Source organism: Aristolochia californica, unplaced genomic scaffold (genome assembly GCF_029961685.1).
Source record: "Aristolochia californica isolate CCGP_79_NKW_82.1479 unplaced genomic scaffold, dmAriCali1.0.hap1 SCAF_13, whole genome shotgun sequence".
In the NCBI taxonomy this organism is placed as follows: Eukaryota; Viridiplantae; Streptophyta; class Magnoliopsida; order Piperales; family Aristolochiaceae; genus Aristolochia; species Aristolochia californica.
In genome coordinates, this window is record NW_027181804.1 from 13,106,450 (window position 1) to 13,178,538 (window position 72,089).

At 41.8% G+C, this 72,089-nt stretch overlaps 1 protein-coding gene across 1 annotated transcript; it reads right to left on the bottom strand.

Annotated features, from left to right (window-relative positions):
• Nucleotides 1-42,076: 42,076 nt before the first annotated feature.
• On the bottom strand, nt 42,077-42,586 carry LOC137947666 (uncharacterized). Its single transcript, XM_068793451.1, has one exon. It carries the CDS (start codon nt 42,584-42,586, stop codon nt 42,077-42,079), a length of 510 nt encoding a protein of 169 aa, XP_068649552.1.
• Between the last annotated feature and the right edge of the window lie 29,503 nt (nt 42,587-72,089).

Genomic DNA, 72,089 nt, shown 5'->3' on the forward strand with positions numbered 1-72,089 from the left:
ATGGGTTTTTATGTAATTTCCTTAAGACTTATGGCCTTTGGTTTAGGCCTCTGTGTGTATGCGTTCCTAATACTTTTATAAGGAGGTCGGCCTGAGTAATAGAGCAAGCATTAATCCAATTAATTGTTAGAAAGGTCGGATTCTCCCTTTCGAGGTCCAAGGTCAGATTCTCCCTTTTGAGGTCCAGGGTTGAGCTCCCTTTGAATGCTCAAAACCTCACAACGATTCACCTTCATCTTCTTCCTTCTTGTGTTAGATCTCAGGCATAACAATTGGTATCAGAGCAGGCTCCCACGTCATGAGTTCAAGTCTTGGGATGCGTAAAGGCCAGATTAAAATACTGGTAGGTCCTTGTGATAAGCCATGGGTAGGGCTAGTGTCGTTGCGCGGGCACAATGGCTGGATTAAAATACTGGTAGGTCACATCTAGGTATTATCGCGGTCGGGCGAATGTCATTGCGTGTTATGGACTCCATAGCATCCCGAGTTATCAACTGACTTAGGAATTAAATTATGCTATTTCCCTTTTCATGTATGTTGAATTTGGTTTGGTTTGGTTTGAATGTAATTTTGCGTGAACCATGTGACCCATGGGTCTGAGTTGTAATTTCGTCCCCAAACCTATTTATTGGGACAAAGAGCTGAATGAAGATTAAGCATTGAATCATTTAGTTTTAGCTAGGTCGGATTCTCCCTCAGAGGTCCAGGTCGAGCCTCCTCAAGCCTCCATGGCTCGGGAAGATCCCAACATTGCGCCACCATGGTCGTCATCTCGTGAAGGTGGGGTGTGATGTTATGGTCCTGGGTTAAGTACCTATGTCTTTTACTCCTAACAGGCCGGTCTTTTGGGTAGTATTGGCTAGGTGCTTAACAATAAGGATGCTTGCTCATGGTAATCATGGTGGGTCCTACTTCTTATGTGTTTGGGCCCGTGTTGTGGTCCATGGTTGTGTGCCCCATCTTATAATACTCTTAGATATGTGGGCTTTCCTTAGTCCTGTGGGCTTGGGCCTATCTTTCAATATTGAAAGAATCTAGCTAATCTCAGGAGAAAGTGATTTGTAATCATGTATTTGAGCATACATGTGACTTAAGTGAGAGTCGAAATCTCTTTCGTGTAAATTCCAAGCTAATAGAGCTTATATTGGTGGAATTTTCCAAGCATGGGTTCTTGGGAGTAAATACCAATAAGGGAACATAGATAACAAAAGATCTTGTGTTATTGTGGTGTGTAAAATTTTCCCACTTTACTAGTACCCCAATTCTCCTCCCCGCCCCCTCACTAACCCTTGAGAAGCCACCTGGGCCAACAAATACCCTAAACTCCATCACCAACATGTGCAATTCTTATATTCTTGGGAGGGTCAAGTGTTTGGGACTGAATAGACCAGGGTTTTATGAAAAAAATTCAAACTGGATACAAATGCCAAAGAAAAGGAAGGGCAGATTGAGGAAAATGGAGGTATGCTTGGCCTCGTCTCTCTTGGAGCAAGGTTGATTGATTGATCATCCGGAACATGGAAAAACTGTGCTATGAAGCATGATTGATCAACCTCAGTGATTAATCTATGATACAGAACTTTGCCGAATAGAGACATATTAAATGATCAATCATAGGAAGGTCATTGATCGATAATACTTTTTATGCACTACAAGTGGGAATTTTGATTGATCGATGAACTTAAAATGTCAGACCCAATCGGAAGATATTAATCGCTCATCTCATCGATCAATAAATCACATTCTAATAAAAAATAGCCATTACATATGATTGATCAATCAACCACTTTACACTGATAAATCAATGTAAACTCAACATTTTTTCAAAGGGGTAAAAAATGGCAAGTTTGTCTTGGGGAACTTATAAATACACCATCAAACCTCCCATTGAAGATTTAATGAGATTGTTTTGGCATACTTACTTGCATATACTCTCATTCCTTTGAAAATACTTCCATAGTGCAATTTTGAGAAAGAGAGAACCAAATTTTGCAAAATTCTTGTACTTTTTTCTCACTCTATCTCATTACATACATACTAGTCAAACTCCTACATTCTCCATTTTACATCAAAGGCTGGAAGCTTGGAACTCTCAAAAGAGAAGGGTATCTCTCCAATTTACAAGGGTGTAAGTTTTACCTTTCTTTGTAATTTTCTTTTTTGATAGGTTCATCTAAAACTTTGATAAATTTACATAGAAAAGGCCTACTAGATCTAGAATCTAGCTAATCTCTTGGGGGGATTATATTTTAAATCAAGTATTTGAGCATACATTTGGCTTCAATGAGAGCCAAAATCTCTTCAGTGTAATTCCAAGCTCATAGAGCTACTATTACAGGAATTTCCTAAGCACGAGTTCTTAGTCAGTGAATACCAATGATGGAACATCGATAACAAAATATTTGATGGTTTTGAAGAGAAAATATGGAAGACTCTTACATGACTCTCATAGCTAGAATTATTATGGAAGGAGGTCTCATAGAAGAATTTCAGTTAAAATGTGTTTTAGTTATTTTAGTCTTCTATTTATGTTCAGTTGTTCAATTGTTCTAGGACTTATCTTTTAGTATTTATTTTGGGGTGTAACTAGGATAAGGGTAATTTAGTTGTAATTGGATTCCACTTGTTTCCTCTGTTATAAATAGAGGCTCATGTACTCAAATTATAATAAATTAGTGATGTTTTTCTCTTTTCTAAAAATTCAACATGGTCTTAGAGTAGGTTCTATAAGTTGACTTGGTCAACCCATAGAGATAATGTGATCATTTTCTATCTATCATCTCTAGTAGTTTAGGTTCTCTAGTAATTTAGGCCTTTGTGGAATCCCAATTCTTCTAGAAGAGATTAAATCCATAGAAGCTCGCTTACTGCATGTGCCATAGCTACTTCTACACTAGACCTTGCAACCACATTTTTTTTACTCCTCCATGTGACAAGATTTCCTCCAACTAGTGTAAAATATCTCGAAATAGATTTTCTATCATTTGGCGATCCACCGCAATCCACATTGGCAAAACTTTTGTTATGGACTCCATAGCATCTAAAGTAACTAGTAGACGTAAGGGGTAGACTATGTAATTTCAAGCTTTATGCAATTAGAAGGTCTTGATGTAATTTCCTTCAAACTCGTGGCCCTTTTGTTTGGCCCTTGAGGTGCGAGTTACCTAATCCTTTTATAGGGATGTCGGGTTATGAATGAATAAAGCATTGATCAATAGTTTTTGCCAGAGATCTAATTCTCTCTCCCAACGAGGTCCAAGGAGCAAGCTTCCTTCAAAAGCTTGGTTATCTTCATCTTCTTCTCCATGTCTTCCTACGAGTTCAGGTGGCTTGCCTACTAGTCCCTGTGTCAGATCCAGGATTCAAAGAACTCCAACCCTTCTTCTCAAACGTATTCCAATCAGAAACCGAGAGACGATCGTCGGGTGAATCGATCCATACCAAGGGGGCTTAACAAATTGGTATTAGAGCGAACCACCATCAATGATTATTCTTCCATAGATGATTGCCACAATCCGCTGGCGAAAGTATGCAATGCGTGATGGCCAAATTTTGATGGAATTTGGCTTGGTCTGTATGCAATGCGTGATGGCCAAATTTTGGGTAGTCCAATTGACAAAGGGGTGCTGACATTTTGTTTGTGGAGGAATTATATCAAATTTTCTAGGAAGAATTATATGGTTGTGGATGGACACTGCAACAATGTGGCTGTTTCTGGTCATTATCCTAGTAGTAATAGTCTCTTTCAATAGGTTGCTGCATTCGGCAGTGGGATTATTAAACATCCTATTATTTTCTTACAAAATTTTGGGAAGAAGGGCCCTCCATCCATCTAGAGGACAGGTTTGGAGATAGGGGCTTCAATAGTGTATCTCGCTATGGAGAAGCCTGCTGTTACTCATGGGAGAGAAATGGTGCAACAGTTACTGCAGAACTCCAGAAAGGATCTTGCCATAATTTGTGAGATTCTCGAAAAGTTCTATACCGGAAAGGATGGCAACCCTGATCCATATGCAGTTCAGGGGCTATATTTTTCTTTCCCTCAAGGGGACATGCTGCATTCTGCAAATGGGGAAGCCATGGTGGCAGATAACGCCTGGGTTGTTATTGCTATGCAGAATTCTTATGGTGCTCCTGTCATAGAGATCGTGGTTAGCTTGGCGTGCTAGATTTATTTATGTCTATCATAGTGATGCCATTTCTGGTTTTCAGAACCACTTGCAAATAGGGAAGTTGGGTGATATTGTCCTTTTCACAGCGGTTTACGAACCAATGCTGCCCATACCAGCAATTTGGGCAGAGTATACTTACCCGTTCCCTCCAACTTCTTAGTACAACAATTCTCTATTTCTGTTTGAAGGCCAATTCAAAGTGGGAACTGAGCCAGCGAATTTTGGTCCTGATGCTGCAGCATTGGAGCCTCCACTTATCCCACCTAAGACAATGCAAGCTCCAGATGATAAGAAACCTGAGGATGGGGATGAGAGAGCTACGATTCCAAATCCTGGAGCTATACTACCGAACGATTGGGATGAAGTTGCCCCAGTTGAACTTGAAGATGAGGATACAGAGAAGCCAGATGGATGGTTGGATCATGACCCAGAGGAGATTGATGACACCGAAGCTAAGAAGCCCGAAGATTGAGCTGCTGATGTGGATGGTGCATGGGAGGCACCGCCGATTGCTAATCCTCAGTGTGAGTCTGCTCCTGGCTGTGTTATTGGAATTGAGATAGGGGTGATGCCGGATGGGGTATTTTTTGAAACTCTATTGTTAGTTGGGGATGAGGAGACTGCAGAATTTGTCAGGGTGACTACATGGAGGCCTTAGTTTGCATTGGAAAAGGAAACATAGCTCGAAGAGGAAGTTGCAGCATCTGGTGGACTTTCTTCATTTCATAAGCAGGTCTTTGTGGTACTCTACCGGATTGTATATATTCCCTTCTTAGCAGCAGCTAAGTTCAAGCTCATTGATATCCTTGAGATGGGAGGGCGTCAGCCTACTCTTCCTATTGGCATTCGGGTGTCCGTGGTTGTTGTCCTTGTAATACTCAATTTTAGAGTTATCTTTGGTGGACAGAACGAGCTCCTGTTCAAGTACCGCTCAAGGAAAAGAAACGCTTTGAAGCTGAAGGTGACAAACAAGGAACAAGTGGTAACAAGGAAGATGAAAATGAGAAGGCCGATGCTTCTGCACCACGACCAAGGAGGTCTAGAAGGTACACATAAAACTACAAGTGGGCAATCCGACATTTTGAGGAGAGTTGGTTATGTCATATAAAAAAAAAATTGTTGCTCCTTTGGTTGGAAACTCTAGTTTTGTAGTCCCGAGGGCAGACACAGATACAGCGGTTCACACTTATGTAGGGATGGAGACGTCGGCACGGGCAAGTAGACCGACCTTTGAGCTTGAGGACAAGCTCGTTCTCTAGGAGGGGAGTGATGTTATGGACTCCATAGCATCTAAAGTAACTAGTAGATGTAGGGGGTAGGGGGTAGACTATGTAATTTCCAGCTTTATACAACTAGCAGGTCTTGATGTAATTTCCTTCAAACTCGTGGCCCTTTTGTTCAGCCCTTGTGGTGTGTGTTCCCAAATCCTTTTATAGGGATGTCGGGTTATGAATGAATCAAGCATTGATCAATAGTTTTTGCCAGAGATCAGTTTCTCTCTCCCAATGAGGTCCAAGGTGCAAGCTTCCTTCAAAAGTTTGGTTATCTTCATCTTCCTCTCCATGTCTCCCTACGGGTTCAGGTGGCCTGCCGCCTGCCTACGAGTCCCTATGTCAGATCCGGGATTCAAAGAACACCAACCCTTCTTCTCAAACGTATTCCAATAAGGAGCCGAGAGAAGATTGTTGGGTGAATCGATCCATACCAAGGGGGCCTAACTTCGTGGTACGGGCCGAACAAAAGGGCCACAAGTTTGAAGGAAATTACATCAAGACCAGCTAATTGCATAAAGTTGGAAATTACATAGTCTACACCCAACGTCTACTAGTTACTTTAGATGCTATGGAGTCCATAACAAATTTCAACCTTGAAATGGCCATGATACTTATATATAAGCCTTTTTCAATTACCTGAGAATCCTCTCCAATGTTTGCCAATGAGACATATGAGTTTTATGTGTATACTGACTGACCACACTGACTGCAAAAAAAAAATCTGGTCTATTCATAGTGAAATAAATAAGCTTTCCAACTTGTCTCTGGTGCTTGCCCAAATCAACTTCTTCTCCTGAGCCAACACATGATTTATTATTTATCTTCATAAGGGTGTCAGTAGGGCCACATCCCATCATTCCTATTTCTTTAAGCAAATCGAGAACATATTTTCTTTGTGATAAGATAATACCATGCCTAGGCTGAAGAGCCTCAATACCAAGAAAGTACTTAAGGAGTCCTAAGTCTTTTGTCTTGAATTTATTGAATATCTTATGTTTGATTTGACCAATACTATCAGTATCACTTCCTGTCAAAATAATATCATCCACGTAAAAATAAAGTAGTACCACACCTTTCTGAGTATGCTTGACAAATACGGATGGTCCACACCGTATGAACATTAATGAAAGCATTGTTTGACTAAACATCTCAAACCAGGCCTATGGAGATTGTTTCAGACCATATAATGATTTTTTTAGGTGGCATACCAACTCCCACTCAACCACATATCCATGTAGTTTCTTCATATAAATTTCTCCTTAATATCGTCATTGAGGAAGGCGTTCTTCACATCTAGCTGAAAAACAGACCAGCGAGAGTTAGCAATGAGAGTTAATAATATACGTATTGAGTTGAGCTTCGCGATGGGAGAAAAAGTTTCCTCATTGTTGATTTTCAGAACTCCATGGCTTTAGCTCATGGAAAAAAGAGAGAGAGACTCATTGAGAGAAAATAGGAGGAATAAAAGAGGGTATCGACTTATATCATAACTCTCCACCTGAAGCTCAATTTATAGATTGATAAAATTATAATATTACAATTATGCCCCTAGAACTTAAAACAAATTACATCATTGCCATATCTAGTTTACCATCCTACCATCACTATGTGTGCCTGAGGGCCTTCTCCTTGGTCTATGGGCTTGAGCCTATCTTCCACCGCTCTTGGGTGTGTGGGCCTTCCTCATCTTGTTTGATTGAACCCATCTTCTACACACTTGGTTTTGTAGGCCTTCCTTGCTCATGTGGTCTTGAGCCCATCTTCAACACTCCCCCTCAAGCTGGGGGTGAGAGAACATCAAGAATGCCCATGTTGCTTCAAATGGTGTATAGGATCTTCTCGTATAAAATGGCAGTCCACCATATCTTCCAACACTCCCCCTCAAGCTGGTGGTCTCTTCCAAGAGACCCAACTGGCATAATATAAGTGAGAGTAAAATCACGCCTAGCCATAAGACATTAACCCATACTCCAGGTAAATGGTTATAGTCAAAATTACTTTCGCTCAATTTCAAAGGCAGAAAAGTAGCCCTACTATGGGACACAAAGTCTACCCACTTTCTTAGGGTAGCTAAAAAAGACCTCTTGGGTGAATAGTAGACTTAACTCTTATTGGATGTTGGGAAAACTCCTATCCTTTGTAGGTAGTAGGTCTTAGGCCTTGCTCAAAAGTGTAATAATAAACTCCTCCATCACAGTGTCCCTCCATAGGGCACCGACTCTCAAATAGTAGGAGTAAATGGGTAATTACTGGAAGTTAATATTTTGGGGCCACCATGTGTTTTCTTCTTCATCAGAATAACCAATGTTGACAATATTCAACAACTAAGAAGTTCTTCTTCAATAATAATGTCTCAATCAGAGAGACACAATAGCAACATTTGAAATGGGCATGGGCCCAAATAACACGTATCAAATAACGAAAATCCAAGGACCAAAAAAATAATCCGATGTGAGTCCATTAGGAGGTGGTGCACCAAATCATACACTGACCAAGGAATAAATTTCCAATACTTTAAGATAATAATCTAGTTGCAGACAAGGGACCTAGTTGAACCAAGTTAGGTATCAGATCAATATAGCCGATTTGCTGGAGGAATCAGTAAGAACTTAGAACCCAGATCCGTATAACAAAGGCAAAAAACAAGTGGTCCTAATCTGGTTGACCCAGACTGAGTTGGTCTGAGTTGACTCGATCATGCTGGTGCTGCTCGACAGCACTGAGTTGGGTCACCTTGGTTCACTGGGTTGACTCGGGTGGAATTCAAACCACCCAGGTCTGAGTCTACTCGGTAGAGGAGGCGCTGGATTAAGTCAGGTTTCCTAACTTAGGAAAAATTTAATTTGGCAATAGTCATCATCTTCCCTGAACAACATAGGACAGTAGAGTCGTATTCCCCACAACCAAAATTTCAGTTGATCAAAATCAAACTAGACTGATAAAGCAGCAGGAAGAAAGGACCAAAGAACCAGTAGCAACCGAATAGGAATACGCCGTAATGCCAAGATAACTTGATCTGGCTAGATAATGGAATGGCCAACAAAGAATAAGATCAATATACAATCTTCACCAACCTAGGATGGATAGCAACAAAGGCATGATGACAGCAAGCCCAGTAGCAAGTTTTTGAAATGGCTAAAAATCCCGAGAAATGCGTCTTTGTAAGTGGCAATGGACCTGGCTTCAACAAACTTTTGGAAATCTCATCTCGCCGATGGAACGTGAATTTCGGAAATGAAACTAGTTGATTTTTTTCAGTAAAGAACTTCCATAAATAAAGCATTCGGTTGATTGCTAGTGGATCATGTGTTTATCGTAGCACTGGAATTCTCCCATGTCCAAAAATTGGAAATTTTTAGATGATGATGGGAATGAAGGGTAACAAAGCTTGCCATTCGGTCCCAGGCTCGCTGAGATGTCCATGATGGTGGAGCCCATGAAAGAAAAGAATGAAGATTGAAAGCTTTGGAGGAATCCCTCACAAACTTGCATTGGGGTTCCTCCCATAGAACACTGAAGGATCATCCACTGACAGAGACACACACCGTTAATAACGCTTTCCCGATTGATCTATGAAAAAGATATCAGATTGGGCTTCTCCAATCTGAGAAACCCTTTGCGGGAGTGGAATTGTGGGATCAGTAGAGGCATGGAAATAGAGGGAGACTCTTAGTTTGAGGCCAGCACTGCTGATCATCTCGACGAGTGTGAGGTAGGATGAGCAATCATATTTTCTCTGGACTGTGAAATGAGTGCTTCATGTACTGGCACACCACCCATGTCATATGGAACAAAAAGCATGCCACTAGCTGGCCCACTCTTCCCCTTGGCACTTTAGACTGTTGTTGCTGCATGAGTGGGATAGGTAGCTGGTTTTTGCTGCAGAGGTCCTCCATCAGCACGCCTCCCAGGTCATTGGCCTTCCTGACCTTGTTGGAGCCCTACCAGGTCTCATCATAGGCACAAGGGGAGGAAGATAGAGAGCAGATAAGAGACAGTGGGTTGTGTATATTGTCGGAAAATGGAAATGGATGGAGAAACTCCATTGAGGGAGTAAAAAAAAAAAGATCTAGAGCTCTCAATTAAAAAAATCGGGAGACACATGGAGGCACGTGCCAATATAAAAAATATGAAATTCTAAAAATCATAGGTACGAGTCTTGAAAATCAATGCTCTGATACCATGTTGATTTTCAGGACGCCATGGCTTTAGCTCATAGAGAAAAAGAGAGAGAAACCCATTGAGAGAAAACATGAGGAAGAAAAGAGGTTATAGACTTATGTCCTAACCCTCCCCCTAAAGCTCAATTTATAGATTGATAAAATTACAATATTATAATTATGCCCTTGGAAGTAGGACCCACCATGATTACCATGAGCTGGTATCCTTATCACATAAGTTAGAAGATCAAGAAAGACTCACAAAGATAACCAAAACCTTGTTAGAAGATCAAGTGGGACCCACAAAGATAGCCAAAAGCTGGCATCATTATCTTATGGTCATGTCCTCAAATAAGAGTTCTAGTTTGAGTTATGTTTGTCTTCTATTTATATCGAGTTATTTAATTATCCTAGGACTTATATGTAAGTGTTAGAGTTTGGGTGTAATTGGGACAAAGGTAGTTTTATTGTAATTGGACTATACTACCTTCCTCTATTATAAATAGAGGTTCATGTACTCTGATTATTATAAGTCAATGAAGTATTTCTCTTTTTCATAAATTCAACATGGTATCAGAGCAGGTTCTGTGAGTTGACTCAGTCAACCCATCGAGGTAATATAATTCTTTTCTGAACTATTATTTCAAGTAGTTTAGGCTTCGTATTAATCTTTTTTTATGTCCCTACATCAATTAGTCGTTTTATATATTGATGGAAATATATCCAAGTGTATTTTACAAGTACAATTTTTTTTTTCAAATCGGAGTTATCTACAAAGAAAAATCAATATTTGAAGCAGTAAAGATCAGATTGAAAAAAAGGTTCGAACAACAGTAGAAAGTATAAAATTCTGAGGTATTTTATGCTATCAAGAATCAGACTTTATATATAGAATTATATATCAAAAGAAATATATGTAAGTATAATTTCTTACCTATTCAACTAATTCTCGATCTGAGTTATCTACAAATAGAAATCGATATTTGAAGAAGAAAAGGTCAGATTGCAAAAGAGGTTCGAGCAGCAGCAGAAAGCTTCAACTTCCAAGGTATTTATGCTATATAAAAAGAGACTTTATATGTAGAATTATATCTCAAAAGAAAGATCTGTAAGTCTATTTTTTTTTAACTATTCAACCAATTCTTTACATGAGTTTTTTATAAGGACATATTGATCTTAGAAGAGTCAATGATCATACTGAAAAAAAATAAAAAAAAAGGAGAAATAGAACTTAGTTCAGTAAGATTACGAAGACCGAGATCTATTAGATTATTTATCTCAAAATAATTATATTTTATGAAGTAAAATTATACTTGGATAAAATTTATTTAAGTCTAGTTTCATATGGAGAAAATTTCATGTCAATCGGATCTATATTTAAAGATATATTCGCATTGAAAGAATCAAAGGTCGTGCCGGTATCCTGTTGCATTGAAAAATCCGAATTTAAGTCGATTATTTTGCATCGCTTTTTGAGTTTCTATATCAGGAAAATATCTCACTTCTCCCTAGTTTGAAGGCTTATTACTACATCTATGTTATTTGAGCCTATTACTACATTTATGATATTTGTTTCAAGCTGGGATCACTGCCATTACCTCCTTGTTGGAGGGGGAGAAGTAGAAGAAGTACAAGAAAGACATATTTTATTCCATATGTTTTGGATAAGTTTTATGTGACCAAAATATTCAAGAAAGGGGGAGCACAAATGAAACTTCTATATCCAATAAGAAATTTTTATATTGGATTATTTCATGGGTCCTTTTACAAAGTTTATTATTTTTATTTCGTGTTATATGGGCCCAAGCCCATTTTCAACTGCTGCTATTGTGTCCTTTTGTATGAGACATTATTATTGAAGAAGAGGTGGCATCAACATCCTTTCTTATACCATAATTTATTTGACTCTCACAAATATCTTTGGGCCAACCCTTATTGTAACTTTATGAGTGTTGCTACATTTGAGACACCGTGACGGAGGAGCTTATTACTATATCTACTACCCGTTAATTTCTACATGTGAAAGTCGATGCCCGAGTTGGGACACCATAATGAACGAGCTTATTATTGCATCTATGTTACATCACCATGATTGAAGATATTATTACTACATCTTTGTTATACCCCCCTCTGAATTTGCACTTATTACTCCTACCACTTGAGAGTCGTTGAGGGACACGGCGATGGAGGAGTTGTTGTTACACTTTTGAGCATTGTGTATAGAGCCACTACCTACAAAATATAGTAGTGTAGCCTACTAGAGTATGGAGCAATGTCATCTGGCTTCGAGTGATTTTACTCTCACTTATCTTATGCCAACTGGGCCTAATGGAAAAACCACCAGTGTAAGGAGGAGTGTTGGAAGATATAGAGAATTGCCATTTTATAAAAAAATGTTGGAAGATGGGCTCAAGCCCACAAGCTCAAGGCTAGAAGGAGTGGCAAAGTGGTTATTTATGGTATGTTCCATAAGGATGGCATGAAGATGTATATACATTGTCTTAGTATGTCTTTTAATCTATTGAGTTGTAACCATAAGGGCTTTGTAACACTGTAAATAAGAGCATTGGCTAAGAGGTAAGACATTGAAGCCTTTTCCTCTCTTTGGAAAAACGTACAGCCACCCTTTCTTCTCCCTTGACACATTCTCTCCTTTCCTTAATCCAAACTTTGTGCTCTAACGTCCTTCTCCTTTCTCCCTCTTCTCTCTCTTCTCTCCTTCTTCTACCACGTTAACCTAAAGTCATTCTCATGGGTGGGTTCCTAAATTATACATGGTATTAGAACTTGGAGGTTAGGATCCCTATTCAAGTAGTTATGTCATCCTTTCAAGAAGTTGTGTATAGAAGGAGTTCTGCCATGAAGAGATAGGAAAATTCATGGTTTTTTTTTTTTTTTTTTTTTTTTTTTTGCATACTCTCACGTTACAGTTTCAATTTTTTTCTCTCCTCTTTAATTCTTGATTCATGTCAAGGCAAGATAATCTTCATAAAAATTTTTAAGATCTATCTTGTATGGATAATAGGATATTGTAGTCTTGATCATTTTGTATCAGAAAAATCAAGTGTTTTTTTTTTTTTTGCATATTCTCTCTTTATGGTCTCAATTTTTTTCTCTCTTCTTGAATTCTTGATTCATGTCAAAGCAAGATAATATTCATAAAAATTGTGAAGATCTATCTTGTATGACTAAAAGGATATTGTAGTCTTGATCATCTTGTAGAAAATTTACATTATTGATCAATGGTTACTTTTTTTCGGTTTGTTATTTGGATTCAGTTATCTTTATGTAAGAGGAATCACAAATTGTTGAAATGAGATTCTAGCATATGTTTCTATCAATTATATAATCTAACGTTACTCATGGGAGTGTGTTATGTTGTTGGATGCCTGTTATATGTTTGATGAAATTCCAACACTCACTTATCCCTATTATTTTTTTCTTTTGAACTTCAGCAATTGAATCTTTTTTTGTGTTGAAGTATTCCCATGAGTTGGAATTTATTTTGCCTAGAAATTGCTCTCGGTTTGCCAAGAAAGGCCTTGTCTAAAGTTGCTCTCGGTTTTGTGGTTGAGTTTGGATTAAGGATAAGAGTTTCATCTATTCTCTTCTCTATATTCTTTTTATAAATATAAGAGACATTGAGTAGTGGCTAGTTCTTGTTATCTCTTGACAAAAGGACCAATTTTTCCATGATTTGGTGCTTATTCTCATGAAAATATTCTCTACTTAGTTTTGGTAGCTAGTTTTGGTAGCTAATTTGGTCTACGAGTTCTTCAAATTACATTGTGTAATTTTTATTTGAGCCCCTTTGACAATTAACCTTACTAGATGATTTACGTCAACATGGAGAGTGGACATATGAGTAATAAGAGTGGCATACTCCGAATTAGTACAATTCCACTAAGAGGTCTTTCCAATTACCTCAGCTGGTCACAATCAGTAGGGAGGGTTCTCATTACTCGTGACCTTCTTAGTCATATTATCAAAATCCATCCTCCGATTGATGAAGAAGATGAAGTCTACCATAAATGGGTTCAAAAATGATAATATGGTTATCAATTGGCTTATTAATAGAATGGAAGAGCATGTCGCTAACCATGTGGTCCACTTGGAAACTTCCAAGGATATTTGGGACACATGTGCTAAGCTCTATTCTAGTACCGCCTCCTTGCAAAGAGTATATTATGTTTTCCAAAGTATGTTGGCTACCAAACAAGGAGATAATATTAATGAGTTTCGGGCCTGGTTTCGTGGCCTTCTCCAAGAATGGAAAATTGCTCAGCCATACTTTACCAAAATTGATGTCCAAAAAAAAACAGCGCGAGGCCCTAGCAGCAGCTATTTGCCTTACCAATATTAAGTCATATCTAGAGGTGGATAAGACTCAGCTTCTTAGTTCCTTTGCCCTTCCCTCTTTTGATGACATTAGTGCTACATTGTTATGGATTCCTGATCCATCTCGTCATTCTCCGATTGATGCTCCATCAGCTATGTTCTCTGGTAATTGGGGTACATCATCCCCATTTCGAGGACGCAGTAGAAATACAAGAGGAGGCCGCAATAGAAGTGGTCAAATGTGTCCGACCCATTACCACATTGAGCCTCAATTGTGCACTTACTATGGTGGTCAGAACCACCTTGTGGATTCATATTGGAAACTCCATGGTAAGCCTGATTGGGCGACAACCAATCCAGCCTCCGTTAATGTTGAGGAAAAGGTGGATAGGACTGATTCTCATTCCGGGAATGTCACTATCTCTATGGATGACTATGTTGTAATTCAAAAGCTGAAATCCTTATTGGATCAGTCTTCTACTCCACCAGGCCCTACTTCTACCACTAGCATTGCCTCAAGTATGCTTTCTTCCGCTTCAACCCCTTCCTCTTGGATCATTAACTTCGGGGCTTCCGAACACTTGTCTGGTAACAAATACATGTTTCATTCATTGTCTCCATGTCTTCCTCTTAAATTGGTCACTATTGCTAATGGTTCCCAAACCAAGGTGGATGGCAAGGGTCCCTCCTCTCTTACCACGTCTATTCCTCTCCAAGATGTGTTACCTGCTCCTAAATTTTCGTTAAATTTGCTCTCTGTTAGTCAATTAACCAAACAATTGAATTGTTCTGTCACCTTCTCACCATCTTCGTGTATATTTCAGGATCTAACTTGGAAACAGGTGATTGGTGGTGGCTATGAAAAAGGGGGTTTATACTATTTTACTCTTCCACCGGTAGCTGCTATTTCTTCCACTACATCGGAGACTCAACAGTGGCATAACCGGATTGGTCATCCATATGCTTCGTCACTTCGTTCTTTAGTTCCATCTCTTAAAACTTTGTCTAATTTTAATTGTGAGACATGTCAATTAAGTAAGCATGTTAGGAGTACAAATTCTCCTCGTCTTACAACTACTAGTACTACTCCATTTGCATTAATACATTATGATGTATGGGCCCCTTTAAAGGTCTCTAACATTTCTCATGTTCAATATTTTGTTACTTTTGTGGACGATTTTACCCGAGTGACTTGGTTGTTTTTGTTTAAAGAACCATCAGAAATCTTTCTATTTTTAAAAGCTTTCATGCAATGGTTCTAAAGCAATATGGAAAAAATATTCAAATCCTTAGATCCGAGAATGCTAAGGGATATTTGTCTAATGATTTTAAATCATTTTGTGAGGGTAATGGGCTTCTTCATCAAACATCATGTGCCTATACCCCTCAACAAAATGATGCTGCTGAAAGAAATAATCGTCACCTCCTTGAAGTTTCTCGGGGCCTCCTCTACTCCATGAAGGTACCCTACTTTTATTGGCCTCATGTTATTCTTACAACATGCTTTCTCATCAAAAGGTTATCTTCATTAGTACTTAGAAATCAAACTCCGTATTTTTTTTTGTGTCATGGTGAAGATCCATTTTCTCTTCCTCTTAAAGTATTTGGTTGCACATGTTTTTTTCATGATACTACACCACATAAAAGTAAAATTGATCCTCGGTATTTGAGGTGTATTTTTTTTGGGCATTCTCAAACTCACAAAGGATATATTTGTTATAATCCTACACTTCGAAGGTTGATGGTATCTCGGGAAGTGACTTTTTTTAAGACACTTCCTTCTACTCCTCACACAAGGCTCCTCCAGGGTATACATTTCCTCCTACCACTCCATGCCCGCTTGTGCCGTTTCATGAAGATATTACTCAACCCCCTGAAGCACCGACAGTCCTCTCACCTATGCAGTTGTCCGATCTACCTGAGGTAAGTCTTTCTCCTCCTCCTATGTTTGGGCCTAAATTTGATACTCGGCCTATTGCATTACGAAAGTAAACCCGTTCTTGCACTACGTCTCATCCAAAATGCAAGTTTATGTCTTTTCATCGGTTATCTTCTCAGTGTGTTCAGTTTCTTTGCTTGTCTTTCGTCTGTTTCCATACCACAATAATATCAGGAGGACTTGAAGCATCTAGGATGGAAGGCGGCTATGGATGAAGAAATGCATGCATTATATGAAAATCAAACATGGACATTGGCATCACTCCCAAAAGGGAAAAGACCGGTTGGTTGCAGATGGGTTTTTTCAGTGAAGCACAACCCAGATGGGTTGGTTGCTCGCCTTAAAGAACACCTGGTTACAAAAGGTTATAATCAGTGCTATGGGATAGATTATGAAGAGACTTTATCTCCAGTTGCAAAACTGAACTCGATACGTATCATCCTCCTTATTGTTGCTAACTCATCTTGGCCAGTATATCAACTCGATGTAAAAAATGCTTTTTTAAGTGGAGATAAACACGAAGAAATTTATCAGACCACCAGGATATGTGGTTGAGGGGGAGTCTGTATGTCAGTTAAAGAAATCTATATATGGGCTTAAACAGTCCCCTTGGGCCTGGTTTCATAAATTTATTCAAGTGCTTCTACGATTTGGCTTTCATACGTGCTCGGTTGATCACTCAGTATATGTTAAAGATACTATCAAAGGGAATATATTATTGGCCGTGTATGTTGATGATATTATCTTGATTGGAAATGATGCTTATAGTAGACAAGAAGTGAAGAATATGATATGTAAAGAGTTCAAGAGTAAACATTTGGGTAAGCTCAAATATTTTCTTGGTATAGAAGTCCTTCAGTCAAATCATAGAATAGCATGTTTCAAAGAAAATACGTCTTGGATCTTCTTGAAGAAACATGAATGAAGGGTTATAGACTAGTTGATACACCTATGGATGCGAATGTAACATTGTGTGCCACAACTGGAGAAGATGTTGACACTAGCAAATATCAAAGACTTGTGGGAAAATTGATCTATCTCAAGGTAACTAGGCCAAATATATCATATGTTGTGAGTGTGGTAAGCCAATTCATGCACAAAACACAAATTACTCACTGGAAAGCGTTGGAGAGAATACTATGATACTCCAGGAAGATGATTGCTATATAAACAACATGGTCACTTTAATATAGAAGGCTTCTCATATGTAGATTGGGTTGGATCATCCGATGATAGAAAATCTACGTCTGGGTATTGTACCATTGTTGGGGGGAACTTGGTCACATGGAAAAGTAAAAAGTAAAATGTGGTTGCAAGATTCAGTGCTGAAGCAGAATACTGAGCTATGACCCACACTGTAAGTGAACTTTTATGGATAAAGACTCTTCTTACAGAATTGGGATTATATAAAGGAGGTTCTATGGGCCTACATTGTGATAATCAAGCAGCTATTCACATTATGTCAAATCTTGTCTTCCATGAAAGAACTAAACATATTGAAGTGGATTGTCATTTTATACGGGAAAAGTTTTTGCAAGAATAATTTCTCTTATGTTTCATCTCAAGAGAAATTAGCTGATATCCTCACCAAACTGGTGACATAAAAAATTCTATCTTATATAGGTGGCAAGCTGGGTATTTATGATGTATTTTCTCCTCCAGCTTGAGGGGGAGTGTTGGAAGATGGGCTCAAGCCCCCAAGCTCAAGGCTAGAAGCACACACATCAAAGGAGTGGCAAAGTTGTTATTTATTGTATGTTCCATAAGGATGGCATGAAGATGTAAATACATTGTCTTAGAATGTCTTTTAATCTATTGAGATGTAACCCTAAGGGCTTTGTAACACTATAAATAAGAGCATTGGCTAAGAGGCAAGGCATTCAAGCCTTTTCCTCTCTTTGGAAAAACGTCCCGCCACCCTCTTTTCTCCCTTGATGCATTCTCTCCTTCCCTTAATCCAAACTCTCCTCTCTAACATCCTTCTCCTTTCTCCCTATTCTCTCTCTTCTCTCCTTCTTCTTCCACATTAACCTAGAGTCATTCTCATGGGATCCTAACTTCTACAAAAAAAGATCTTATACATCATTTGCAGCAAGTTGGGAATTCATGATGTTCTCTCATCCCAAGCTTCAGGGGGAGTGTTGGAAGAGCCCACATATCTAAGAGTATTGTAAGATTGGCCACACGACCAAGGAAGGCCCACATATCTAAGACTATTGTAAGATGGGCCACATGACCAAGGATGTCCCACATATCTAAGAGTATTGTAAGATGGGCCCAAACACTTAAGAAGTAAGACCCACCATGATTACCACGAGCTGGCATCCTTATCACATATATATTGGGAGATCAAGAAGGACTCACAAAGATAACCCACAAATAGGTTGGAAGATCAAGAAGGTCTCACAAAGGTAACCACGAGCAGGTTAGAAGATCAAGTGGGACCCAAAAAGATTGCCATGAGTTGGCATCATTATCTTATGGTCACGTCCTCAAAGAAGAGCTCTAGTTTGAATTATGTTTGTCTTCTGTTTATATTTAATTATTTAATTATGCTTGGACTTATCTTTCAGTGTTAGAGTTTGGGTGTAATTGGGACGAAGGTGGTTTTATTTTAATTGGACTCTACTACCTTCCTCTATTATAAATAGATGTTCATATACTCTGATTATAATAAGTCAATGAAGTTTTTCTCTTTTCCATAAATTCAACATGGTACAAGAGCAGGTTCTGTTAGTTGACTCGGTCAACCTACCAAGGTAATATGATTCTTTTCTGATCTATTATCTCAAGCAATTTAGGTTTTTTACTTATGTTTTTTTTCAGTACTTACATCTGGTAGTTCTTTTATGTTTTTAATCTCGATACTGAGCTTTTAATATTGAAAATTATATATTGACGGAAAGATATTTGAGTTTAATTTCCATGGAAAAACAATTTTTTTTTCCAATTGGAGCTATCCAAGAGAAATTGATATTTGAAATAGCGAAAGTCAGATTGAAAAAAAGGTTCAAGCAGTACTAGAAATCTACAACTTCTGAGGTATTTTAAGCTATCAAGAATGAGACTTTATGTGGAGAAATATATTTCAAAAGAAATATTTGTAAGTGTACTTTCTTACCAATTCAACCAATTCTCAATCTGAGTTATCTGCAAAGAGAAATCAATATTTAAGAAGCAAAGGTCAGTTTGCAAAAGAGGTTTGAGCAGCAGTAGAAAGCTTCAACTTCCGAGGTGTTTTATACCATAAAAACAAATCTTTATATGGAAAATTATATATCAAAAGAAATATATGTAAGTCTATTTTCTTACCTATTCAACCAATTCTCAATATGAGTTTTTTATAAGGAGATATTGATGTAGGAAAAAGTCAATAGTCATACAGAAAAAAAATTTAAAAAAAAAAGAAAAAAAAAGGAGAAACTGTACTTAGTTCAGCAAGATTACATAAACCGAGATCTATTATATTATTTATCTAAAGATAATTATATTTTATGAAGAGAAGTTATACTTGGATTAAAGGTATTTAAGTCTAGTTTCATAAGGAGAAAATTTCATGTCAATCTGATCTATATTTAAAGATATATTTGCATAGGAAGAATCAAAGGTCATGCTAGTATCCTATTGCTTTGAAAAATCCGAATTTAAGCCGATTATTTTGTGTCACTTTTTGAGTTGTTATATCAGGAAAATATCTCACATCTCCCTGGTTTGAGCGCTTATTACTACATCTATTTTATTTGGGCTTATTACTACATGTATGATATTTGGTTCAAGCTGGGATCACTACCATTACCACCCAGCTTGAAGGGGAGAAGTAGATGAAGTACAAGAAAGAGGTATTTTATTCCAAATATTGTGGATAATTTTTATGTGACCATAATATTCAGGAAAGGGGGAGCACAAATGAAGCTTGTGCATCGAAGAAGAAATTTTTATATCAGATTATTTCATGGGTCCTTTTACAAAGTTTATTATTTTGGTTCATGTTATATGGGCCCAAACCCATTTTCTGCTGCTGCTATTGTGTCTCTTTGTATGAGACATTATTATTGAAAAAGTGATGGCCTCAGTATTCTTTCTTATACCATCATTTATTTAACTCTAACAAATATCTTTTGGCCAACCCTTATTGTAACCTTATGAGTTTTGCTATGGCTTAGACATCGTGACAGAGGAGCTTACGACTACATCTACTACCCATTAATTTCTACCTGTGAGAGTCGGTGCCCAAGTTGGGACACCATGATGAACGAGCTAATAACTGCATCTATGTTACATCACCGTGATGGAAGAGCTTACTACTACATCTATGTTATTCCCCCCTGAATTGGCATTTATTACTCCTACCCCTTAAGAGTAGTTGTCCGTGGAGGCACACGGTGATGGAGTTTTTATTTTTCTTCTGGCCATTGCCTATAGACCCACTACCTACAGAAGATAGGAGTGTACCCTACTATAGTATGGAGCAATGTCATCTGGCTTGGAGTGATTTTACTCTCACTTATCTTATGCCAGCTGGGCCTCATGGAAAAACCACCGGCATAAGGGGGAGTGTTGGAAGATATGGAGAACTGCCATTTTATACAAAAAGATCCTATATATCATCTGTAGCAAGCTGGTAGTTCATGAAGTTCTCTCCCCCCCAAGCTTCAAGGGGAGTGTTGGAAGAGCCCACATATCTAAGAGTATTGCAAGATGGGTCACACGACCAAGGAATATTCATGTGACCAAAATATTCATGAAGGGGGATCACAAATGAAGCTTGTGAATCTAAGAAGAAGTTTTTATATCAGATTATTTCATGGGTCCTTTTACAAATTTTATTATTTTAGTTCGTGTTATATGGGCCCAAGCCCATTTTCATCTGCTACTATTGTGTCTCTTTGGATGAGACTATATTATTGAAGAAGAAGTGGCCTCAATATCTTTTCACTTACCATCATTTATTCGACTCTCACAATATCATTGGGCCAACCCTTATTGTAGCCTTATGAGAGTTGCTACAATTGAGATATCGTGATGGAGGAGCTTATTACTACATCTACTACCATTTAATTTCTACCAGTGAGAGTTGGTGCACCGGTTGGGACACCATGCTGAACGAGCTTATTGCTACAACTATGTTATGTCACAATTATGGAAGAGCTTATTACTATTTTATTATGCTAGGACTTATCTTTAAGTGTTAGAGTTTGGGTGTAATTGGGACAAAGATAGTTTTATTGTAATTGGACTCTACTACCTTCCTCTATTATAAATAGAGGTTCGTGTACACTTATTAAAATAAGTTAATGAAGTCAATGAAGTATTTCTCTTTTTCATAAATTCAACACTCAAAGTATCCATTCACCCAAAATTTCTGCCTCCGTTTCTCCTTTAGGTAAGTGTTAGGTTCTTCCCTTGCCATGGATCGAGTCACCCTTCTTTCCTCTCTTCCCTCCATGGATGATCTTGACGTTGGAAGAGAATTCTTGTTTCTTGAACGAGTAATGGTGGAACTCAATTAGAATGAAGGAGCTTTGGAGGATGCTCAACCTTGGACCTCAAAGAGAGAATCCGACCTTGACCTCTGAGGGAGAATCAGACCTGTAAAATATAATTTTCTCAATACTTGCCTCTCTTTTCCTTCACGTCCCCCTAAATAGGGTTGAGGACGAAAATACAAGATGACCCATAGGTCAAGTGGTTCACGCCACATTACACTGAACCAACCCAAAGTAAACCAAACCAAATAAAGTAAACCAAACCGAATTGAAATTAAATGAAAAGTAAATTGACATAGTTTAATTCCTATGCCTATGGATAACTCGTGATGCTATGGAGTCCATAACATCACCCCCCCCCACCCCCCCCCCCCCCCCCCCCCCCCTGCAGAAAGAACTTGTCCTCAAGCTCAAAGTATGGGTAGAGGGTGCGAAACGCCGCTAATGGCTCCCATGTTGTGTGACTGGGGTCAGCATCTACCCATTGCACTAAGATCTCCCAATCACCCTGAATACGGTGAGTTTTTAATACCTTTGCCGGGGTAGAAAGTACACGTCCCTCATGGAGTGGGTGTTATGGACTCAATAAGACTGAGTCATCTACTTTACTTTTATTATTTATGTTGCTTTTAATTTCGAATTTTATTGATTTGTAATAAGACTTAAAGGTAGGGGTAGAATTGGGTTTAATAACCCTAACCTATGTTGATGTTAATTACCCTATTTAAGGGGTAAGGATGGAGAAATAAAGCAAGTTCGGAATGAGCATAATCTAGGGTAATTTAGGTTCCTTCTAGGCTCTCTATTCTAGGGTTCTTGGTGTGAACTCTCTTGGGGGTTTGCTGCATCCATTGGGGAGTCTTTGAGGAGATCTTGGAAGGAAAAGGAAGAGGAATTACCTTTCTCTTTCGAGCTACAAGAGAGGTCATCTCTTTCACGAAAATTCTGGTTGCTGGATTGGTGTTGACGTCAAGAGGTATTTGGAGAAGGGTTGGCGTGAGCTAACCAGGAAGGAGGACGAATTCTGGTTGCTGGATTGGTGTTGATGTCAAGAGGTATTTGCTAATCTTATTCCAAGCATTAAGATTAGATTTATGTTTCTCTTTTATGTAAGGAACCAGTGCTGCATAAAATTGGAAACCCTACCTTGACGTGAGCCATAAGAAAGGGGGTTCCACGTTGGGGCCTCAAGGAGCTTCCTTGACTAGCTGGGTTCATTCATAATTAAGAAAAGGAAACTCCTTTTCAAGGGGAATGAATTCAGTAAAGGGAAAGGGGTTGTTCTTGAGTCATTACAGCAAGTAAAACCCTCTTGTCTTGAATCATAAAAGAGGGGTTTCATATCTGAGTGCTTAAACAGTCTTTTAACTTGCTTGTTGCATCTATAATTGAGAAAAGGAAAATCCTTTTCAATCCTAACGTGAAAGGAGAGGTATAAGAGAGTTCCTTTCACAAAAACATGATAAGAAACCCTCAAACAGTGCTGGATTCATATTCAACTCGCCGAGTTACTAGATCCATGGCAAGGGACCATAATAACTTGGTATCAGAGCAGGGTAACCAGGTAGAGAGAAGCACAAATGAATACTTTGAATTGCTTGAAAGAAAATTTGATATTGTCCTTGAGAGATTCTCAAAAATTGATATCAATTTGGAGACCTTGAAGGGAAGGATGGATAGCATGGAGAATGGTCTAACTACTGGCAAGAAATTTGCTGCATTGGAGAAGAAGTTCACTCTCAGTTTGGAAACTTTGAAAGGAAGGATGGATAGCATGGAGACTGGTCTGAGCACTGGAAAGAACCCAATTCCGGGAGACCATTCGTAGATCAGAGGGGGAGATGAGTTTACTAGACACACGATTTTCTCGGGTCAGCAAGGACACTTCATTCCGGGGGGACACCTCAACCATAGGGGAGGGACTGTACCCCTCATTTCAGATCAGAGAGGAGGGGACCATTCGTATAATAGAGGGGGAGATGAATTTCCGAGGCGCACGAGTTTCTCAGGACAGCAAGGACCCCTCATTCCGGGGGGACACTTCTACCAGGGGGGAGGCACTATTCCGAGGTATACTAAAATGGAATTCCCTACTTATAATGGGTCAGAAAACCCTTTGATATTGTTGTATCGATGCGAAAAAAATTTTAGCCATCAGCGAGTCCCAACCTATGACCGAGTCAACGTAGCTGTTTTCCACTTACTAGGGGAAGCACAACTTTGGTACCAGCTAGTTGAGGTTGATAGCGAGGTGGTAGATTGGGATGAATTTCAGCGACTGTGTTCTCTCCGTTTTGGTCCTCCGGCTTACAGTAACCCTTTGGGAGATTTGGTTTTACTACGCCAAACTGGGGCCGTGGAGCAATATCAAAAATTATTCCAGGAAAAATTAGCACGAGCCAGCAGTATGGTACAAGTGGATTAACAAGTTGCGCTATTTATAGCAGGACTGACGGAGGCCTTAAAGCTTGAGGTGTAGCTCTATGCACCTGTTGACTTATCCAGTGCTATGAATATAGCTCGTGCTTTAGAATTGCGACAACATGCACAACACAGACGACCTCCAGGGTCAGGGGAGCGCATTCCTCCGAGAAACAACCCGGGTATTACTTTGACAGGGGATCTGAGATCTAGTCATCCTACAACTCCTTATATAAAAAAATTGACAAGTGCTGAGATGGCAGAACGGCGGGCTAAGAATCTATGTTACAACTGTGATGAACCATATCGGGTTGGGCATCAGTGCAAAAGATTGTTTTTGATCGATAAGGTTCAAGATGAGGATATCGAGGTGACAGAGGATATGATTGAGGAAGAACCACTGGACATCTCCTTGCATGCCATCACTGGGCAGCAATCAGCCACAACTATGCAAAATGGGAGCAGCTCGACAACTTTCACCAGGTCTACCCAGCTTCCGAGCTTGAGGTCAAGCTCGATCTCCAAGGGGGGACAGATGTTATGGACTCAATAAGACTGAGTCATCTACTTTACTTTTATTATTTATGTTGCTTTTAATTTTGAATTTTATTGATTTGTAATAAGACTTAAAGGTAGGGGTAGAATTGGGTTTAATAACCCTAACCTATGTTGATGTTAATTACCCTATTTAAGGGGTAAGGATGGAGAAATAAAGCAAGTTCGGAATTAGCATAATCTAGGGTAATTTAGGTTCCTTCTAGGCTCTCTATTCTAGGGTTCTTGGTGTGAACTCTCTTGGGGGTTTGCTGCATCCATTGGGGAGTCTTTGAGGAGATCTTGGAAGGAAAAGGAAGAGGAATTACCTTTCTCTTTCGAGCTACAAGAGAGGTCATCTCTTTCACGAAAATTCTGGTTGCTGGATTGGTGTTGACGTCAAGAGGTATTTGGAGAAGGGTTGGCGTGAGCTAACCAGGAAGGAGGACGAATTCTGGTTGCTGGATTGGTGTTGATGTCAAGAGGTATTTGCTAATCTTATTCCAAGCATTAAGATTAGATTTATGTTTCTCTTTTACGTAAGGAACCAGTGCTGCATAAAATTGGAAACCCTACCTTGACGTGAGCCATAAGAAAGGGGGTTCCACGTTGGGGCCTCAAGGAGCTTCCTTGACTAGCTGGGTTCATTCATAATTAAGAAAAGGAAACTCCTTTTCAAGGGGAATCAATTCAGTAAAGGGAAAGGGGTTGTTCTTGAGTCATTACAGCAAGTAAAACCCTCTTGTCTTGAATCATAAAAGAGGGGTTTCATTTCTGAGTGCTTAAACAGTCTTTTAACTTGCTTGTTGCATCTATAATTGAGAAAAGGAAAATCCTTTTCAATCCTAACGTGAAAGGAGAGGTATAAGAGAGTTCCTTTCACAAAAACATGATAAGAAACCCTCAAACAGTGCTGGATTCATATTCAACTCGCCGAGATACTAGATCCATGGTGAGGGACCATAATAACTTGGTATCAGAGCAGGGTAACCCGGTAGAGAGAAGCACAAATGAATACTTTGAATTGTTTGAAAGAAAATTTGATATTGTCCTTGAGAGGTTCTCAAAAATTGATATCGATTTGGAGACCTTGAAGGGAAGGATGGATAGCATGGAGAATGGTCTAACTACTGGCAAGAAATTTGCTGCATTGGAGAAGAAGTTCACTCTCAGTTTGGAAACTTTGAAAGGAAGGATGGATAGCATGGAGACTGGTCTGAGCACTGGAAAGAACCCAATTCCGGGAGACCATTCGCAGATCAGAGGGGGAGATGAGTTCACTAGACACACGATTTTCTCGGGTCAGCAAGGACCCTTCATTCCGGGGGCACACCTCAACCATGGGGGAGGGACTGTACCCCTCATTTCAGATCAGAGAGGAGGGGACCATTCGAATAATAGAGGGGGAGATGAATTTCCGAGGCGCACGAGTTTCTCAGGACAGCAAGGACCCCTCATTCCGGGGGGACACTTCTACCAGGGGGGAGGCACTGTTCCGAGGTATACTAAAATGGAATTCCCTACTTATAATGGGTTAGAAAATCCTTTGATATGGTTGTATCGATGTGAAAAACATTTTAGCCATCAGCGAGTCCCAACCTATGACCGAGTCAACGTAGCTGTTTTCCACTTACTAGGGGAAGCACAACTTTGGTACCAGCTAGTTGAGGTTGATAGCGAGGTGGTAGATTGGGATGAATTTCATCGACTGTGTTCTCTCCGTTTTGGTCCTCCGGCTTACAGTAACCCTTTGGGAGATTTGGTTTTACTACGCCAAACTGGGGCCGTGGAGCAATATCAAAAATTATTCCAGGAAAAAAAGTATGAGCCAGCAGTATGGTACAAGTGGATCAGCAAGTTGCGCTATTTATAGCAGGACTGACGGAGGCCTTAAAGCTTGAGGTGGAGCCCTATGCACCTGTTGACTTATCCAGTGCTATGAATATAGCTCGTGCTTTAGAATTGCGACAACAGGCACAACACAGACGACCTCCAGGGTCAGGGGAGTGCATTCCTCCGAGAAACAACCCGAGTATTACTTTGACAGGGGATCTGAGATCTAGTCATCCTACAACTCCTTATATAAAAATATTGACAAGTGCTGAGATGGCAGAACGGCGGGCTAAGAATCTATGTTACAACTGTGATGAACCATATCGGGTTGGGCATCGGTGCAAAAGATTGTTTTTGATCGATAAGGTTCAAGATGAGGATATCGAGGTGACAGAGGATATGATTGAGGAAGAACCACCGGACATCTCCCTGCATGCCATTACTGGGCAGCAATCAGCCACAACTATGCAAAATGGGAGCAGCTCGACAACTTTCACCAGGTCTACCCAGCTTTCGAGCTTGAGGTCAAGCTCGATCTCCAAGGGGGTGCAGATGTTATGGACTCAATAAGACTGAGTCATCTACTTTACTTTTATTATTTATGTTGCTTTTAATTTCGAATTTTATTGATTTGTAATAAGACTTAAAGGTAGGGGTAGAATTTGGTTTAATAACCCTAACCTATGTTGATGTTAATTACCCTATTTAAGGGGTAAGGATGGAGAAATAAAGCAAGTTCGGAATTAGCATAATCTAGGGTAATTTAGGTTCCTTCTAGGCTCTCTATTCTAGGGTTCTTGGTGTGAACTCTCTTGGGGGTTTGCTGCATCCATTGGGGAGTCTTTGAGGAGATCTTGGAAGGAAAAGGAAGAGGAATTACCTTTCTCTTTCGAGCTACAAGAGAGGTCATCTCTTTCACGAAAATTCTAGTTGCTGGATTGGTGTTGACGTCAAGAGGTATTTGGAGAAGGGTTGGCGTGAGCTAACCAGGAAGGAGGACGAATTCTGGTTGCTGGATTGGTGTTGATGTCAAGAGGTATTTGCTAATCTTATTCCAAGCATTAAGATTAGATTTATGTTTCTCTTTTACGTAAGGAACCAGTGCTGCATAAAATTGGAAACCCTACCTTGACGTGAGCCATAAGAAAGGGGGTTCCACGTTGGGGCCTCAAGGAGCTTCCTTGACTAGCTGGGTTCATTCATAATTAAGAAAAGGAAACTCCTTTTCAAGGGGAATGAATTCAGTAAAGGGAAAGGGGTTGTTCTTGAGTCATTACAGCAAGTAAAACCCTCTTGTCTTGAATCATAAAAGAGGGGTTTCATATCTGAGTGCTTAAACAGTCTTTTAACTTGCTTGTTGCATCTATAATTGAGAAAAGGAAAATCCTTTTCAATCCTAACGTGAAAGGAGAGGTATAAGAGAGTTCCTTTCACAAAAACATGATAAGAAACCCTCAAACAGTGCTGGATTCATATTCAACTCGCCGAGTTACTAGATCCATGGCTAGGGACCATAACAGTGGGGGCAGTGGGGTGTGAAGCAAAGGCGAATCACCTTGGAAGGCCTTTAATTGTGAGACATGAAAGACGTTGTGAATTCTGGCCTCTGGCGGAAGCTGCAATCTGTAGGGCACTGTCCCAATGCGGTTCATCACCTAAAAGGGACCATAATATTTTGGAGAGAGCTTGTGACGTTTGGAGCTTGTCAACGACAGCTGCCTGTAGTGTTGGAGACACAACCGAACATAATCTCTAGGAGAAAAGAAGACTTCCCAGTGCTTCTTGTCATAATATTTTTTCATAGAATGTTGTGCCTCCTGTAGATGAGTGCGCACCTCAGTGATGAATGTGTATCTTTCAGCTAATGCTTGGTCCAAAGTGGTGACTTTAGAGGCCCCTGGTTCATAGGCTAAAAGACGGGGAGGTTCTCTACCATATACCACCTTGAATGGGGTTGTGCCGAGTGTGCTGTGGTAGGAGGTGTTGTAACAGAACTCAGCCCAGGCGAGCCACTTAACCCACCTCTTAGGTGAGTCCCCCACGAAACAGCAGAGATACATTTCATTGGTTCTGTTGACGACCTCTGTCTGACCATCAGTCTGCGGATGGTAGGCTGAAGAAAAGGCTAATGTTGTGCCCTGTAACTTGAAGAGTTCTTTCCAGAAGGTACTTGTAAAGATTGCATCCCTATCACTGGTAATTGAATTAGGCATCCCATCTAAGGGGACAATGTTATCCATAAAAATTTGAGCGACCTGAGTTGCAGTGTAAGGATGCGCCAGAGGAATGAAATGCCCATATTTAGAGAAACGATCCACCACTACAAAGATAACAGATTTACCCTATGAAGAGGGAAGTCCATCTATGAAGTCCATAGAAATATCAGACCAGACATGTGACGGAAGCTGAAGTGGTTGGAGCAACCCCGCTGGACTTAATGTTTCAAATTTATTCCGTTGACAAGTCTGACAAGCCGCCACATAATCAGCTGTACTGCGCTTCATGGTCCTCTAATAAAATTTCCTACTGATCCGGAAATGTGTTTTCTGTCAGCCCTCATGTGTATTGTCATGGAAGGAGGCTAAAATGCTGTTAATTAGAGGGGATGTGTGGTGTAGAAAAATTCTGTTTTTGTAGAGGACAAGATTGTCCTGAACCCTCCAATGTGGTGCCGCTGTCCCCTGCTGGATATATTGGCATAAGGAGATAATATCCGGGTAATTTTGTGCCTCTTCCCGTGTAGAATCCAACAAGAGAGCTCGGGGCTAACTGATGGAGTTTAATTGCGGCTCTGGAACGTCCGGCGAGATAAGGCATCAGCCCCTACATTCAAACTTCCTGGTTTAAACTGGACAGAAAAGTCAAACCCCATAAGCTTACTTAACCAATGCTGTTGTGGGGAAGTAGTGAGACGCTGCTCAAGAACATACTTGAGGCTGCAATGATCAGTGCGAATAAAAAAAGAATGTCCCCATAGATAAGAGCGCCAATGCTGTATAGCTTTCGCCAATCCGATCAATTCCCTCTCATAAGCTGCCAACTTGTGGTGGTGTTGGCCCAGTTGACAGCTAAAATAAGCAATTGGGTGGCCCTATTGGTGCAACATTGCACCAATACCGCCCCCAGAAGCATCATATTCCACTACAAAGGACTCCTCAAAGTCGAGGAGCTGCAAAACTGGGGCTGATGATATGGCATCTTTCAATTGCTGAAAGGAATGAGCTGCTGTCTCTGATCAGGTAAAAGCATTTTTCTTGAGGGGATTGTTGAGCGGAGCTGCAAGTTGGCCATAGCTATGAATAAATTTTCTATAATATCCAGCTAGGCCCAAAAATCCTCTTAAGGCTATAATAGATGTAGGAATAGGCCAATCTGTGACCGCCTGTATCTTACTCTGGTCTTCCTTCACCCCCGATGCTGAAATAACGTGGCCCAAATATGCCACTTCTGATGTGCCCATAGAACATTTTGACCGATTTAAAACCAAATGATGTGAACGTATAAGAGAAAATACCTGGTGAAGGTGCTGAAGATGTTCTTCCCAGCTGTTGCTATAGACCAAAATATCATCGAAAAATACCAATACATATTTTCTCAAGAGAGAAGAAAATACGTCATTCATGAGGGCCTAGAAGGTGGACGGCACATTTGACAGACCAAATGGCATTACGAGGAATTCAAAATGGCCGTGATGCGTGTCGAATGCTGTTTTCTCCACATCTGATTGATGAATTGGGATTTGATGATAGCCAGATTTCAAATCGAGTTTAGAAAAAATAGTAGCTCCATGTAGCTCGTCTAATAGCTCGTCCACCATTGGAATAGGAAATTTATCTTTAATAGTATGGGCATTGAGTTGTCGGTAATCCACACAGAACCTCCATGACTTATCATGCTTGAGAACCAGTAATACCGGTGAAGAAAAAGGAGACCTACTGGGCTGAATAATACCCTGTGCTAACATCTGCTGGCACTGCCTTTCAATCTCATCCTTCTGTAAGTGAGGGTAATGATATGGACGCACCACCACTGGCTCGGTACCCATTTTCAAAAGGATACGGTGATCACAATGCCTAAGTGGTAGTAAGGCAGTAGGGTCCTGAAAGATATCTTCAAATTTTGTAAGTAAGTGAGATAACTTACATGTGTTGGTGGACTGGACCTGGGCATCCTGTAGTGCGCAGGTGAGTGGTGCTTGTGTGCCATGCAATATAATCTGATGTTGGTCCTCTATAAAAGACATGGTTAGAGCTCGGAAATCCCATAATATTGGTCCCAACAATTGTAGCCATTTAATTCCTAGCACCAAATCGAATCCTGATAGTGGAATCACCAGAAAATCTGCAACAAATGCGTATCCCTCAATATCAAAGTGTGTGGCTAGTGATATGCCTACACTAGTAATTTTAGCCCCATTGGCTACTGATACAGAAAGACCAGTCTGTTGTTGTACTACTAACCCAAGTTGTTCTGCCCTTGCTGACTGATGAAATTATGTGTACTACCCAAGTCAACTAAAACCAGTAACTTTAAATGATGTAATTGGGCTTTAACCTGCATTGTGCTGGCACTGCGTAGACCAGTCATTGCATGAAGGAAAATCTTTGGATCTTCTTGGTCCATTTCCAAAATTTCCTCCTCTTGTGGTATTTCTTCTCCATCCTCCCACAGACATATACTGAATAACCGTTTTTAGTGATGACCAATGACATACTGTTCATTGCAGTTAAAATAGAGGCCCTTGGTCTTTCTCTGGTCCATTTCCTGTCTAGTCAGTTTTTTGAAGTAAGGAGCAGGTGGAGCCTAATTAGAGATGTCTGGGCGTGGGGTTGCACTGTCTCTAAATCTTGGAGGGCCAGAGGAAGGGTTTGGCGCTGAGGCATTGTGCCTCCCTGGCCAAGCTGGTTTTATGACTAGTGACTCCTTTAGAACACGCTGCTTGTGCTCAATTGCCCTGGCTAAATTCATAATATGGTCTAAATCTGTAGGAGCATGTAATTCAACTTCTAAACGCAGAGCTTCTGTCAAACCAGCAGTAAAAATATGAACATACTGTGTGTGGCTAACAAACTGGTTTGCTCGGGCTAACCTTTCCTAGAAGGTCTTTTGGTACACCTCTAGTGTTCCAGTTTGTTTGTAATTGATTAGTTCTCCCAGTGGATTGCTACTACCTGGAGGACCAAATCTCATCATGCAAGACTGTCTAAAAGTTGCCCAATCCTGAACCACTTGGTCATTTTGGAATTGGTGGTACCATAGAAGTGCTTCATCGAGCATGTGGTAGGTGGCCAAATATACTTTCTCATCCGCAGGTGTTTTTTGATGGTAAAAGAACTAATCACACTTGGCTAACCAAATCAAAGGGTCCTTAGACCCATCATACGTAGGAAAGTCAAGTTTTAAATACCTGGGTATAGTGTTTGGTCCTTGAATGGTAGTGTTATGGTCCCTAGCCATGGATCTAGTAACTCGGCGAGTTGAATATGAATCCAGCACTGTTAGAGGGTTTCTTAATACGTTTTTGTGAAAAGAAACTATCTTTTTCTTCCCTCACACGTTATAATTGAAAAGGAGTTTCCTTTTCTCAATTATAGATGCAACCAGCAAGTTAAAGGACTGTTTAAGCACTCAGATATGAAACCCCTCTTTTATGATTCATGTGAAGAGGGTTTTACTTGCTGTAATTACTCAAGAACAACCCCTTTCCCTTTACTGAATTCATTCCCCTTGAAAAGGAGTTTCCTTTTCTTAATTATGAATGCACCAATTCAAGCAAGAGACTGTTTTAAGGATCCAATTATGAAACCCCACTTTATACCTCACATCAATGAGTAGGGTTTCTGAATTCATGCAACTACCAATGCTGAATGTAAAGAGGGCAGTCTCTAGCTCTTGTAAACTCGGAAAAGATAGATAAAAATACCTCTTGAAGACCTCCTTCAATTCAGCAACTCGAAAATCCCTTTCTTGATGCTAAGACTCAACCAAATCCTCCTTCCCTCACTACTGGTTCGTGGAAGAGATGGATGACTATTGCAGCATGGAAGAGAAGGCTGATTCCTCCTCCTTTTCCTTCCAAGATCTCCTCAAAGACTCCCCAATGGATGTAGCAAACCCCCAAGAGAGTTCACACCAAGAACCCTAGAATAGAGAGCCTAGAAGGAACCTAAATTACCCTAGTTTATGCTAATTCCGAACTTGCTTTATTTCTCCATCCTTACCCCTTAAATAGGGTAATTAACATCAACATAGGTTAGGGTTATTAAACCCAATTCTACCCCTACCTTTAAGTCTTATTACAAATCAATAAAATTCGAAATTAAAAGCAACATAAATAATAAAAGTAAAGTAGATGACTCAGTCTTATTGAGTCCATAACAGGTAGGCCTCAGATGGGGATGGTGTTGACGCATTGGTGGTTGTGGGGGAGGTGGTGGGTGGAATGGATGGTGGTCGGCCGGTGGAGAGTAGGCAGCTGGAGGTTGGGCTCATGTATCATGGTCCTCTTGTCGCTGGAGGAGAGCTTGGATGGCAGCATCCATTGATTTTATTGCCTCACGCAAATCAGAGGTTGTTTGATGCACCTCTTCCAGGGCATGAGCCTGGTTATCTGTCCTCTGCCTAGTATCTTCCACTAACTGTCTCAAATCGTCAGGGGAAGAGGAATCCCCCAAGGGGGGACCTGTCTGATACCATGATGTTAGGTTCTTCCCTTGCCATGGATCGAGTCACCCTTCTTTTCTCTTTCCCTCCATGGATGATCTTGACGTTGGAAGAGAATTCTTGTTTCTTGAATGAGTAATGGTGGAACTCAATTAGAACGAAGGAGCTTTGGAGGAAGCTCAACCTTGGACCTCAAAGGGAATCCGACCTTGACCTCTGAGGGAGAATCAGACCTATAAATATAATTTTCTCAATACATGCCTCTCTTTTCCTTCACGTCCCCCTAAATAGGGTTGAGGACGAAAATAAAAGATGACCCATAGGTCAAGTGGTTCACGCCACATTACACTGAACCAACCCAAAGTAAACCAAACCAAATAAAGTAAACCAAACCGAATTGAAATTACATGAAAAGTAAATTAACATAATTTAATTCCTATGCCTATGGATAACTCGTGATGCAATGGAGTCCATAACAGTAAGCGACCTCGGGTGATGAAATAATAAGTAATAATTCATTGGTTGATTGTATCATTAACCATTTCTTTATTTTGGTGTGAGGAGCATACCATGAATCCACTGATTTTTGTCGCTTCTATTATTGATGTTGGGTTGGTTGTAGGATTGCTTCTATTGGACCTGAGGTTGGCCTTTTTCGAGCTGCTCAATGGCTCCTCCCGTAGTTCTTTTGATTTTCGAATAGCACTCAAGATCCTCTATTTTCGATTATCTAATAAATCACTTAATCAAAGGACATTACCTTCTCATTTATTTCACAACTTAACTTCCATGATCTCTTCCCAAACCAAACATGGATAGAAATTTCTCAGAGGTAATGGCTCTCACCCTATTGATTTTTCAATTTTTCATCTCTTAATGTTCAGTTGATTTTTCTATTTTTCCACTGTATTATTTTGTTGGGTGTTTTAACTATTTGGTAGGAATGTTAGACTGAAATATTTGCTTTGCACTTCCGTTTGGTATGAATATTAGACTGAAATATTTGATAGGATCCATTTTGGTATGAACGTTAGGTTGTATTTGATTATATTATTTGCACTTCTATTTTGTATTTGATTGTATTATTTGCACTTCTGTTTGGTATGTGTTGGAAGATGGGCTCCAACCCACACGACCAAGGAAGGCCCACATATCTAAGAGTATTATAAGATGGGCTACGCGACCTAAGAAGACAACAAGATGGGCCCAAGCACATAAGAAGTAGAACCCACCATTATTACCACATGTTGGCATCATTATCACATAAGTTGGATGATCTGGTTGGAAGATCAAGAAGGACTCACAAAGATAACCACAAGCTGGCACTTTATCTTATGGTCACATCATAGAAGAGTTCTAGTTTGAGTTATGTTTGTCTTCTATTTATATTGAATTATTTAATTATGCTAAGGCTTATCCTTAATTGTTAGAGTTTGGATGTAATTGGAACAAATGTAGTTTTTTTTGTAATTGGACTCTACTACCTTCCTCTATTATAAATAGAGGTTCATGTACTCTGATTATAATAAGTCAATGAATATGTCAATGAAGTATTTCTCTTTTCCAAAAATTCAATATGGTATCATTGCAGGTTCTGTGAGTTGACGTGTAATGTGTTCCTTTTCTCTAAACCCGAAACCCTAAGTCTAGGTTCATAGTTTTTTTTTTTCAGTCCATACACCTGTAGTTTGCTTTGCGTTTTTCACCTCTATAATGAGATTATATTACAAATTATATATTGATAGAAAGATATTTGAATCTAATTTCCAATGAAAAACTATTTTATTTCCAATCGGAGGTATCTATAAAGAGAAATCAATATTTGAATGAGCAAATGTCATATTGCAAAAGTGGTTTGAGCAGAAGCAGAATGCTTCAACTTCTGAGGTATTTTATGCTATAAAAATGAGACTTTATATGATATATATATATATATATCAAAATAAAAATCAGTAAGTAAAATCTCTCAAATATTCAACCAATTTTCAATTGGATTTATCTACAAAGAGAAATCAATATTTGAAGCAGCGAATGTCAGATTGAAAAAAAGGTTCGACAGCAGCAAAAAGTTTCAACTTCATAGGTATTTTATGTTATCAATAAAGAGACTTTATATGGATAATTATATATCAAAAGAAATATATGGAAGTCTATTTTTTTTTAAAAGGATATATTGATCTTGGAAGAGTCAATGGTCATTCAAGAAAAAAAGGAGAAACAGTTCTTAGTTCTACCAAATGACAGAGACTGAGATCTATCATATTATTTAGCTTCAAATAATTATTTTTTATGAAGATAAGTTATACTTGGATGAAATTTATTTAAGTCTACTTTCATATGGAGAGAATTTCATGTCAATCTGATCTATATTTAAAGATATATTCACATTGGAAGAATGAAAGGTCATGCTAGTATTTTGTTGCATTGAAAAATCAGAATTTAAGCCTATTGTTTTGTGTCACTTTTTGAGTTTCTATATCAAGAAAATATGTCACTTCTCCTTGGTTTTAGGGCTTATTTATATGTCTATGTTATTTGAGCTTATTACTACATCCATGGTATTTGGTTCAAGTTGGGATCACTGCCGTTACCTCCCAACTTGAAGGGGAGAAGTATAAGAAGTATAAGAAAGAGGTATTTTACATGTTGTGAATAAGTTTTATGTGACAAAAATATTCAAGAAAGGGGAAGCACTACTTTTGCATCTTAGAAGAAATATTTATATCAGATTATGATTATTTCATTGGTCCTTCTACAAGGTTTATTATTTTGGTTCATGTTATAAGAGTTGGAGGATGGTCGTGTTATATTTCTGCTACAACTATTGTGTCTCTTTGGATGAGACATTATTATTGAAGAAGAGGTGGCCTCGGTATCATTTCTCATATCATAATTTATCGGATCCCAAAAATAAATATCATGGTTGGGAAACCATGACTGGCCCTATCAAAAAATATCACAATTGGGAAACCATGACAATGGATACCCTGTAAAAAAATATCATGGTTGGGAAAACATGACGAAGGAACTTAATACCCAGTAAAAAAAATATCACGATTGGGAAACCATGACGGGCCCTATAAAAAAAATAATATCATGGTTGGGAAACCATGACAGAGGATACCTCATCAAAAAATATTACGATTGGGAAACCATGATGAGGCAACTTAATACCCTGTAGAAAAATATCATGGTTGGGAAACCATGGTGGGCCCTATAAAAAAATATCATGGTTGGGAAACCATGACACAGTTGGGTAACCATGACGGAAGAACTTATTATTACATCTAAGTTATACCCCCCGGAATTGGCCACTTGAGCGTCATGGAAGAGAGCACTAGTGGGAGGGAGAGTGTTGGAAGATTAGCGGACTACCATTTTATACATCATTTGAAGCAAACTAGGAATTAATGATGTTCTCTCACCACAACTGGAGGGGGAGTGTTGGAAGATGGGTTCCAGCCCACACGACCAAGGAAGGCCCATATATCTAAGAGTATTATAAGATGGGCCACACAACCAAAATGGGCCCAAGCGCATAAGAAGTAGGACCCACCATGATTACCACGAGTTGGCATCCTTATAACATAAGTTGTGTTGAATTTATGGAAAAGTGAAATACTTCATTGACATCAATAACTTTTTGTAATCAGAGTACATGAACCTCTATTTATAATAGAGGAAGTTAGTAAAGCCCAATTACAATAAAACTACCCTTGTCCTAATTACACCCGAACTCTAACACTTAAAAATAAGTCCTAGCATAATTAAATAACTCAATATTGATAAAAGACAAACATAACTCAAACTAAAACTCTTCTTGGTTATGACCCTAAGATAAAGATCCTTTTTTGAGTCCGTCTTTATCTTCCAACTGATGTGATAAGGATGACAACTTATGATAATCATTGTTGGTCCTACTTCTTATGGGCTTGGGCTCATCTTTTGGGCCTTCGTTGGTAGTGTGACCCATCTTATAATAATCTTAGATATGTGGGTCTTCCTTGGTCGTGTGGGCTTGAGTTTATCATCCAACAAGTTGGAAGATCAAGAAGGACTCACAAAGATAACCACAAGCTGGTTGGAAGATCTAGAAGGACTCACAAAGATAATGACCACCTGGCATCTTTATCTTTTGGTCAGATCATAGAAGAGTCCTAGATTGAGTTATTTTTGTCTTTTATTTATATTGAATTATTTAATTATGCTAAGGCTTATCCTTAAGTGTTAGAGTTTGGGTGTAATTGGGACAGTGGTAGTTTTATTTTAATTGTACTCTACTACCTGTTTCCATACGTTGAAAAGTATATAAGATAGGTCTTATGTTAATATTTATTTTATAAATTATGTCATGTACATAGGCTAATTAGAAAGGGTTTAGTTGGGCTGGGTTGCATTGTATTTAGCCCATGGGCTGTAGTGTAATTAACCTAACCCTAAGTTTAAATAGTAAGAAGAAGAGGGGAGCAACACTCCCATTTTTCTAGTCTCCTTGGTGTCTTCTTGCCCATGGTGAATTGTTTGATTCTCTAGCCATGGATCATGTCACCCTACGCTCTCCTCGGTCTTCTAGGATTAAAGACAATGAAGATCTAGACTTGGGATTCTTGGAACGTCCAATGGTGTATGATGAACTTAGACGAGGAAGATGAACAGTCACTGGGGATAGACAAACTCGGCAGGGAGAATATGAAGGGATCGTTGGTGGATGTAAATCTCGGGAGGAAGTATATGAATAGGTGTTGATGGAGGAGGAGCTCGGAAGGGAGAAAAAGGGATGTTGAGGGATGAGGAACTTGGGATGAAGAAGGTGAAGAGACGTTGATGGATGAGGGCTCATGAGGAAGAAGATGAAGAGACGTGAGCTTTCAAAGGAGCTCCATCCTTAGGCCTCGTGAGAAAGAGAACCTGATCTCATTTACCTATGGCTCAAATATTACTTTCCATTCAAATGAAGCCCCTATAAATAATAGGAACGCCCCCTTACACAGCCAACGTAAAGCCCAAGTTTTGACTGAAATTACATAAATGCCACCTAAGAGAACATTCAAAAAATTACATAAATTATTCTCTACGTCTACCTGCTACTCTAGATGCTATGTAGTCCATAACATTACCCCCCTCCTGGAGAAGGAGCTTGTCCTCAAGCTCAAAGGTGGGGTAAAGGGCCCGTAATTCCTCGAGTGGTTCCCAGGAGGCAGTAAGCGCCTCAGCGTCAGCCCACTGAACTAAAAGCTCCCATGACTTTTGAATGCGGAGAGCCAGCAAAACTTGTGCAGGAGAAGGTAGAGCATGACCTTCATGTAGTGGCGGCACGGGCATGTGCAGCATGGGTGAGTCGCCACAAAATGGTTTCAAGAGTGAAACATGGAAGACGTCATGGCTACATGCATCTGGTGGGAGCTGTAGGCAATAAGCCACCTTGCCAATGAGAGCCAAGACTGAAAAGGGCCATAAAATTTGGGGGAAAGTTTGTGCCTCCGTGCGGCTGAAAGTGAATGCTGCCAATAAGGTTTATGGCACAACCAAACATAATGTCCCAAAGCAAAAGAAAGGTCCCTATGACGCTTATCATAGTTATGCTTCATCGTGGCTTGAGCTTTCTGCAGGTTGGACTTGACCTGTGCAAGCATCGTGTCCCTTTTGCCCAAGGCCTAGTCAATCAGCGGCAAGTGAAACAAACCAGGTTCATAAGAGAGGAGGCGAGGAGGTTCACGAACAGAGACCACCTTGAATGGAGCGGTGCCAAGTGCCGTATGGTAAGAGGTGTTATAACAGTACTCCGCCCATGTCAACCATTGTACCCGGCATTTGGGGTGGTCGCCAACAAAACACTGCAAATAGATCTCAAGGGTGTGATTCACCACTTTGGTTTGCCCATCAGATTGAGGATGGTAGGCAGAGGAGAAAGCCAATTTGGTACCCTATAATTTGAAGAGGTCTTTCCAAAAAGCATTGGTGAAAACAACATTGCAATGTTAGGATCTGCCCTTGCCATGGATCTCGTCACCCTTCTTTCTCCTCTTTCCTCCAGATTTGTCGTCGACGAAGAGGTGAACTTTCTATGCTTAGTGCCTGCAATGATTTGGGAATGATTTGAGCTTTGAAGGAGGCTCGACCTTGGACCTCAAAAAGGGAGAATCTGACCTCTAATCTATTTTTGATTTCAATGTTTGCCTTTCCATTCAAGTCCCTTCTCCCATATAAAGAGGATTAGGGATGCAAATAACCAGCCCAAACCAAGGGGCACAAGGTTCATGAGAATTACAATTAAACCAACATAACACCTAAAACGAAATTGCATTAATTAATTCCTACGTCTATTGATTACCCGAGCCAGCCACCTTACCCAACTTTTAGGCGAATCCCCAACAAAACAATAGAGGTACATTTCAATGGTGCAGTTGACAACCTCTGTTTGGCCATCAATCTGCGGGTGGTAGGCTGAGGAGAAGGCCAACTTTGTCCCTTGCAGGTTGAAGTGTTCCTTCCAAAAAGTACTTGTGAAGACGACATCTCTATCACTAGTAATGGACACAGGCACCCCATGTAATCTGACACTATGAGCCATGAAGAGCTGGGCGACATGAGCTGTTGTATAAGGGTGCGCCAGGGCCAAGATGTGTGCATATTTGCAGAAGCGATCGACTATCACAAAAATAACTGATTTGTCGGAAGATGGGGGAAGTCCATCAATAAAGTTCATGGAGATATCGGCCCATACCCATGAAGGTAACTGAAGGGGTTGGAGCAACCCTACTGGACTTAAGGACTAGGCTTTGTTCCGCTGACAAATATGGCAAGTTGTCACATATCACACTACTTTTCATGCCTTGCCAATAAAAATCCCTGCTGATTTGAAATAATGTTTTCTGCCGGCCCTCATGTGTGCTGTCATGAAAGGTAGATAATATGCTATGAATGAGTGGTGAGTTGTGAAGGAGATAAATCTGATTCTTGAACAAGATGAGTCGATCCTGAATGGTCCAAGTGCTATCCAATTTGTTCTGCTCAATATTATGATATAGCTCAAGGAGCTCGGGGTGCTGATATGTTTCATCCCGAATAGAGTCCTGCAAAAGAAATCTGGGTTGGCTGATAGCGTGTAGCTGAGGCTCAGACAGCTCCTTGCGGGACAAGGCATCTGCCCCCACGTAGAGGTGGCCAGTTTTATACTGAACCTTAAAATCAAATCCCATCAATTTGTTCAACCAATGCTGTTGGGGGGACGTGGTGAGACGCTGCTCGAGTAAGTACTTTAAACTGCAATGATTGGTCCGGATAATAAAGGGGCACCCCTAGAGCTTGGGCCTCCAGTGCTGAATGGCTTTGGCTAAGCCGATCAGTTCCCTTTCATAGGCAGCTAATTTGTGGTGATGTTGGCCGAGCTGCCTGCTAAAATAAGCTATTGGGTGGGTAGTTACGAATGAATTTCCTGTAGTAACCTACTAGTCCCAAGAAGCCCCATAACGCTGAGACTTATGTGGGATGAGGCTAGTCGACCACTGCCTGAATTTGGGTATGGTCTACCTTCACACCAGATGTTGAGATAAACTAGCCCAGATATGCTACCTCTGACGTTCCCATGGAACATTTGGATTGGTTGAGAACCAAATGATGGGAGCGTAAGATAGTGAACACCTGGCGCAGATATTGAAGGTGCTTTTCCCAGTGCTTACTATAAACTAGGATATCATAAAAAAAAAGACAAGAACAAACTTCCTTAAGATAGAACGAAATACCTCATTCATGAGGGCCTGGAAGGTGGAGGGTGCGTTGGAGAGACCAAATGGCATGACTAAAAACTCGAAATGCCTATGGTGCGTCCAAAATGATGTCTTCTCCACGTAAGAAGAGTGAACTCGGATCTGGTGATATCCTAATTCCAAATCCAATTTGGTGAATAATTTGGCGTCATCAATTTATCTAAGAGTTCATTAACCACTTGAATGGGAAATTTATCTTTAATGGTATGAACATGGAGCTCTTTGTAGTCAACATAAAACCTCCATGATTTATCATGCTTCTTGACGAGTAACACTGGTGAGGAAAATGGAGACCTGCAAGGCTGAATAATCCATTGGGCGAGCATAGTCTGACAATAGCACTCAATTTCATCATTTTTTAAGTGAGGGTAGAAGTAAGGGCGAACCACTACTGGCTTGGTACCCAATTTCAACTGGTACGATGATCACAATGTCGGATAGGCGGAAGTGTAGTAGGGGCCTGAAATAAGTCACCAAATTCTGTAATTTAAGCATTTAACTTATAGTTATCTTCGTGTTGGACTTGAATTTCTTGAAGAGTACATGGCGTGGGAGCATGTGTGCCATGAAGTATAATATGTTGCTGGTCGGCCGTAAATGTCATGGTGAGCGCCTTGAAATCCCACAAGATGGGCCCCAATGTCTAAAGCCATTTAATGCCCAGTACCTAGTCAAACCCTGCCAGGGGAATGACTAGAAAATCTGCTATGAATGAATTCCCTCAATACAAAATTCTATCGGGGGAGAAATGCCTGCCCTTGAAAATTTTGCCCCAAATGCCACTGAGACTGAGATGCCCGTGTATTTTTAATCAGCAACCCAAGTTGTTGTGCGGCTGGTTCACTAATGAAATTGTGAGTGCTGCCTAAATCTACTAATGCCAGTAGCTACAAATGTTGCAAACCCGCATGGACTTGCATTGTGTTGGATTTGTGCATGCCAGTCATAGCATGGAGGGAAAAGGCTGGTTCATCTTGTTCGGCCTCAACACTGTCTTCCAACGGTGGATCTTCCTTTGTGTCATCCAATACCTCCAACTAGAATAAACTTTTGCATTGGTGACCCTGGACATATTGTTCATCATAGTTATAACACAGCCCCTTGGCTCATCATTATTCCATCTCAGGTCTAGACAGGCGAAGAATGTATTGGGCTGGAGGCGTGGAATGAGAATTTTCAGCACGTGGTGCTGAATTTTGCCCTGAGCTTGGAGTCCCTAAATAGGCTGATGGGGCAATGGTGGGTGCCCTGCTTGGCCAAGAGGGCCATTTGACCAGAGACTCCTTGAGTACACACTGTTTGACATCTATAGTCCTGGCAAGGTTCATTGCATGGGCCAGGTCTTGAGGGTCATGCAATTCTACTTCCAAACACAAGGCCTCTATCAAGCCAACAGTAAATAGATTAACATACTGCAATGGAGGCACAAACCGACTGGCGCGGGCTTGGCATTCCTGAAAGTGTTTTTGATATAATTCAATAGTTCCAGTCTATTTCAAATTCACCAGATCCCCCAAAGGGTTGCTATGGGCAGGAGGACCAAACCTCAACATGCAATATTCTTTAAATAAATTCCAATCATGAACATGATGCTCCGAATTAAATTGTTGGTACCATAGGAGCGCTTCATCGAGCATATGGAAGGCAGCTAAATGGACCCGGTCATCAGCATGTGTTCTTTGATTGTAAAAGAACTGGTCACTACGGTGTAACCAGATGAAGGGATCCATAGACTCGTCAAAGGTAGGAAAGTCAAGCTTGGCATACCTGGGCATTGTATTTTGGCCTGATGTGTGGGGTCCCATGGCTGTGGGAGGTTGTTCGCGCAGGTGTGGTGGAAGTGGGGGCGGTTGGGGAGGGAGTTGCTCGGCCGGAAGCGTGGAACTGCCCGGTGGTGTAGGGCCTCGAGGAAAGGCTTCCTCCACACGTTGGAGGACATGTTGCAGAGTACCACTCTTGGCGGAAATTGCATACTCTGTACGATTTCTATTTTCCTCCATGGTCTCCTACAATTCCTCCACAAATTGACCCAAATCACTCTAGGAAGTGGAATCCCCAAGGGTGGTCCTATATGATACCAACATGTTAGGATCTGCCCTTGCCATGGATCTCGTCACCCTTCTTTCTCCTCTTTCCTCCAGATTTGTCGTCGACGAACTGGTGAGCTTTTCGTCACCCTTCTTTCTCCTCTTTCCTCTAGATTTGCCGTCGACGAAGAGGTGAGCTTTCTATGCTTAGTGCGTGCAATAATTTAGGAAAAAATTGAGCCTTGAAGGAGGCTTGACCTTGGACCTCAGAAAGGGAGAATCCGACCTCTAATCTTTTTTTTATTTCAATGCTTGCTTTTCCATTCAAGCCCCTTCTCTCATATAAAGAGGATTAGGGACGCAAATAACCAGCCCAAACCGAGAGGCAGAAGGTTCACGAGAATTAAAATGAAACCAACATAACACCTAAAATAAAATTACAAAAATTAATTCCTACGTCTGTTTATTACCCGAGATGCTATGCAGTCCATAACACATAGTCATTGGTGATGGACTATGGTAAGCCATGCAGACGGATAATCTGTTCCATAAAGAGCTGAGCTACCTGTGTTGCTGTATACGGATGCGCCAAGGGCAGGAAGTGTCCGTATTTAGAAAACTGATCCACCACAAACAAAATAACACATTTACCGAAGAATTGGGAAGGCCCTCTATAAAATCCATGGAGATATCGACCCATACCTGAGACGGAAGTTGAAGAGGTTGCAGTAGGCATGCTGCGTGTAGGTAATCGGCCTTGTTCCTCTAGCAAACTTGGCACGCCAAGACATAGTCAACAACCATATGCTTCAAGCCCCTACTAATACGAAAGTAAGTTTTTTGCTGGCCCTCATGAGTACTATCGTGCAAGGCAGAGATAATGCTAATCAGAAGCGGGGAGGTGTGGTGGAGAAAAAGGCACTTCTTGTATAATATGAGACTGATAGCATGTAGTTGAGGATCCAACAAATCCCTGCGTGACAGTGCATCTGCACCCCTGTTAAGATGGCCTGGATTGTATTCCACCTTGAAATCAAAACCCAGGAGCTTACTGATCCAATGTTGTTGGGGGGAAGTCGCGGGACATTACTCTAGCAAGTACTTCAAACTGCAATGGTTGGTCTGGATCACAAAGTGCCTACCCCACAGGTAGGGCCTTGATAGATGCCAGATTCTGACATGAGAACTAGGATAATTATAATTGAATAACCCTTATAATTGTGTTATAGGTGGTTATTTATCGGTTTTCACTTGAAACGTGCATTTATTGAATTTGACGTTAATCATTGCTTATATTGCATATTTTTCTCTCCTGAATGATATTTCATTCCTCTTAGGGTTTATTTCTTCTTGAAATGATTTTTAAGGATTTAATTATGGAATTTCAGGAGAATTTTGGTGGAGAAAGAAATATTTACCAAAATACCCGTAGTGAAAGGGAGGTGATTTTTTAGGGCAAATCGTATTAAAACAACGGCCCGTCGATGAAAACAGAGGGGGTCGTTGACCGTTCGGAGGGGAGACCCAAGAGTGCTCCCTTCGAACGGCGTTCGTCACCGTCGTCCACCACCATCCAGTGACCGAGAATAGACCCGAGGAGAGGTCAAGAGAGTCTCCATCGCGGCGAGTTCGACGCTGCCATTCTTTGCTCGCCAGGCCGAGAGGTGACCTGACAGGGCTCTCCAGCGCCAATTCCACGTTCTGACCATCCTCTGGCATCGATTACCTATTTTCGACCATTTTTGAAGCTATTTTGACTCAGACCGAGACTCGAGAGAGCCGGTCAGAGGATTTCAGCTTCATTTCGTCATCCGCCGGTCGTCACCTCCATCCGTCAACTTCTATCCTTCTTCACCGCCATCGTCTCTACTTCTGGCCACTCGCTCTTGCTACTCGAAGCCATCACTTTTGCGAAATTGCAGCAGCACCCGTGAGAACGAGTCTGCTGCCCGAGTGAGAGGAAGGAGAAGGGGAGTAATCCGTCGACCGTTCGGAGGGGAGACCCAAGAGTGCTCCCTTCGAACGGCGTTCGTCACCGTTGTCCACCAACATCCGGCAACCAAGAACAGACCCGAGGAGAGCTCGAGAGAGTCTCCATCGCGGCGAGTTCGACGCTGCCATTCTCTGCTTGCCAGGCCGAGAGGTGACCTGAGAGGGCTCCTCCGGTGCCGATTCCACATTTCGACCATCCTCCGGCATCGATTACCCATTTCCGACCATTTCCGAAGTTATTTCGACAAGAACCGAGACTCGAGAGAGCTGGTCAGAGGATTTCGGCTTCATTCCGTCGTCCGCCTGTCATCACCTCCATCCGTCGGCTTCTATCCTTCTTCGCCACCGTCGTCTCTACTTCCGGCCACTCGCTCTTGCTACCTGAAGCCATCAATTTTGGGAAATTGCAGCACCCGTGAGAACGAGTCTGCTGCCCAAACGAGAGGAAGGAGAAGGGGAGTAATCCGTCATTTTCGAATTTAATTTTTTCTATAGTTTGAACTTAGGCTTTGAATGTTTATTAAATGTGATTTGATAATTAATGTTTATTGAATATTTTTTTCCCGATATTTGATTAAATTAAATAGTTAGGGTAGGATTATAATTTAGGTTGGATTTTGGTATTTTAATCTGATTTCTGTCTTTCACTCTATGCGCCGGAGAGGGGCTAGATGCAAGGATTGAGAAATCGAATCCGTGGTTACGTGGCGCTCGAGTGTGGCACGAATCACAGTAAAATCCAGAGTTGATAATTTTAGTATCATCACAATAGGAAATTGATTATCTGCATTCTATTGTAATTCGATCTTTGTCATTAACTCTAGGCGCTCGAGAGGGGCTAGACGCCAGGATTGAGAATCTGGATTCCTGGTTATGTGGCGCTCGAGAGAGGCACGTATCACGATAAAATCCAGAGTTGACGTTTCCTGTTGTGGAAGTAGTTAACCAGATGATGGCTTGATAATTTAGGATATAATTAGTGTTTAGTTTAGATTAATTCATCATATTTGGTTAGGCTAGTTGACTGAAGAATACACAAAATTCAGTCCTCCCTGTGGATATGACCCTCATTTCCCTCTAGATTACTTGAACGATTCGTACGCTTGCGAGGTATAAAAGCAGATGTAATTAAATTCTGCATCAAGTTTTTGGCACCGTTGCCAGGGAGACACGTATTAAGTGTATTTCTTTGTTCTCCATGGTCTTAGGTTAGGATAAAAAAATATAAAAAAAATAATAAATAAATAAATAAACGTGCTTAAGACTCCTATTGGGATGTCTCCATTTCGCCTAGTGTTTGGCAAAGCATGTCATCTACCTGTTGAGCTTGAGCATAGAGCTTATTGGGCCATTAAGGCTTTGAATATTGATTTGGCTCAAGCGGGTGAGGAGAGAAAATTACAATTGAATGAGTTGGAGGAGATATGTCATGATGATTATGAGAATGCCAAATTGTACAAGGAGCGAACAAAGCTTTTACAAGATAAATCTATTTTTTGCAAGTCTTTTACTATTGGGCAGAATGTTTTACTTTATAACTCATGATTGCATTTGTTTCCAGGGAAGCTGAGATCTAGGTGGTCCGGTTCATTTGAGGTTACACAAGTGTTTCCTCATGGCGCTGTTGAGTGTTATGGTCCTGGGTTAAGTACCTATGTCTTCCGCTCCTATCAGGTCGGTCTTTTGGGTAGTATTGGCTAGGTGCTTAACATTTGGTATCAGAGCTAGCGCTGCGTCCCAACTTCGAATCCCGGCGCCCCCAAAAATGGATGCGGGTGGTCATGCGCCTGGACTGACCCGGGTTCGACCCGGCTCCGGTTGCTCTATTGTGGTAGCCTCCGAGGTCATCGGCTCGGGGAAGGGCGGGGTACTGTTAGGGTCCTAGGTTAAGTACCTATGTCTTCCGCTCCTAAAAGGCCAGTCTTTTGGGTAGTATTGGCTTCCTCTTCCCCTAATGATTTGAGACAGTTAGTGAAAGATAATAGGCAAAGGACAGATCACCAGGCTCATGCCCTGGAAGAGGTGCGTCAAACAACCTCTGATTTGCGTGAGGCAATAAAATAAATGGATGCTGCCATCCAAGCTCGCCTCCGGCGACAAGAGGACCATGATACTGTTACGATCCCGGATCTGGCACAAGGATTCTTTGGGTGGATCTGCAATCTGCCACGGATTATCGTACAGATAGTAAGGATTGAAGGAAGACATGGAGAACGAAAACGAAAGATCAAGCCAAAGGGAAGCTTGAAAACCCTAGAACTCGTTGAGGAGAACTCTAAGCCTCTTTACGCTAAATTTAACCTAATTCTTAATACTTCAATGCTTCCTTTTTCTCATTACTCTTACCCCTTAAATAGGGTTCACCTGGTTAGGGTTTAAGATAAAATATTAAAAAAATACTCCTATAAATAAAATATTCCAAAAATACCCCTGTGGCCTAAAACTGAAATAAATAAAGTAATAAAAGAAAACACTAAAATAATAATGTTATTGCGTGCATAACATTACACCCCCTGGAAGACGAGCTTGTCCTCAAGCTCGGAAGTAGTGTCTGCGCAAGTATCAACCGCGGTATCGGATTGCCTCAAGCCAGCGAAAGATTTTTTTTTTTTCCCGAGTTGACCCGGTCCAAGTTGGCCTGGGTTGACTCGGTATTGGACCCCCGGTCCCGTGAGGGACTCAGTTTCCTGCGCTCATCAAATTTTCCTAACTTAGGAAAATTTGAATCGGGAGTCATCTTCCTCCTTTGGCGGAAATTTCGCCGACGGCTCTTCTGGGGAAATCGGAAATCTTCCTCCTCCTCATGTCGATCCCGAAATGAGCGGCCGTCAGACATTGCAGGAACCTCGGCTCCTCCCCTCACGACAGCGACTAAGGCTGGCGACGGTCGTATGCCGTCCTCACGGCACCGCATAGTGCGTAAATTTCGCCGACGGAGTCTCCTGCTGCTCCGGCGGTGAATCGCAGCCCGTTGGCCCCCCCGGAACAGAGACCCCTTGCATAATTGTCACCTATTTTGCCAACGGGATCTCCTGCTTCTCCGGTGATGAAGAGAAGTCCTCTGAGGCGTCGACGCTTGGAATTTTTCCAAGACAGAGTGCTCTCCGAAACACATCCCGATCGGAAGAAGCACCGGAAATATTACCTTCTCCTTTTCGGCAAGGTGTTTTGCTTGCCGTGAGCCTTGTTGGTGTGAATTCAGATTTGAGGTCTCACCCAATTTGTCCAACGCCGACGAGGTGTTAGCAGAAAACCCCTCCGATTTTGGATTTCTTGAGTCCCGGCCGTCAGATTTTGGAAATTTGGAGTCCAATTTCTGATTTGTGTCCCCAATTTCGGATTTTGCCGCCGCTGGAGAGACAGGGGGTGCTCTGATTTCTTGCGTCTCCTGCCCTTCCGAGAAATCTCGAGCGACTTCTGCAGCGAGTTTCTCTCTCGTAGCAAACTCTCCACTTGCGTTTTGTGCCGGCGTTGTGGTCCTTCCCCTCGTTAAACTTGTTATGTTGTTCATCCGCCCATTCAACCTCTCTATATCGAGATTAAATTTTGAGAACCTCTCTAGGGCAGTATCAAATTTTCTTTCAAGCAATTCAAAGTATTCATTGGTGCTTCTCTCTGTCGGGTTACCCTGCTCTGATACCAAGTTGTTACGGTCCCGAATCTGGCACAAGGATTCTTTGGGTGGATCTGCAATCTGCCACGGATTACCGTACAGATAGTAAGGATTGAAAGAAGACATGGAGAACAAAAATGAAAGATCAAGCCAAAGGGAAGCTTGAAAACCCTAGAACTCGTTGAGGAGAACTCTAAGCCTCTTTACGCTAAATTTAACCTAATTCTTAATGCTTCAATGCTTGTTTTTCTCATTACTCTTACCCCTTCAATAGGGTTCACCCGGTTAGGGTTTAAGATAAAATATTAAAAAAATATCCCTATAAATAAAATATTCCAAAAATACCCATGTGGCCTAAAACTGAAATAAATAAAGTAAATAAAAGAAAACACTAAAATAATAATATTATTGCGTGCATAACATTAGTTGTTACGGTCCCGAATCTGGCACAAGGATTCTTTGGGTGGATCTGCAATCTGCCACGGAATACCGTACAGATAGTAAGGATTGAAGGAAGACATGGAGAACGAAAACGAAAGATCAAACCAAAGGGAAGCTTGAAAACCCTAGAACTCGTTGAGGAGAACTCTAAGCCTCTTTACGCTAAATTTAACCTAATTCTTAATACTTCAATGCTTCCTTTTTCTCATTACTCTTACCCCTTAAATAGGGTTCACCTGGTTAGGGTTTAAGATAAAATATTAAAAAAATACCCCTATAAATAAAATATTACAAAAATACCCCTGTGGCCTAAAACTGAAATAAATAAAGTAAATAAAAGAAAACACTAAAATAATAATGTTATTACGTGCATAACATTACACCCCCTGGAAGACGAGCTTGTCCTCAAGCTCGGAAGCAGTGTCTGCGCCAGTATCAACCGCGGTATCGGATTGCCTCAAGCCAGCGAAAGATTTTTTTTTTTTTCCCGAGTTGACCCAGTCCGAGTTGGCCTGGGTTGACTCGGTATTGGACCCCCGGTCCCGCACGCGACTCAGTTTCCTGCACTCATCATATTTTCCTAACTTAGGAAAAATTGAATCGGGAGTCATCTTCCTCCTTCGGCAGAAATTTCGCCGACGGCTCTTCTGGGGAAATCAAAAATCTTCCTCCTACTCATGTCGATCCCGAAATGAGCGGCCATTGAACATTGCGGGAACCTCGGCTCCTCCCCTCACGACACCGAATAAGGCCGGCGACGGTCGTATGCCGTCCTCACAGCACCGCACAGTGTGGAAATTTTGCCGACGGAGTCTCCTGCTGATCCGGCGGTGAATCGCAGCACGTTGGCCCCCCCGGAATAGAGACCCCTTGCGGAATTGTCGCCTATTTCGCCAACGGGATCTCCTGCTTCTCCAGTGACGAAGAGAAGTCCTTTGAGGCGTTGGCGCTTGGAATTTTTCCATGACAGAGTGCTCTCCGAAACACATCCCGATCTGAAGAAGCACCGAAAATATTACCTTCTCCTGTTGGGCAAGGTGTTTTGCTTGCCGTGAGCCTTGTTGGTGTGAATTCGGATTTGAGGTCTCACCCAATTTGTCCAACGCCGACGAGGTGTTAGCAGAAAACCCCTCCGATTTTGGATTTCTTGAGTCCCGGCCGTCAGATTTTTGAAATTTGGAGTCCAATTTCTGATTTGTGTCCCCAATTTCGGATTTCATCGCCGCTGGAGAGACAAGGGGCGCTCTGATTTCTTGCGTCTCCTGCCCTTCTGAGATATCTCGAGCGACTTCTGCAGCAAGTTTCTCTCTCGCAGCAAACTCTCCCCTTGCATTTTGTGCCGGCGTTGTGGTCCTTCCCCTCGTTAAACTTGTTATGTTGTTCATCCGCCCATTCAACCTCTCTATATCGAGATTAAATTTTGAGAACCTCTCTAGGGCAGTATCAAATTTTCTTTCAAGCAATTCAAAGTATTCATTGGTGCTTCTCTCTGTTGGGTTACCCTGCTCTGATATCAAGTTGTTACGGTCCCGGATCTGGCACAAGAATTCTTTGGGTGGATCTACAATCTGCCACGGATTACCGTACAGATAGTAAGGATTGAAGGAAGACATGGAGAACGAAAAAGAAAGATCAAGCCAAAGGGAAGCTTGAAAACCCTAGAACTCGTTGAGGAGAACTCTAAGCCTCTTTACGCTAAATTTAACCTAATTCTTAATACTTCAATGCTTGTTTTTCACATTACTCTTACCCCTTAAATAGGGTTCACCCTGTTAGGGTTTAAGATAAAATATGAGAAAAATACCCCTATAAATAAAATATTCCAAAAATACCCCTGTGGCCTAAAACTGAAATAAATAAAGTCAATAAAAGAAAACAAAAAAATAATAATGTTATTGCGTGCATAACAGATACACGAGCCCACCCTCCAGCTGCCTACTCTCCACCGGGCGAACACCATCCATTCCACCCACCACCTCCCCCACAACCACCAATGCGTCAACACCATTCCCATATGGGGCCTACCGTTCAAGGACCAAACAATGTGCCTAGGTATTTAAAACATGACTTTCCTACGTATGATGGGTCTAAGGACCCTTTGATTTGGTTAGCCAAGTGTGATAAGTTCTTTTACCATCAAGAAACACCTGCGGATGAGAAAGTGTATTTGGCCGCCTACCACATGCTCGATGAAGCGCTTCTATGGTACCACCAATTCCGAAATGACCAAGTGGTTCAGGATTGGGCAACTTTTAGACAGTCTTGCATGATGAATTTTGGTCCTCCTGCTAGTAGCAATCCATTGGGCGAATTAATCAATTACAAACAAACTGGAACACTAGACGTGTACCAAAAGACCTTCCAGGAAAGGTTAGCCTGAGCAAACCAGTTTGTTAGCCATACACAGTATGTTCATATTTTTACTGTTGGTTTGACAGAAGCTCTGCGTTTAGAAGTTGAATTACATGCTCCTACAGATTTAGACCACGCTATGAATTTAGCCAGGGCAATTGAGCACAAGCAGCGTGTTCTAAAGGAGTCACTGGTCAGAAAACCAGCTTGGCCAGGGAGGCACAATGCCTCTGCGCCAAACCTATCCTATGGACCAAAAAGACTTAGAGACAGTGCAGCCCCACGCCCAGACATCTCTAATTCGGCACCACCTTCTCCTTACTTCAAAAAACTTACTAGACAGGAAATGGACCAGAGAAAGGCCAAAGGCCTCTATTTTAACTGTGATGAACAATATGTATTTGGGCACCACTGCAAATGATTATTCAGTATATGTCTGTGGGAGGATGGAGAAGAAATACCACCAGAGGAAGAAATTGTGGAAACTGACCAAGATGGTCCAGAGATTTCCCTTCATGCTATGACAGGTCTACGCAGTGCAAGCAGCATGCAGGTTAAAGCCCAATTACATCATTTACAGTTACTGGCTTTAGTTGACTCGAGTAGTACACATAATTTAATCAGTCAGCAGACGACAAAACAACTTGGATTAGTAGTACAGCAACAGAATGGTCTTTCTGTGTCAGTAGCCAATGGGGCTAAAATTACTAGTGTAGGCATCTCACCAGCCACACACTTTGATATTGAGGGATATGAATTTGTTGCAGATTTTCTGGTGATTCCACTATCAAGATTCGATTTGGTGCTAGGAATTAAATGGCTACAATTGTTGGGACCAATACTATGGGATTTCCAAGCTCTGACCATGTCTTTTATAGAGGACCAACATCAGATTATATTGCATGGCACACAAGCACCACTCACCTGCGCACTACAGGTTACCCAGGTCCACTCCACAAACACATGTCAGTTATCTCACTTACTTACAAAATTTGAGGATATCTTTCAAGACCCTACTGCCTTACTGCCACTGAGGCACTGTGATCACCGTATCCGTTTGAAAACGGGTACAGAGCCGATAGTGGTACGTCCATATCGTTACCCTCACTTACAGAAGGATGAGATTGAAAGGCACTGCCAGCAGATGTTAACACATGGTACTATTCAGCCCAGCAGGTCTCCTTTTTCTTCACCAGTATTACTAGTCCGCAAGCATGATAAGTCATGGAGGTTCTGTGTGGATTACCGACAACTCAATGCCCATACAATTAAAGATAAATTTCCTATTCCAGTGGTGGTCGAGATGTTAGACGAGCTACATGGAGCTACAATTTTTACTAAACTCGATTTGAAATCTGGCTATCATCAAATCCGAGTTCATCCCTCAGATGTGGAGAAAACAGTGTTCCGTACGCATCACGGCCATTTTGAATTCCTTGTCATGCCATTTGGTCTGTCAAATGCGCCTTCCACCTTCCAGGCCCTCATGAATGAGGTATTTTCTCCTCTCTTGAGAAAATATGTATTGGTCTTTTTTGACGATATTTTGGTCTATAGCAACAGCTAGGAAGAACATTTTCAAAACCTTCACTAGGTATTTTCTCTTATACATTCCCATCATTTGGTTTTAAATCGGTCAAAATGTTCTATGGGCACATCAGAAGTGGCATATTTGGGCCACGTTATTTCGGCATCAGGGGTGAAGGTAGACCAGATTAAGATACAAGCGGTCACAGATTGGCCTATTCCTACATCTATTACAGCCTTAAGAGGATTTTTGGGCCTAGCTGGATATTATAGAAAAATTGTTCGTAGCTATGGCCAGCTTGTAGCTCCACTCAACAATCTCGTCAAGAAAAATGCTTTTAGCTAGTCAGAGATAGCAGCTCAATCCTTTCAGCAATTGAAAGACGCCTTATCATCAACACTAGTTTTGCAGCTCCCTGACTTTGAGGAGTCCTTTTTAGTGGAATGTGGTGCTTCGGGGGGCGGTATTGGCGCAGTGTTGCACCAACAGGGCCACCCGATTGCTTATTTTAGCCATCAACTGGGCCAACACCACCACAAGTTGGCAGCTTATGAGAGGGAATTGATTGGATTGGCGAAAGCTATACAACATTGGCGCCCTTATCTTTGGGGACGTTCTTTTTTGATTCGCACTGATCATTGCAGCCTCAAGTATCTTCTTGAGCAACGTCTCACTACTTCACCACAACAGCATTGGTTAAGTAAGCTTATGGGGTTTGACTTTTCTGTCGAGTATAAACTGGGAAGTTTGAATGTAGGGGCTGATGCCTTATCTAGCCGGGACATTCCAGAGCCGCAATTAAATGCCATCAGTCAGCCCAGAGCTCTCTTGTTGGATTCGATACAGGAAGAGGCACAACAGTACCCGGACATTATCTCCTTATGCCAGGATATCCAGTAGGGCACAACGGCACCACATTGGACGATTCAGGATAATCTCGTCCTCTACAAAAACAGAATTTTTCTACACCACTCATCCCCTCTGATTCACAGCATTTTAGCCTCCTTCCATGACAGTACACATGAGGGCCGATAGAAAACATATTTTCGGATCAGTAGGGAATTTTATTGGAGGGGCATGAAGCGCAGTATAGCTGATTATGTGGCGGCTTGTCAGACTTGTCAACGGAATAAAGCTGAAACATTAAGTCGAGCGGGGTTGCTCCAACCACTTCAGCTTCCGTTACAGGTTTGGTCTGATATTTCTATGGACTTCATAGATGGACTTCCCTCTTCGTCGGGTAAATCTATTATCCTTGTAGTGGTGGTTCGTTTCTCTAAATATGGGCATTTCATTCCACTGGCACATCCTTACACTGCAACTTAGGTAACTCAACTTTTTATGGACAACATTGTACGATTACATGGGATGCCTAATTCAATTACCAGTGATAGGGATGCAATATTTACAAGTACCTTCTGGAAAGAACTCTTCAAGTTACAAGGCACGACGTTAGCCTTTTCTTCAGCCTACCATCCACAGACTGATGGTCAGACAGAGGTCATCAACAGAACCATTGAAATGTATCTCCGCTATTTCGTGGGGGACTCACCTAAGCAGTGGGTTAAGTGGCTCGCCTGGGCTGAGTTCTGTTACAACACCTCCTACCATAGCGCACTCGGCACAACCCCATTCAAGGTGGTATATGGTAGAGAACCTCCCCATCTTTTATCCTATGAACCAGGGACCTCTAAAGTCGCCACTTTGGACCAAGCATTAGCTGAAAGAGACATATTCATCACTGAGGTGCGCACTCATCTACAGAAGGCACAAAATTCTATGAAACAATATTATGACAAGAAGCACCGGGAAGTCTTCTTTTCTCCTGGAGATTATGTTTGGTTGCATCTCCAACACTATAGGCAATTGTCATTGACAACCTCCAAATGTCACAAGCTCTCTCCAAAATATTATGGTCCCTTTCAGGTGATGGACCGCATTGGGACAGTGGCCTACAGATTGCAGCTTCCGCTAGAGGCCAAAATTCACAACGTCTTTCATGTCTCACAATTAAAGGCTTTCCACGGAGATTCGCCTTTGCTGCACACCCCGCTGCCACCACTCCATGAGGGACGAGTACTTTCTACCCCGGCACAGGTATTACAAACTTGCCGTATTAAGGGTGATTGGGAGATCTTAGTGCAATGGGCAGATGCTGACCCCAGTGACACGACATGGGAGCCATTAGCTGCGTTTCGCACCCTCTACCCATACTTTGAGCTTTAGGACAAGCTCTTTCTCCAAGGGGGTGGGGGGGGGGGGTGATGTTATGGACTCCATAGCATCATGAGTTATCCATAGGCATAGGAATTAAATTATGTCAATTTACTTTTCATGTACTTTCAATTCTGTTTGGTTTACTTTATTTGGTTTGGTTTACTTTGGGTTGGTTCAGTGTAATGTGGCGTGAACCACTTGACCTAATGGGTCATCTTTGTATTTTCATCCTCAACCCTATTTAGGGGAATGTGAAGGAAAAGAGAGGCAAGTATTGAGAAAATTATATTTTACAGGTCTGATTCTCCCTCAGAGGTCAAGGTCAGATTCTCCCTTTGAGGTCCAAGGTTGAGCTTCCTCGAAAGCTCCTTCATTCTAAATTGAGTTCCACCATTACTCGTTCAAGAAACAAGGTTTCTCTTCCAATGTCAAGATCATCCATGGAGGGAAGAGAGGAAAGAAGGGTGACTCAATCCATGGCAAGGGAAGAACCTAACATCTTGGTATCAGAGCTAGCGCTGCGTCCTGACTTCGAATCCCGGCGCCCCCAAAACAGATGCGGGTGGTCACGCGCCTGGACTGACCCGGGTTCGACCCGGCTCCGGTTGCTCTGTTGTGGTAGGTAGCCTCTGCGGTCGTTGGCTCGGGGAAGGGTGGGGTGATGTTATGGTCCTGGGTTAAGTACCTATGTCTTCCGCTCCTATCAGGCCGGTCTTTTGGGTAGTATTGGCTAGGTGCTTAACATTTGGTATCAGAGCTAGCGATGCGTCCCGACTTCGAATCCCGATGCCCCCAAAATAGATGCGAGTGGTCAAGCGCCTGGACTGACCCGGGTTTGACCCGGCTCCGGTTGCTCTGTTGTGGTAGCCTCCACGGTCGTCGGCTCGGGGAAGGGTGGGGTGATGTTATGGTCCTAGGTTAAGTACCTATGTCTTCCACTCCTACCAGGCCGGTCTTTTGGGTAGTATTGGCTAGGTGCTTAACATTGAGATCCGCAAGCACGGAGACGGGTTGGCCTTCAAAGTTAATGGTCAGAGGCTCAAACCGTATCTTGAGAATGTTCTAACACCGAAGGAAGTGATGGTGATTTTCCTGGAGGAACCTGTCCTTTCATCTTGACTGTGTCAGAGTCTTGCTTACGACTATAAACTTAGCACATTATGGGCAATCCCCACGTTTCTATCCTTTTGTACATTACAGTTTTTATTTTTTGTTTATTCATTCTTATTGGGATAACCTTTGGTGTACTCTAGTCTTGATTGATTGGAGTCCCCCGGCGAAGCCGGCCCCATTATGGACTCAGGGTACTCTCTTGCCGGCTGAGAGCATAAATGGCTCCGGTAGTCGATGACCAAACTTTTGGTCCCTAGTTTGAGAGGTCTGTACTCAAAAAACCATTTTGGGATTGACCAGTTCGATCTTGAAGTATTGAATGAAAACCTTATGGTGAGTAACTCAAGGACTTGTGTTAGCGCGTGATTCCTGCTGCCTTCAGTGGCCAGTCACACAGAGATTTCTTCAAAGTGTGATGTGGGATAGCGGTTTTATTTACGGATGATTACCTACAGGTACGGCTGATACGTGTAAACCTTCTTTGAGGGAGACTATGTATCATTCCTGGGGGGTCTTTATTGACTTTTCGGTACTATTGTTGATCACCAAACACATATGGTCCAACCTATGGATTTAGGAGCCCTGAGGGAGCTTAACCCTTTCTTTTTGTAGTCGTTCTAGTGTTTTAACTTTTCCCCATTGAGGACAATGTCAGGTTTAGGTTTGGGGGGGGACGGCTTTTTTATATCTTAACAATGATTTTCTTTTGATTTTTGTTCGTGGTTTTCAAATTACTCCTCTTAGTATGTGGTTAACGTTAGTAGAGTTAAAATAAGTTGCTCAAATGTGTTTCAAAATTTATCGTAAAACTGTGTAGAATAGGCCTATTAGAAATTTGATATCATTTGTTGGGATCCATGAGAATTCAGTGGGATAACTTACTATTGCATTTGACTTGGAACTTAGTTGCAAAAGAGAACATGTAAATCTAGTGTTGATCTATGTTAGTCTGAATAGTCTTGTATGCCTGCTTGAACTCTCAGTGAAATTCCTTGTTGTAATATATGAATGTAAATGGAAATGCTCTTGCTTGCAAAAGACAGATAACTTCAGAAACAGCCTGGGCTAACCCAGGGACATGCACCGGAATAGTCGGTTACTTAAAAATAAGTGCATGTGCAGTGAAGACGAATACAAAATGGTGGTAATACCAAAAGTATTCAGTGAAACAAACATTACGCTGGTAATAGCAAAAGTGCGCTGGTAATAGCGTAAAATGGGTTTAAATCTGGAAGCAATAAATTTCCTTAACTTTGATGATGAATTGTAATTTGAAAGAAGTTGCAGGTCAAAATTGAAATTGGTATATTTCTTTTGTGAGATTGTCAGACAACAGGCTTACTCTACTATTTTCTCTTAATTGTAATATGACCACGATTTTATTGTTATTTGTTGCCTCTTTGTTCTGTTGAAGTAATTGCTTATGGGTCACATTGGTTCAGGTGGAGTAACAATGAGTCTATTTGGATTGATAATGTGCTATATTTTACACAGGTTTTCAAATTGAGCAGGATTTCATATGATTTTCAGATATTTTACGATACTAAGTATTAGGCATATGCTAATGAGGAGTAAATTTTCTTCAGTTTTCTTTTTATATTGTTGATTTAGATGAATTTTGTGGGTAAATTCCATGCAAACCCTCATGAGACACAACTCATCCACTACTGTAAAGTAGGGGTTTAACGGCTTGTTGCATGCGCTAAATGCAATCATGTTCCCTACGAAAGTGGCATTTTGTTTTCCTACGCTTAATTTTTGTTATGTTGTTGTTTTGCTAGGGACTAGCAAAGACTTAGGTCTGAGGGTGTAATAGATGCCAGATTCTGACATGAGAACTAGGTTAATTATAATTGAATAACCCTTATAATTGTGTTATAGGTGGTTATTTATCGGTTTTCACTTGAAACATGCATTTATTGAATTTGACATTAATCATTGCTTATATTGCATATTTTTCTCTCCTGAATGATATTTCATTCCTTTTAGGGTTTATTTCTTCTTGAAATGATTTTTAAGGATTTAATTATGGAATTTCAGGAGAATTTTGGTGGAGAAGGAAATATTTACCAAAATACCCTTAGTGAAAGGGAGGTGATTTTTTAGGGCAAATCGTATTAAAATGAGGGACCGTCGACGAAAACAGGGGGGGCTGTTGACTGGAAAGAAGAGAGAAATAGGGGAGGCTGCTGACCGTTCGGAGGGGAGACCCAAGAGGGCTCCCTTCGAACGGCGTTCGTCACCGTCGTCCACCACCATCTGGCAACTGAGAACAGACCCGAGGAGAGCTCGAGAGAGTCTCCATCGTGGCAAGTTCGACGCTGCCATTCTCTGCTTGCCAGGCTGAGAGGTGACTCGAGAGGGCTCCTCCGGCGCTGATTCCGCATTCCGACCATCCTCCAGCGTCGATTACCCATTTTCGACCATTTTCGAAGCTATTTCGACTCAGACCGAGACTCGAGAGAGCCGGTCAGAGGATTTCAGCTTCATTCCGTCGTCCATCGGTTGTCACCTCCGTCCGTCGGCTTCTATCATTCTTTGCCGGTGTCGTCTCTACCTCCGGCCACTCGCTCTTGCTACCCGAAGCCATCAATTACGGGAAATTGCAGCACCCGTGAGAACGAGTCTGCTGCCCGAGCGAGAGGAAGGAGAAGGGGAGTAATTCGTCATTTTCGAATTTAATTTTTTCTATAGTTTGAACTTAGGTTTTGAATGTTTATTAAATATGATTTGATAATTAATGTTTATTGAATATTTGTTTTCCCGATATTTGATTAAATTAAATAGTTAGGGTAGGATTATAATTTAGGTTGGATTTTGGTATTTTAATTCAATTTCTGTCTTTCACTCTATGCGCCCGAGAGGGGCTAGACACAAGGATTGAGAAATCAAATCCGTGGTTACGTGGCGCTCGAGAGAGGCACGAATCACAGTAAAATCATGAGTTGATAATTTTAGTATCATCACTATAGGAAATTGATTATCTACATTCTATTGTAATCCGATCTCTGTCATTAACTCTAGGCGCCCGAGAGGGGCTAGACGCCAGGATTGAGAATCTGGATTCGTGGTTATGTGGCGCTCGAGAGAGGCACATATCACAGTAAAATCCAGAGTTGACGTTTCCTGTTGTGGAAGTAGTCAACCAGATGATGGCTTGATAATTTAGGATATAATTAGTGTTTAGTTTAGATTAATTCATCATATTTGGTTAGGCTAGTTGACTGAAGAATACACAAAATTCAGTCCTCCCTGTGGATATGACCCTCGCTTCCCGCTAGATTACATGAATGATTCGTACGCTTGCAAGGTATAAAAGCTGATGTACTTAAATTCTGCATCAGGCCTCCAATACTGGATGGCTTTGGCTAATCCGATGAGTTCCCGTTCATAGGCCACTAATTTGTGGTGGTGTGGGGCCAACAGTCGACTGAAATATGCTATGGGATGACCTTGCTGCTGTAAGACAGCACCAATGCCACCACTGGAAGCATCACATTCAATAATGAACATTTCTTCAAAATTCAGAAGTTGGAGAACCGGTGCCAAAGCTAAGGACTGTTTCAGCTGTTGGAAGGATGAATCAGCTACGTTGGTCCATGTGAAGTGTTCCGCTTGAGTAAGCTTGTAAGTTGTGAGGTGATCTGGCTATAGTCACGAATATACTTTCTGTAATAGCCGGCCAACCCAAGAAATCCCCTCAAAGTCATGACTGAATGCGGTGTCAACCAGTCCAACACTGACTGGATTTTTTTGTTGTCCACTTTAACCCTGGAGGCAGAAATGACATAACCCAAGTAGGTGACTTCGGAAGTCTCCATCTCACATTTGGACTTATTAAGGAATAAATGGTGGGAACGTAGGAGGTGGAATACCTGCCGCAGGTGCTGAATGTGGTCTCCCCAATTTTGGCTATAGATAAAGATACCATAAAAAAAAAACAAGAACATATTTGATCAAGAATGGATGAAATACCTTATTCATGAGTGCCTGGAGCATGAACTGCTAGTACTCCTGGTTGAAAATCATAGTGAGGGACATAAAATCCCACAAAATCAGACCAAACTGCTGCAGCCATTTAAGGCCTAGGACCAAATCAAATCCAGCAAGCGAAATGACCAGAAAATCTGCCTGGAAGGTGTGGCCTTCAATGACAAAAGTGACTGCTGAACATAACCCCACACTGGTAATTTTCTCCCCCTTAGCTACCGAAACAAAAATTCCCGAATTGTGCTGTAGTGGCAAGCTCAACCGGTGGGCTGCTGATTGGCTAAGGAAATTGTGGGTGTTGCTCAAGTCAACCAGTGCAAGTAACATAAGAGCCTGAATGCCAAATGGACCTGCATCTTAGTGTAAGTGCGTGGAGGTAAATGGCTGGTGCTTCCTCTTCCGTGCCGACCTCTTCTTCTATGGGAGGGTTTTCTTTAGGATCCTCTACCTCTAACCAAAACAGCCTCTTGCATAAGTGGCCTTGAAAGTACTTTTCTTGACAATTAAAATAGAGCCCCTATGCCTTCCATTGATCCATTTCAGACGTAGAAAGACTTATAATAAACTGAGGGGGAGGTGCTGACCTGGTAGGTTCGGATGACTGGGAGGTGGGCTGCCCTTGGCGCAAAGGGGTGTTGTGAGTTGTTGGGGAAACAGAGGGCACTCGACTCGGCCAATGGGGGCGACGCACTAAGGATTCTTTTAAGATGCGTTGTTTAGCATCCAAAGTTCTGGTCAAATTCAAAGCATGGGCCAAGGATGGGGGGGGGGGGGGGGGGGGGGGGGGGGGGGGGGAGGGGGGGAGCTGTGCAATTCCACCTCAAGGCGTAGAGCCTCCACCAAACCGGCAGAAAACAAGTTAACGTATTGACTCGGACTCACAAATGGACTGGCGTGGGCATGGCGGTCCTGAAAATGTTTCTGATATGCCTTGATGGATCCTGTCTTTCTGAGATTAACCAAATCCCCAAGGGGATTGCTGCGTGCAGGGGGCCCAAACCTCAACATATAGGAGTCTTTAAATAAATTCCAATCATGCACGTGGTGCTCCAAATCAAATTGGGAATACCACAATAATGCTTTGTCTAACAAGTGGAAGGAAGCCAAAGAGACCCGCTCCTCCGGTAGGGTTCGTTGGTGCCAAAAAAAATGCTCACACAGCTACAACTAGATTAATAGATCAGTAGACCTATCATAGGTCAAAAAGGTTAATTTGGTGTACCTGAGCACATTTGAAGTGTTGTTGTCATGAAAGCTCCCCGGAGGGGTCTGAGCAGGACACAGAGGAAGCATAGGCGGGGGTGGGAAGTCGGGGTACTCAGCAGGGCATGTGGCACTGCCCGGATGGGGAACCTCACATGGTCCCTGAAGTTGGAGAAGCAGGAGCAGAGCCTCCTTAATCTCTTGCATATCTGTGCGTAGAGCAGCTTGGTCAGTCCGAAGCTTGTCAATGGAGGTGCGTAAATCCGCTTAAGAGGAAGAGTCGTCCAAGGTGGTCCGATCTGATACCACGATGTTAGTTTCTCTAGCCATGGATCGTGTCACCCTACGCTCTCCTCGGTCTTCCAGGATTAAAGACAATGAGGATCTGGACTTGGGATTCTTGGAACGTCCAATGGTGTATGATGAACTCGGACGAGGAAGATGAACAGACACTAGGGATAGACGAACTCAGGTGGGAGAATATGAAGGGATCATTGGTGGATGTAAATCTCGGGAGGAAGTATATGAACAGGCGTTGATGGACGAGGAGCTCAAAAGGGAGAAGAAGGGATGTTGAGGGATGAGGAACTCAGGATGAAGAAGGTGAAGAGACGTTGATGGATCAGGGCTCGTGAGGCAGAAGATGAAGAGACGTGAACTTTCAAAGGAGCTCCACCCTTAGTCCTCGTGAGAGAGAGAACCTGATCTCATTTACCTATGGCTCAAAGCTTACTTTCCATCCAAATGATGCCCTTATAAATAATAGGAACACCCCCTTACACAGCCCATACAAAGCCCAAGTTCTGACTGACATTACAAAAATGCCAGCTAAGAGAATATTCAGAAAATTACATAAATTATCCTCTATGACTACCTGCTACTCTAGATGCTAAGGAGTCCATAACATGAATACAGAGCTCGAAGCTCTTCTCCTTAGCTGTTCTGTCAGCCTCTTGTGGTGGTGGTTCTATCCACGCAAACTCAGAGCTGGGAGCTCTTGTCTTGGCTGTTCCGTCGGCCTTCATTGGTGGACGTTGGGTGGTCTCTTCAGGCATCACTCTTCTGGAAATCCTTGTCATGGTATTAGAGCTTGGAGCTGGTCTTGAAATATTTTCTGGGCGTGGTGGTTCAGCTTCTCTACGTTGAACGCGAGCTTGGAGCTCAAGGTCTCTGTCCGACGAGTCAAGGCTTTGTTCAAGCTCATGGTTTCTGTCAAAGGAGTCACAAGGTTTCTGTCGGAGCTCAGTTCTGTCCAAGGAATCTCACGGTTTCTGTCCGAGCTTTGGGTTTCTATATATGTGTTGAACGTGAACCTAGAGCTCAAGGTTTCTGTGCGAGCTCAGGGTTTTTGGGCTGACGGTTCTTGGCGTGGCTCAGCTGTTCTGGGTTGAAGGTGCTCAGCTACTCTTCTATTCAGCAGCTTGGTGACCTTGGTTCAAGTCACTTTAGTGGTGGTAGTTCTGAAAATTTCAGCAAGGGTCTCTGAAATTTTCTGCAAGGATTTCTGAAATTTTCATCAAGGGTTGCAGCATTTTTGTTGCCTTCGGAACACATTTTTGTGGGGCTTGTATTTCAGCCACTCTAGCTCTCGGCTTGCTGTCTTCATCATGTCAACAAACAAGTTAGATTTTTCTCCTATTTGGTTCACAAGTTAGAACTACAGTGCCTAGGCATTTCTGTTCTGGTTATTTGTCATGGGAAAAGAATTATGGGTCATATTGATGGGTGTGATCCAGTACCTCGTGAGGCTGAAGAGTTGTCAAAATGGATCACCAGGGATGATCGGATCATGACTTGGATACTTGGGTCTGTTGAGCCTCACCTAGTTCTTAATCTAAGGCTCTATAGAACTACAACGTATATGAGGAATTACCTCCACAAGGTTTATCATCAAAATAGCACGGTTCGGCGGTTTCAAGTAGAATATGAGATGGCTAACTTCAGACAAGGAAATCATTCCATTGAAGAATACTTTTCGGGTTTTTAAAATCTTTGGGCTGAGTATAAGGATATAGTTTATGATAACGTCCCAGTTTCTGCTATCTCTACTGTTCAATCTGTACATTAACCCAGTAAGAGAGATCAATTCTTGATGAAGCTCCATCCCGAGTTTGAGATTGCCTATTCACAGTTGATGAATCGTCATCCTGTGCCGACTTTGGATGCCTATTTGAGTGAATTTCTTAGGGATGAGTAACTCATTGCTACTTAGGCTGGCATGGAACATGGGTCCAGGCTGATACCTCAGCTAGTGTGGCCTATGCAGCAGATGGGAAAAATAAGGGTTGGGACATGAGTTCTGTCTAGTGCTTTCACTGCAAAGATTATGGTCACTTTTCTGGGGAATGCCCCAATAAGTCTTGTAACTACTACAAGAAGCCGGGTCATCTCATCGTAGCTTGTCCTACTCGCCCTGAACAGAAGAAGAGTACTACTTATCATGACTCCAGTGGTATTCTTGTTCTAAAGCATTGCCGACTATCAGCCCGGTTACTACAATTTCTGTTCCTACAACAAGTGCAAATCCGTAGACACTCACCCCTGAAATGGTACGATAGATGATCATCTATGCTTTTTCTACTTTTGGTCTCTCAGGTAACCATAAAGTCTCTGGTCAACAATTAAAGTATTTAGTTAGCTGACTAACAGTTAATAGATTCAAATGGAAAGTAGGAACGAAAAGAATATCAGTGAGAGGAAGTAATGGTGTGATAGAAGTGGATCATTTCCCTTGGACTTTGGTTTGAGAACCGTCATCTATGGTAAAAAAAACTTGTGTGAAAGACACGGAGATAGAGAATATAATAATTTCTTGTTACCTATAAGATGCTCGATGGCTCTTGAGTCAATTATCCAGGATGAAGATGAGGCAGATAGCATACATGAAGCAGTAGTGGCAGTAGTAGTTGTAGAGGAACTAGGAGAAGAACCCATCATTGTCTTCATTTTCTAAAATAGCTCATACTCTTCATCAGTAAAAATTTTATGTGTTGCTAATTTTGTGGGTTGTTCTTCTTTTGTATCACTTACAAAGGCTTGATTAGCTTTTTTCAATTCTAATTGTCCATTGGCTTTATAGCATATTTATTTTTAATGACCATATTGTCCATAGTAACTGCATGCCTTGTAATCCTTGTAATAGCATTGATCTATAGTGTGGCCAAATTTCTTACAATGAGTACATTCTTTCCCATCCACTCTGTCGGCACCAGTCCTACCACCTCTTCCTCGGCCTTAGCTACGGTTAGATGATGGTCCTCTATTATCTGAATACATAGAAGATGATACTTCAGAAGTGGAGGAAGAAGTGTCTAGAATACGGAGTAGTGTTGCACAGACATCATCAAACTTGGGGACAACAGAAGCACTTAGAAGTTGACTCTTGGCTATCTCAAGATAGGGTTTAATATTTTCAAGGAAAATAGCAGTAACTAAGGCCTCCTTCTGCTTGTCTTGGATAGAAATATCTATGGATATTTTCTATAGCTGAGCTAACTTCAACTCTTGAAGAAAGCATCTAAAACAGGCCAAATACTCATATATATTTTCTCCTTGTTTAGTATTGAACATCCTTTGGAGAATATCATATGGTCTATGTAGAGTATCCAAGCAAGAGTACATTTTAGCACTTGTTTTCCAAATTTTTTTAGCAGTGTCAAGATGAATAACATTGTTGGAGACATGTTCTTCCATGTTGTTGATTAGCCAACCAAACCTAGGTATCATTTTCAACCATTTTTTATAAAAAAATATCATCTTCATAAATAGATGGTCCTCGGGTGGTGAGGTGACCAAGTAGGTCTTTTGTTAAAAGAAACCTCTGAACCAATGTGGACAAACTCATAAAATTTGATACCCCACGTATGGGTATAATGGTAATTCTAGGTATATCACTTTTGATATTCATATTCTCTTTGGCCATGATAGTCCCTTCTTCAAAAAAATTCTAACATTAACACCAAGTAGTATTCCTCAAAACCACTCGATTTATGGAGAACTTTAGCATTGATGCTAAATTATCATTCTGATTTTTTTCTCTAATACCACTCATAAGAGACTCAATAAAAATCTTCTATATTAGGGGACTCTTGTTCCCATGAAACAAATTCCAACAACCTGATCATGGATTGGTCTCGGTTAATAGAATTTCCAAACCAACAAAACTTTTTTGATAGCTTCTACTAGATGGAGAGGCATGCATATCCAAAATATCATAAGATGAAAAGCATTCACATACTCATCTGTAAATCATCTTCTAAATTCAGAAAGCTATAACATGAAGTAAAAAAAATTAAGCACTTGTCTCATTGTTTGTGATCTTTCTTCACAAAAGAGCCTTCTTTGAGTGGTGTTGATCATAACTTCTTTAGAGCATCCTTTTGACGAGGGATTGTAAATTTAATGCTCTGATACCATGTTGAATTTAGGATCCCTTTTCAAATATTCTGAGAAAGAGAAAAGAGAAAGAAAAATGAGAAAAGGGAAGAAGAGCTCTCGAGTAGAGAGAAGAATAAAAAGAAAAGAGAAATGTGTGCCAAGAAAAGAGAGAAAGATTTATTCAAGAAGGAGATATGTAACTTGATTAATTCTGAAATAAAACACCTCTATTTATAGTAAAGTAACTAATAGAGTCCTTATACAATTAACCTCTCAATCTCCTAATTACATTTCAACTCTAACTTTCTAAGATAAGTCTATGATGAAAAGATAACACAATCTACTAGTAGTCTAATATGAGTTGAACTAGAACTCTTCTTTAATAACGTGAATATAAGGGAGGAGGCCAGCTTGTAGCCTTATCCTTGTGAGCCCATATGATCTTCCTACTCATATTGATAAGATTACCAGCTCGTGGTATCTTTGTGGGTCCTACTTGATCTTCAAGTCTTCTAACTCATTTCAGCTTGTGCTTCTTATCTTCTTAACTCATGCTAGCTTGGGTGAGGACTCTTCTTGGTATCCCACATCCTCATGGTGGGTCCCACTATCTCGTGCACCATAGTGGATACCACATTGTAACATAGTACAAGCCCCCTTTTCATTTGCCGCCACCAATCACCCATTTCATAGTTAGATCCTGAAATGTACAAGATGAGGGTGAGAAAGTGATACAGTAATTCAATTTTTTTTATTATTTGACTAACCAAAGGCATGTTTAAAGGAAATTGAGGTATAAATAAAAGATCTTGAAGAGGGATAGAATAATTAAGAGACGAGGAACCCTTGCCAAGTACCTTGGTTTGGGTACCATTAGAAATAGTAACAAATTTATGGGGAAGATGTTTTTATCTTGGACCTTGAACATTGTAATCCGACAGGAAGGAGGCTCTGTGCCCAGCTTAGGTACAGCACCACTGTGCTGTAATCGTCTAGGTCTGCCTATGATGGCGAAATCTGGGTGAAATGTGTGACGGAAAGGAGAAAAGGGAAGAGCTTGGAAGGGATGGAAGGAAGGAAGGGTAACCTGTCTCTTAGGGAGACCGTAACCTACTTCTCGTAAAGGGAGACAGTAACCAGGTTCGTCAAGAGGGGAACCTGCCCTGTTCGTGTTCTATTTCTGGGTTAAAATGTTTAATGCCTTTCATTTCAATTTGCCCCTTCTTAAGCTGTTCGAAGAGGAGCCAAAAATAATTACATACGTTGCCATTATATGGCTTACATACGCTGCCTTTAAATGACTTACATGCCTAAAGCTGAAACATACAATTTGAGCTAAGTTGCTGCATCAATCAGAATTACAAAAAATAGCCATCATGGCTTACACGATCAGCATGCTGAATCTGCTGAGTTGCTGAAGTAGTTGCTGAGCTGAATTAATTCCAATACAAAACATTTCCATAAAACAATTCAACTATGACGCCTTTGGATGACTCTTTTGGCTATTGAGTCTATAACATCACTCCCCCCTTTTAAAGAGAGCTTGTCCTCAAGCACAAATGAAGGGTACAGGTCCTGAAACACCTGTACCACATGGCCTTAGTGGGATCAGTATGGGACCATTGAACCAAAAACTGGGTGCTGTCCTGGAGCTGTCGAGACTGCAGAATTTTGACCGGAGTGAGAGAGACCTTACTATCTTCAACCGGTGGCAGAGCAGGGATGGACTGAGGTCCTGGTCCCTTGATAGGCTTGAGCAGTGAAACATGGAAAACACATGGATTTGAGACTCTGGTGGCAGTTGGAGCTGATATGCAACTTGTCCCACTCGCCGCAGAATTTTGTAGGGCCCAAAGTACTTGGGGGATAGCTTGTGGCGTGTCCTGACTATGGAGTACTGGAGATATGGCTTGAGGCGGAGCCAAACAACATCGTCGGGGTGATACTGCATATCCCGGTGGTGCTGATCATATTGAAACTTCAGATGGGCCTGAGCTTGCCAGAGCCGGGCAAGGGCATTTGCTAGCAACTGATCTCTATTGTGCAAGGCATGATCAACTGTGTCCACACGAGTGGATCCTGTGGTGTAGGAGAGCAGACAGGGGGAGGGGGCGAGGGTCCCGACCATAGAGAATTTTGAAGGGGGTCTCCTATAAGGCTGTGTGTATGAGGTATTGTAGCGGTACTCGGCCCAGCTAATGTAATGAACCCATTTCTTGGGGCTGTCCCCCAGAAGGCACCTCAAGTACATCTCGATGGTGCGGTTCACGAATTTGGTCTCACCATCTATTTGCGGGTGGTATGCCGATGAATATTTGAGCTTCGTGCTACAGAGCCTGAAGAGTTCTTTCCATAAGTGACTGGTGAAGATCATATCCCGATCACTCACCATTGACTTGGGAATGCCAAGCAAATGGACAATGTTGTCAACAAAAATTTGGGCGATTGTGGCTGTTGTAAACGGATGGACCATGGGCATGAAATGGGCATATTTGGACAGCCGATCAACCACAACGAAAAGGATGGATTTACCTGCTGCTCTCAATAATCCTTCAATAAAATCCATGGAGAGGTCGGACCATACCTGAGAAGGAAGGTCGAGGGGCTGGAGCACCCCAGCCGGAGACAAAGGGTTGGCCTTGTTGCGTTGGAAGATCAGGCAGGTAGCAACATATTCAGCAACACCTCAACCTAGCCCAAAAGAAATTGCCGTGTATCCGCTGTCCCATTTTCTGGAGACCTTCATGTGCGCTGTCATGGTAGGCTGATAAAATTTTCAGTACCAATGGAGATGAAGGCAAGAGGTAAACGCGCCGCTTGTATAGGATGATGTGGTCTAGGATAGACTAGTGTGGCATCATCTGCCCTGCTGTAATTTTCTGGGACAACTGCTGTAATTCAACTGTGGACTGGTGGTCCTGACATATGGCCTCTAGCAGCAGTGGTGTGGGGTATCGATAGGGCTGTACCACCACAACGTCGGAGCCAGCCTTCAAACGGATTCTATGATCACAGTGGCGCAAGGGAGGTAGGCTGTTGGGTGGGAGAAATAGATCAACAAAGGCTTCCAGCAGTGAGTCCAACAAGTGGACAATGGGCTGCTGCTGCTGGATGGTATGAAGTTGTGCTGCACCTTCGATAGGACAGCCTTGCAGTGTGACTCCGAGGTGCTGCCATTCAAAGCTCATGGTAAGGGCAAGGAAGTTCCATAAAATTGGCCCTATTGTCTGGAGCCACTGCACGCCGAGCACGAGATCAAAACCAGCGAGTGGTATGATATAAAAATCTGCTGAAAAGTGATGTCCAGCAATGGCAAACCAGACAGGCTTGCTGACCCCATAGCTCGATACCTTGTCCCCATTGGCAATGGACACTGAAGTGGTTGGCTGGGATTGCACCGGAAGTTGGAAATACTTGGCGGCAGTAAGGCCGATGAAATGTGCTGCCGGAGTACACTAGAGCCACCAGTGACTGGGTGTCAACCAGCACACAAAGCTGCATTGTGGTGGTGGTCTGATGGCCGGTAATGGCATGGATGGAGACCTCTGGTTCGCCAGTAACAACCTCTTCCACCGGCGGTGCTTCCTCTTCTTCTTCTACTTCCAGTTCCACCCAAAAAAGTTTCTTGCAGCGGTGATAGTGTTCATCACAATTGAAGCATAAATATTGTTCTTTCTGGGCTTCAATTTCTGGTCCGGTGAGTTTTTTGATTGTTGGTTGCTGTGCATGAGGGGGTGTGGGTGGGAGGGGGGACTGTTGTGCCAATGCGAGGGGTTGGATGAGCCTCCCGAGGTGGTTTTCCCCGCTGACCAAATTGGTTTCCTGCTTTGAAATTTGTGTTTAGCCTCCAAAGTCCTAGAGAAATTCATAGCTCGGGCCAAATCGGGGGGGGGGGGGGGGGGGGGGGGGGAGTGGGGGCATGAGTTCTACTTCCAACCACAAGGCCTCATTTAATGCCGTTGTGAAGAAGTTAACTTGCTAATCTACTTGGACCACATGGCAAGCTTGGGCTAACTTCTCCTAAAATTTTTTCTGGTACTCAACAACACTGCCAGTCTGTTTTAAGAGGATGAGATCACTCAATGGGTTGGCATGGGTGGAAGGCCCAAACAGGATAGAGCATTGTTCTATAAATTCTTGCCAACCGATGCCCGAGTGCTTTCTTTCCAGTTGGTGGACCCACAGTTGCGCTTCTTTGAGCATGTGGAAGGCGGCCAACCCCACACTGTCTACTTCAGCAATACGTTGATGGAGAAAAAATTTCTTGCATCGGTAGAACCAAATTAAAGGGTCCTTTGACCCGCTAAAGACCGGAAATTCTTTTTTTGTGTACCATGGAATTGTTGTAGGCTCTGGACGTCCTCCATTGGGGCTGAAGGTTTCTGTGTGTCCCCCATTTGGGGTGGGTGTCCTTCGAATCAATGTTGAGAGCTCTTCAACCTGTTGAGACAGTTGCTGATTCGCCTGAGCCACTGAACAAGATACTGTGGTGTCCAACATGCTTGTCAGTTAACCCTCTATCTCATGTAGTTCTTCTCTGACTTCTTCTCTGAACCTTTCAAACCTCTCTTCCAGGCCTGACATCTCTCCCATCGTTCCTCGCTTTGATACCAACGTGTTATGATCTCGGACCTTGGACCTTGTAATCCGATGGGAAAGAGGCTCTGCTCCCAGCTCAGGTACAACACATGTGTGCTGCAATCGTCCAGGTCTGCCTATGATGGCAAAATCCGGGTGAAATGTGTGACGGAAAGGAGAAAAGGGAAGAGCGTGGAACGGATCAGAAATGTGTAACCTGGCTCAGAGGGAGACCGTAAGCTACTACTCGTGAAGGGATACAACAACCTGGTTTGTCAAGAGGGGAACCTGCCCTGTTCGTGTCCTGTTTCTGGGTTAAAATGTTTGATGCCTTTCATTTCAATTTGCCCTTCTTAAGCTGCTCGAAGAGGACCCAAAATAATTACATATGTTTCCATTTAATGACTTACATACCTTTATTTGGCTTACATGTCTAAATCTGAAACATACAATTTGAGCTAAGTTGCTGCATCAATCAGAATTACAAAAAATAGCCATCGTGGCTTACACACTCAGCATGTTGAATCTGCTGAGTTGCTGAAGTAGTTGCAAAACACTTCCATAAAACACTTCAACTGCGACGCCTTTGGATGACTTGTTCGGCTATTGAGTCTATAACAGAAGACATGGGGATAACGAATGAAGCATGTGTTTGTTACCTGACAGATGTTCGGAGGCCCCAGAGTCAATGATCCAAGAGGAAGAGGAGGAAGAGGATGAAAGCATACCTGAGGCAATGTGGTAGCAGTAGTAGATAATGGTGGAAGGGAATATTCCATTAGAGACTTCATCTTCCGAAATGTGGCATAGTCATCAGAAGTGAGAGTCATTTTTCCGGATTGGGAGTGAGCATTTTCTTCCTGTTTATCAACATTAACGAAAACTAGGTTAGTCATGGCGCAATTAGGCTTGCTATGAAGTTTCTAGTAGGTTTCCACAAGGTGGTTCAGACCTCTACAATAGGTGCAAATGCAAGGCTTAGTGGGTTAATGGGTCGGACCCATTCTACCACCTCTAGTGCAGCCCCCTCTAATATTTATGTTGTGTCCTCAGTTGGAGGATGATGTAGCCCTATTTCCGGAGTACATAGCCGATGGAGCATCAATAGGGGAAGTAGGAGATGGATCAGGGATCCATAGCATTGTGGTTGTTGTGGACTTGATAGCAGAATGAATATTCCAGAGACGACGCGGATGAGTCAGTGACTCAGTGGAGTAGTGAAGTACCTTAGCCAGTTTATGTTCTTTTAAATTCATGAATGTCAAGTAGGGAGCCCACGAGGGAAGTATTGTAATAATCTTAAACACTATGCTCGATCCTTTGCTTTATTAGGCCATCGAGAAGAAATGAAAGACAAGAAGAAAGTTACAAGGGATTTGCGTTCTCCTTCAACAAACTAGGGTCGGCGTTCCCCTAGAACCCAAGGTGCAGACTCCCTTCGATGAGCCTGGATATCCTCCTTCTCGTCAATCCATCTCTTTTCTTACATTAGTCATCCCATTCTATTGTTCCTCACAAATTCGTCACCATAGGTAGACCAGAAAGGTCTCGGTGTCCTGGTTCTACCCTCGATTTACAAGAAGACCTCTCCCATCATTGAATCACTCGATCCATTGTCAGAGACCACAACATCTTGGTATCAGAGCAGGTCAATATGGGAGAATCATCCAACAACGCTGAGTTGATAGCTAGCACCAGAGAAATGATGCAAGTTGAGAGAGAATAGAGCGACGCCAGAGCAGTAGCAAGGCAAGAGGAATCCGAAGAGCATTTGGTCACATTGCTGGACAGTAGGGTCGCCCAATAGGTACAATTACAAATCGAAAATTTATCTAATAGACTATATGATATAATTTTGGGAAGAAGTTCCAACCCACGGGGGGGAAAGGAGCCCTGCGGCCAGGCAAGGGTACCAGTTTGTTGGACGTACAGAGCCACCAGTGTTAGGGGGGAATTTGAATCCCGGAGGAGGGACCATCCCGAGATACACCAAATTGAATTCCCAATTTTTAAGGGATCAGAGGACTCGCTGATATGGCTCTACAGGTGTGAATTTTGTTTTTCTCACCAAC

Bases quoted from the DNA above. Each gene is read 5' to 3' on its own strand.
- LOC137947666 (XM_068793451.1), bottom strand. From the start codon at position 42,586: ATGGAGGAAAATAGAAATCGTACAGAGTATGCAATTTCCGCCAAGAGT.